Source organism: Corvus moneduloides, chromosome 3 (genome assembly GCF_009650955.1).
Source record: "Corvus moneduloides isolate bCorMon1 chromosome 3, bCorMon1.pri, whole genome shotgun sequence".
NCBI classification, from domain to species: Eukaryota; Metazoa; Chordata; class Aves; order Passeriformes; family Corvidae; genus Corvus; species Corvus moneduloides.
The window spans coordinates 93,874,546-93,946,634 of NC_045478.1; the positions used below are offsets into that span (position 1 = coordinate 93,874,546).

Consider the following 72,089-nt stretch of genomic DNA (forward strand, 5'->3'; position numbering starts at 1 on the left):
AATTCACATTGTTGTGGTGCTGCTATTTACAGAGCCTAGAGGACAGTGGCATCACTACAACATAAATATTAATATTCAAATTTCTTTTGAACTACATAACTCTGTATGCAACCTATCCTACGTGCACATCTTCATACAGGGAGAAAGGCATTGTTCTGCAGAGAGAAGGGGGCCTGGAGCTGCTGGGGGTTGTTGTTCATTCACTGATTCATCATGTAGCCTTTGAAAAGCCACTTAGTCACTCTGCAGTTGAATGTTTCTCTCTGGGGAGCAGAGAACAAAGCCTCAACACAAACTGCCATCACTGTTACCAGTCAGAGTGGCAGAGCTCACAGAGCCAGCATGGGGTCAAGGGGCTGCTCTGAGCAGCCCTTGTGTGCACAAAGCCCAGGACAGCTGTGCTCTTCCCAAAGAAGCTTCTTTCTCCTGCCAAAGCAGTGGCAGGGTCAGCTTGGGCTACCTAAGACAGCAGTTGCTGCTTGCCCACTACCTTTCTTTGATTATGAACAATAACTTGCCAAGAAATCACTAGCCTCAGAGAAAACGGGCAGAAAGCAAACGAGAGGGCAAAGCAAAACATAAAGGAGAGGGGGGAAAAAAAATCCACATAAGCAAGGATGACTCTCACACTGTATTTGCTATGCAGTCAAGCCCACAAGTGGGTTGTGTATCTGAAGGTGGAAATACAAAGACATGTCCTGCTCCCTGGGGAAAGGTAAGCAACTTCTCAAATGATCTTTAGAGGCTATTATTAGTCTCGCACTAGCACTGACATACCCTGTGCCCAAAGCCACAGCATGCACACACTGTATCCATAGAAAGAGATATTCACAGCTCTGCAGATCATAGAAGTGCTGTGCCCGTGCTCTGGTACCAGTATCATTTAAAACAAAACAAACCAAACCAAAAAAAAGTTTGAGTTGCAAGTGAGGGCATGGAAGAACTTGCACGGCAAGAATTTGGAAAGAGCATGGTAATCCAGCTTGGTCAATGGGCACACAATTTTTTAAGAGTGTACCAGGTTTGTTTGTTCAGTCATTCCTATATTCATTTTCAAGTCCAGAGACAGGAGCTTCATGTCTAGCCCCAAAATAACAGCATTGTCTGAGACAAAGCCAACTTGGTAAGGGGTACCAGAGCTTTTCCCAGCCCGTTTATGTAATAAAGCATTATATACAACTGTTGGAAAACATACCAGTTTAAAAATCTTTTATCTATGACTTTAGCCAGGTTTGCTCATCTTTGCCCCAGGGGAAGGGAATTGAAGCTTCTTTCCAGGGCATTGTTTCTCTAGGTGAGGCCTGATGGGCTTAGCACTTCAACAGACTGGGAGTAGCCCCAACAAGATAAGGCCATCGATGGAACATCAACAGAACACTGTCAGCGGCCATCTAGGAACATCTACCCCAGACTCTGCCTTCGGCAAAGACTGATAAGAAAATCAAGCAATGAAGATCTAATTAACATCAGAAGCTGAAGAAATCCGGATCTAATAGGAGAGCAGATACTAGGAACTACACAACTTGAGACCAATGAACACTGACCCAATTCATTTCAATGAGTTTTGACTGCAAAAAAGATCTGAAAAATTCTAGTAAAGGTCATGTGTCATGGAACGATTCTCTCTGCACACCCCGGGCTATGTGTGGATGAGATGATTTCTGTGGTACATCCTGGCCAGAGAAGAAAGTAGTGCCTTGACTCCCTAACATTAAAAATGTTGTTAGAGGCTTTTTTGTTTTTCCTGCAGTTTGAGTGACACAACCAGGAAGCAGAACAGGAGCTTTATGTCCCTGTCACTTGGGTCCTAAAATACAGAGAAAGAAGACAGGGCAGAGAGCAAAGAAGAAAAACAGAGCTTTGTCCTCATTCACATGATAGCCCTGTAAGGCTTTAACCCAAAAGATATAACTGTATAGTGAAACATCTATGGGGGACTCTCTTGCCTGGCACAGAGGGGTTCTGCAGATAGACTTCCAGGGTGGGGAAAGAGTACCAAGTCGGCAACACAAATTACTTCAGGCCAAACTCCAACACATAACTAGAGATTCCATAGATACATCCAGCCTTAAGCCCAGGAGCAATACAGGTGGGGAGAACGGAGCCTGGGGGATTTAAACTACCTATTTAAGCAGTTCAAGGTAGCTGGAAGTAGCACTGGTGCCTCTGGGTTTCTCTGTTCATTATTTAAGGTGAACATAAAAACACAGAGTGCAGGAGCCCAAGGATGTTCCTCACTGGCTTCAAGCTGGCAGTTTGCTAAAAGCAGCGCTCGTTGGTTTCCTTGGTTTGCCGACCAGCAGTGCCACCTCCCCTCCCTGCTGCCACGGTGCTCGGCCTTCCCCAGTGTTAACAAAAGGGCACGTTACTCTGCTTCGCCAGATTTTAGCTCTGAGAATTTCATTCTGAACAGTTCAGCATCTGCTTTAGCCAAAACAGTTCCGCTATTTCCAGGAATATTATTAAAGGAAAAATATACTGCTTGGCACATGCTACCTAAACTCAGGCAACCTTTTATATGAGGATCTCTAGCTGCGGAAGGGAAATTTTGAAATCTGGCAGAGAGGTGACCTTTGTGGTAGAAATGTGTCTATCCCTATCAAAACCTACCTACCTTTGGCCAGATTACAGAGCAGGGAAATACTTGCAGTTAAGGGCACAGTAACGAGTTCTGAGAACTGCAGTTACTTGCTGTTTCTGCTGTGGGCAAGAGGTCCCTTATCTCCTGCAGAGCTGCAGCTTGTGCTCACCCACTGCCTTGGCCAGTTATGGCTGCACAGGTCCTCCATGGCTGGATGACGAAATTACAGAGCCAAGGGTGAGCGGAGAGACCAGCATTCCATCTGACGTCTACATACATTCCCGTAACTTTCGGATACAGGACAGCCCCATCTGCCACACAGCCCAGGTTCAACGTCAGCATCACGAGTGCTGCGCAGGCACGAGGGCACTGCGGAAAACAAACTGTGACCAAAAAAAACCGGGGCCATTACAATACATCGACGCACAGCTGGAAGAATTAATGTCAAGCAGACAATGGCATTGCAGACGTCCCCTAATAATGAAGGCTTGAATCTGCTGTCTCAGTAAAACTCTCTAAACGAGGTTTGTGTGCAGCTTATGAAGAGTTTCAGAAAGAAATATAAATATAGGCCATCATTCTGCAAAGCTTCACAAACCCAAACCCTTGCATTCAGGTGCCATCTCACGGACTTTGCTGCAAAATCAAGGCCATTCACGTTAAAAGCACAGACAAGAACATCTGCTCAAACTGATGTGTTTTAACTGTATTAGTTAATGATCCAGACAACTCTTCTTATGTCATGGAAATGCAGTTTGAACACTGGCAGATAAATGCTCTTGCATTAAAAAGGGAGAAATCAGTATTTGCTGTTGTATGTAAGCAGCCATTAGAAGAAACAGTCCCACCTTTCACCCAAGCATACCTTCTCCCCCATCTTCAGCACATTATGCAGTCCTTCTGTGTATCCATGTGTGGGATCTCAGGACTCATATCCATATACCGGAGAACTGGCATGTCATCATCATCCTAGAGAATGATTTCAGTTCATGAAGTGCTGCTAGGAAAAAGATTATAATTCCTCTCACCAAAAGCCTCAACGGGCTACAAAGGAAGAGTACAAGGAAAAGTTAACTTATTTCTTCATTATATGTATGCCCTTTCCTCATGCATAAAGCAGGAGCAACACAGAACTTCTATACATATAAAGAAGTTCTATAGATAGATAGATAGATTATATACTCCAGTACATATATATATGTAGATAGATATAGATCTATGTATTATTATATACATACTTCAGGTCTGGTTAAGGCACAGTGGTGAGCAGAGGGGGTCTGTGGTGCTTTCATTCCGTGAGAGAAGGAAACCATACCTCCTGCAGAAGGCAAACTGTCCGTGCAGCCTGCAGAAGGCACTCAACAAACAATTTGGGTTTGTCACTCAAGTGCTTGGTTAATGATTCACCCTGAACAACCAGGCAAGGAAGAAGCGAGCTTGTCCTCCTTCAGTGCACTGGCTGCATTAAGAAGAAAGAGCTCAATGTGGAGCCAGTGCAAGAGAGAAACTTCCCACCTGCACTGCTGCAAGAAACTCTTCCCAGGAGTATGAACTGGGATTATGTATCACAACAGCAGGTATGGCTGGAACTATGGAACCAACCCAGCCACACACGGACCTCGTGATATATTTTTCATTAGCAGAACCCAGATCCTTTACGCAGTAGTTGCCTCCCAAATGTGGAAACTGCAAGATAAAAAGCACATTTGGGTGACTTCTTGATGGGTGACTGCAGAGCCACAGGCTCATCTCAGCTCTCCCACAGACCCAGCCTTGGAGTGCCTGCAAAATCCTTTCTTCCTCTTATGCTTCTGAATGGTTAAGGCAGCGTGGCTAGCCATTTTACAGGGGATTTCAAGGAAATGACACGCTTGATGTTTACATGTTTTTGCCCATGAGACAACTTTGATATGCCTTGTGAAACACACTGCTTTCACAGAAATCTGAGGAGGAAAACGACATCACCAAGAACAGTAAAATATTGTTCTGTTTGGAACAGACAATTTTAACAAGACTGTTTTAACGGGAATAGGATTTGGTAGATATTTTTAAATGTTGGCAGCAGTTTTTGCTAGACAAAATTTTATGATATCATTCATTGGATAGATTGCTGATCTGCAAAAACCCATCATTTGAGACCCATTCTAACATTACAGAAGTCCCTTGATTTCCATGGACACAAGGTCAGGCCATTTATGAGTGTAAAGTGTCCCCAGTACTTAATTTTTCCAGGTGACACTCGGTGTTTCCAGGTGACACTTGGCTGTTTGAAAGACAATTTGAGCTAGTACACTTCCACAAAGGACTGCACAGAATGGCCACGTTCTTCTTCCCTTCTAAGAGTTGCATAAGCAGATAGAAATGTTTCTGTGTTCAATAACTAAAATTAAGATTCCCTTTGCTTGTAGCCTCCTTCAAGAACGTCACTATTCTGTTTGAGAAACCACATCCTGCTCTGCATCCTATGTGGATTCATTCTGTCAATCCAGGGAGATCAAGTTCAGCAGCCTCCCAGGACTGCTGATAATCTCCTGGAAGTCCACAGTAAACATTTCTTTACACACTGGATCAGATCTGATGAACTATACAACTTCACACCAGCCAGGAAAGTGTGTGGGACTGACTTTTTAACCAATGCAGATGTGGGGGTACACTTACAGGCCAACTATAATTTTCCCTAGAGAATGCTGAGCATATATTTTTTCCACTCAGAGCTATTGTTCCATGTTTTCCCAGGACTTCAGAGTGTGTCCGGCAGTGACTGGAACCCCCATGCAGTAAACCCACTCAGGCTTACCAGGAAACTGGGAATCCAGAGTACATATATGCTATAGTATATGTACCCTGTTACTGCTAAGGGTATTACAAACATTTTGGAAAGTCTTACTCCTCATATTGCTCAGGGCTGCACAGCGGATTTGCCCAAGTCAGATCCTGCTGGAAAACTATTAATTTTCTTCTTTTTTGTATTCTGAGTTCTTTTACTCAGAGTTTGAATTAAAATGCAGGAGATGGAGAATTCTTGTTTGGACTTAGATGTTTATTATATCTTATGAGTAATACAGCTGCACGGTATGTGCCTCTTAGTTGGCAGGGTGGGAAATGGCCGTGAGCTCTCATTTCCAAGGTTTTTTAAAGTCTAAACTAACCAATTATGAAATGCTAAGTAATATGTTTTTACTTACAACCCAGTTACTGACTTTTCACGTCCTGCAGTGCGGAACTTTTACCCAATGACAGAGTACTCAGATTTGTGAAGGAGAAAGAAGAAGACATAAATCCACACCCCAAATCCTCCATATTGTAACCTATTATTACCTATATCCCCTAAATCTAATTTTCTACATTTCTACATATTTCACCCAGTGACATAACTTTTAATTACACAGCGATAACCTCAGTGTTATCACACAGTTTAGGAAGCTTTTCCCAGGGTTTTGGATCGAATAGAGTGTACTTCTGAGGATCACTGCCTCTCAGCACTGACAAGCTGAAATTCTCAGAACCAGGGTTCCAAGAGAAAACCATCCTACTCAGTTGGTACAATTCACACACATACGGTCAAGGACCTCCCAAAGCATTAGATAACCCGCACAGCACCTCGGCCATGCTCCCAGCTTAGGCAAGGGAGATTTGACATTTCTTGGACAAAGTCCTGTATTTGCAAGTTCAAATACATGCTACAGGCAGTAGTAGGACTACGGAGTGTATTTGCAGACCCAGCTCCTTAAGACAGCTTCAAACAGCTCTCTCCCCACCTCCTGCATGCCCAGCACATAAGGAAATCAGACCCAAGTGCCCGATTTCTCAGTATGGCCACTTGGTTTGCACACATCTAGTGCTTTGACACCAAGCACCTCCCAGAGCAGAGCACGAGCAGTTGGCCTCCAGCAAAGCTGACACAGACAGATCCCCTGACCCTCACCACGCTTCACTTAGAGGATGTCTCACAGCTGCTTTTACTTGAAGGCAATCTTCACCCCACCTGATAAGACCAGCAATAGGCTTAGGGCCAGGCTGAGGGCCAAAGCCTGTGCAAACATCTGCTGGGAATCAGTCAAATGGCCTTTTGCTATGGAGAAGAAGTCTGATTTTGAAGTCTACCTTAGAGATCAGTAGCAGAGGGTGCCTTCGATGCACAAGCTGAGGCATCATGTCACGAGCAGTCTCAGCTGAACATGCCTATTTATGGTGGCAAGCTAAAGGTGCTATGAGTCAGGTGCCTGAACAGGGATCTCTAATTATACCTTCCAGCTACATGTAATATGTAAATATGCTATGTGGGCAGGAAACGTATGAAATAGGAAGCCGCTTATTGTAATTATTTTAAAGGAATTTTAAAAATATTTAAGTATTTGAACTTTATTTACAGCATGTCAAAAGCTGCAGGGACAAGAGCTGGAAGTGAACAAACTCATTACCCACAGCTTTCTTACTGGCCACTTGGCAAGATGAAGTGAATGTCACTTTTCTGCCTCAGTTTCTTTACTTTTTACAGCCACAACAGGCAATACTGGGCTATTTAATAAACTGATCTGAGTTTTGCAGATGGAAAGGAATTTATAGAGCCTGGTATGATTTATAACAATGTAATACAAGAACATTTAGACTGTGGCTTCTTCTGACAAAATGGACAAATTTCTGGATTTCTTGGTTTATGTTTATAGCAAATTAACATACTAGGAAAAATGCTGAAGTGACAGCAACAGGAAGCAGAACAAAGAGTCACAAGGGGGCGAGCAGACGCCCTCAGGAGAGGATCCAGGATGACACTGGTGACTCACTCAGTGGCCCACACATTTTATCTGCTATGCTCTGAGATCACCACATGTGCCCATCCCTGGCCAGGCCACTGCTCCTTGGGGACAGCCTGCTCCTCTGCTCCCAGCTCTGACTTGGGAGCCTACAGTGTAGGATATGCCTATGCAAACTCCAGGAAAACCATCTAAAATGGCCACAACATAGCTGCTTGTCCAGAAGGGGCCTTCCCAATAACGGAGAGGAAGATACTCAGGAGTATTTCAGAATCATCACTGTAAGAGCGGTTTGAACCTAAGGGATGGGTTTGGATGTGACTCATGGTGCCCGGTGCACAGCTGGTGCAGGACTGCATATACAATTACAGTTATTAAAGTCAGCCAGCTACAAAAACCCGCTGCTTCAAAGTGGGGTCTGAGAAACCACAATTATTTCCCGTTCAAACTGTAGAAGAAAAATGTGGTATTTTTTGGTACCAGCATGCAGCAGTGTTTGCAACAGCTGTACATGTTCAACTGAAAGGGAAATGATGGGTTTTGAGAAATTTAGGTTCCAATATTAAAAATCTGTACTATAAGATTCATCAGCCATGAATCATATGTGTTATAAATGCAACTTTAAGTCCTTCACAGTCAGGGCAGGCTTTGGACCTGTGATGTGGTCTATGCTAAATGTCCATTTAGCAAGCCCTGATGTCATCTGTCTCCTCCTTTCTAATTTAAAGGGGGAACAAAACTCACTGATAGAATTACAATTTTCTAAAGAACAAAATAAATGCACAAAAGTTGGGAAGCAGCAAAAAATTTGAGGAAAACAACTGTTGAAATAAACTCCTAAATCAAGCTGAGAGAACCTTTGACAGCAACTGTGGCACAAGGCTCCCACGACACTGAGAGCAGTGAAGCAAAGTGTTGTGCTTGACTTGCTTCCCGACATGCATCTGGGAACTCCTTGGATGGGGCTGGCATGAGACCTTCATGGCAGGATGATCATGCAGAGGCTTACAGCAGGCACACCACAGAGAAGAAAGCTGTCCTGTACCTTTTCTATGGGTCAGCTGGAACTGTCATTTCAGAGGAGGTATCAAGGGAGAGGATTAAGAGCGAGGAACAATTGCATCTGATGTCCTTGGGCCAGCTAAGCTGCAGTGCTCCTTGTCTAGTGGGTAACTGCTCTAACATTTTGGGGTTTAGCAGTTTTAAACAGTCAGTTAAACTGAGGTGGGGCAGGGAGGAATAGCCTGAAATAACAATTGTGTGATATGGTGATTTCCAGTTTCCTCTCATACCAATATGATCTCTTTGGAGGGCTTGCTACATTTTCTACCAGCCCAAAAAGCTGGCTTAGGTACAGGCTTGTTATAAATGAAATTGGTAATTCGTGCTTGTGTACATAAATGTAGATATTAATTATACAAATAAAAATGCCTAAGCCCAAACCCCAGGCCGGGGATGGAGAAAATTTCACAAGCCTTGGCAGCAGCAGAGAAGACAATACGGCCAGGCACTAATCAGCATACAAAAAGTCTATCTCCAGGTGGAGGTAGACCTTATTGGAGCCATTAACACCACACCTGGGCGATGATCTGGAAGATGAGGAAACTGATTAACATCTCAGAGTCGTTAAAGGAGTATCCCATTCCAGGCACTAAGAATAACTGTTCCAGGAATCAGGGATGGACCATTCATCATCCAAGATGGACAATTCATCAGACCCAGGAAATGCTTTGGGCAGTCCAACTTCGGGACAAGAAAACATCATGAATATGCTAAATTGTGAGAAGAATAGAATTAATTCGGACTCTGCCCAAGAACTGTATAAGAAGGAAGCAGCCGAAGCAGCATTTGTGAACTTGGGAGGTCTGATGCAATAGAGGTCAGATCTGTGTTCACCCAGCACCGATCCCGGGCTCGGGGCTGACCTTTTTCCGATCGTGGCTTTCTGTGTGACCGATCTTTCGGCCGCGGAATAAAATCTATTCCTTTATTAAATTTAATTTGGCTGAATTTCTTTACCTCAGGCTGGGCCTACTTCCCCCATCAAATTTGTCCAGATTTTACTTTGCTAGAATCACACAGCCAACAGTCAAAGGAAACTTGAAGCTTTGAGAAAGGCTGTTCCAAGGCACCAAGGGGAGGCAAGTTCCCCAGAGCCTCTGAATGTCGTGGTAACAGATTGACTTTGCTGGAGCAATAAAATCTGCACCCATTCAGCAGTCCCCAGCACCTGTTAAAGTTTCTCAAAGAAGCTTGGGTATTTGTGGATTTGAGTTATCTCTGAATTCAGAAAAACAGAAGAAAGCTGTTGACAGCACTTAGCTCATGTAGCCACCATAAGAGGGCCAGTGGCAATCCTACACCAGCACTACATCTCCGCTTATCTCACACTTAACAGAATATTTTCTCCTCTACATCAAAGCATTTAGCCAGTCTCTAAGGGTATCTTTTAGTTTCATCAGCCAGATTCTGCTCTTTAAAGTATCAAGCCTGGAGATGAATATAATTTTTATGTGATGAAATCAGTGTTTTCATGCCTCTCTGGCTTCAGGAGAGACTTCAAAAGTCTACAAATCATGCAGATTGCTTTAATTTTTAATTTTTTTTTTAAAACTTCTCAAATTTGAAAAACACACTCTTGGGGCTTTTTGTACTCAGAAGTAACAAATGTTAGATCAGTCTGACTTCCTTCATTATCACAACCAAAACTTAATGTAAATATGATGCGTATTATCTCTAGCTCTGACAACAGAAGAATTGTTTGGTTAATAGGCTTTTCTTTATGTTCTATAGCTCAGGGCACTGCAGTACTCACACTAATTTTAATGTGTCTCTTCACACATGATAGACCCTTCAGGTGTTGCCATTAAGGGACATTACTGTTTCACATAATAAATTGGATTTATGAATAGGAGAGTCCATCCCAGAATGAGTAATCCCATTATGAATGGGAGCGTGGGTATGTCCCAGTTTGCAGTGCAAAATGCTAATGCCATAATGTATACTAATTTATAATATTAAAAGAACAGTTTCTGCAGGTTTTCTATGTATCCATTTAACAGTTTCAGGCAAAGTAAATTCTACATAAATCTAAACTAAATAGATTTAAAAACAAACAAACAAAAAACCAAAACAAACCCCAAAACCACCCAGAAATCCCAATGACCAAGCATCATCACCAGAACAGCAGGTCTGGTCTGTTTAAATTTCAACAATCACAATAGGAAAGAAAAGGCAGAGAATGACTTACAGTTTGTCTCCATGCCAGCTTCAAACAAAAAAAAAAAATTCAAGTTAGTTTTTAAATACATCTACATTTTTAGCCACAATTATACACACGAGGCACAGAGACACACGGGACCTAGACCGAGTGACAACACGTGTAAGTGAATTACCATGCTCCGTGTTTGCACAGCCCATCTTAATCATCTCTGAGACGCTGAAGAGCCTTTCTGTTGCACAAGCAATTGCTGGGATCATGATCAAAACTCTCTGGGGTGTGTGCTGAGGGGAACACTTGTACAATGGACAGTTACCTGTGACATCCCTGCAGCTGGTTTCCCACGCTGGAAGTCAGCAGGCTGAACCTTTGGCCATCTCGACATTGCCACAGCACGAGCTGAGCGTGAGGCCTTTGCCATGGCCACGTAGGACTGCTTTTGGCAAACATGCTCCAGGATGACCATGTGTCTCATCCTAAAAACGTTTGACTGTAAATGCACATGGAAGACCTGGGAACAACAGGGAACGCTGGTGCGCAATCATAGCAGCTGGCTGCTGAGGACAAAGAGCGAGCTGAGTCAGCCCACACACAACGAGATAATGTGACAGAGGGTGAATACACAGGCGGTGTAACAGGCCACCAAACAGTACTGGATCCCAAGGCAGTTGCGGTAAGCAAGGAGTAAAGGAGACTCAAACTTTCTTTCCACAAATACACAACAAGAAATCTCTTATTTGGAGCAGCGACCTAATGCCAACAGGGAACAAAGTACAGCTGTGTTCCTGGAAGACCATGGCCTTACAGAGAGGGTCCAGTGGAGCAGCTGTGGCAAAATGTGCTGTGGGACATTTTGAGGAAAGAGGTGAGCCTGCACTATCTGTGGCCACCTTCCCCATGTTGCAGCTTCCGTGCAAACAACATTCAAACACACAGCTCAAAAGCTGCAATAATTTGACAGGCTGGCTGAGTGGGGAGCTAGGGCTGGGGGGTGCATTCCACAAGGTATTCCATGAACACTTCCCAGCCCCCCCACACACAGGCAGTGCTGCCTGACCCAGTCCACTCTTTCTGAGTCTACCTACTCAAGTTCTCACAATGAATCAAAGCAGGCCTCCACAGCTTTCCCTTAAGTCCCCATTGTAAACCCACACTAATTTCTCATCTCAAACTACAGCATCTAATCACTGTAGAATAAACCAATTAAATCAAGACAATACACATAAATGATTAAAACCTGCAGCTTCAAATTCTGTATTTCTAGATCTACAAGCTAACCTACAGAAAATCACAGGTGACATGCTGATCCAGGTCTGGATCTCACACAACTCAGGAGGAATCCCAGCCCTGTCATTTTTAACACAGGTTCCACTACCTGTTGACCTGATCAGGAGTTGGGACACGATAATCCTGACGGGTCACTTCCAACACAGCATATTCCATGATTCTATAACCCATCACACACATGCCAAGCACACCTTCTAACTTTCACCTAAAGTCTATGCTGACCAACAAAAACTGCACAGTAAGTTCTGGGCACATGACAGATATCTATGCACAAGGTAAGTAAGCTGTAGAATGAAAATACAGCTTTGAAAGGTCATTCTGTACATAAACACGTAATAAAGTTTTAAACTTCTTTTGCATATTTACTGATTAGCTTAAAAACCTTTATGTGAAGGCATTTGCCTAAAGTTTTTCAGTCTTTTCCTCATCCATGCAAAGAGATTGGCTTGGCACAGAGAAACATCCTCTCAAAATACAACTTCAATAAGATTGAAATTTTTCAGATAATTAACTAAAAAAAGTATTTCTCTGTTAAGGTACATATTCACTACACAGGAGGTCACAACATCATTTTTACAAGAACAACATCCATTTCCACAGACTCTTCACCTGGTAGACAACCCTGCTATCCCTGTAATCTGAATAAATGGCGAGGTGCAGCATTTTGCAGTCCCCAGGAGAGAGGGGAGCAGGGCACTGTTCTGCTGAAAGCCCACCATTCCTGCAAGCCCTCACATCAGCACACTCCTTGGTAAAGATGCAACTGATGCCTTTTCCTGGTCTTAAAATCAAGAGTCAAACACAGTTAGAAGGGGAAAAGGGATTTTACCTTGGTATTTATTTTAAGGATCCTTAGGTGCACATGGCCAGGTCATATGCATCGAAATGCACCCCGCAAAAAAAAAAAAAAATGCTCTCCCCAAAAGATCTGGTATAACATTATAGGTTTTATTAATTAGCATATCTATCAAAGATTCTTCAATGAGAGGCTCAAGCGAGACTCCCTCCCCAAGGAGCCTTCCCCTGGATGGTTCTATCTTGGTTTACAGAATATGTTCTGGAGAGGACCTTGGGGTCTGGGGCACACTGATCCCTAGCTACAAAGTTTCTAAAACGTTTCGTCTCTTAGCTGAACAAACAAGTTCAAGAATTTAGGCAAAAAGCACTAAGAATACAGAGGTTGTAAAAAGGTGTAACAGGGGTATAAAAGAAAAGGCAAAAAATCATCATGGCATCACAACCACACTTCAGGTAGCTGCTTTCATCACCCGGTTCCCCAGAGTGGTCCAAGCTTTGCTGGGTGGCATTTTAACCACATTTAATATTTTCATCCTCTCACTTTCATTATAGGTGGTGTCACAACCAGCTCTTTTGTTCCACAACTTTTAAATGAAATAGCCGAGACCTGGACTTACATTGTGGGAGGTGGTCCCAAAAAATTTCATGCTGTTCAAATAGAAAACCAAAAGGTTCCTCAATCTCCAAGATAAAATTAGATGATTCAGACATGTACATCTGCAGTTTTGGGAAAAACTGTAATTAGCACAAACAAAACTCAGATCAAACAGTAAAGCAAATTGCAAAAGGCAATTTTGTCAAGAGAGAGACAGTGCAGGGAGGGCCAGCTGTAAGGGCATGCATTGTTCACCCTTGTCATCAATTTGACAGCCAGCAGAATGGTTGCTATGGGCTCAGCGATCTGATCTTCATAGATGTCAAATCCAGTTTAAATATCTGATAAGGAAAGAGGTTTTAAAATAACATATGGAGACAAAAATTAAAAGAGAATTAAAGGAAATATTTCTAAATCCATAACGTTTCTAACCACTGCAGGATGGAAGAGAAAAACAGTGTTTGAGTAGCAAAGATGGCCACAAACAAACTTCACTAAGAAGCTCAGACATCAAGCAGTGTGCCAGAACGAAAGGGAAGAACATGTCCCTACAGAGAAGTGATGACTAAACTTGAAGGAGAGAATCTGATCACTTGGCTTAAGCATTCATTGCTGCTGTTAATTAGGCTATCTCCCAACAGGAAAGCTAAGTCATGATTTAACACTGAGGACCATATGACTAAGGGCTACGAATAGAGCTTTGAGTGGAGATGCTGATTTAAAAGACTGTGAGCAAGTCTGAAGCATAGTGTTGATCAGTGTCTAATTGATTGTTAATTGCTTCGTTATTTTTGGCAAAACTCGCTGTACCACAACAAATTATAAGCTGTTACCGACTCGAGTTAAAGTGGACAGGGTAAGACTAGACAGTGTCTTGAGAAAACCAAGAGGAGCCCTTTGAAACAACCTGAAGGGGGCAATTATACTGCAGAAATTCTCCTTACACAAAACTGAAGGCAGCTCACTGCTCAGAATGCAAATTGCTCATGATATGGGTGCAGACATTATCTCTGTACTCCAGGAAAAGGCAGCCTGAGGAGAGCCCTGTTCCATTAACCAAGGCAGATGAGCACAATCTCTTACCTTGTACATGACAAGTGGGATGCCAGAACTGGCCCTGTTAGGATGGAGGGATTTGGTTTGTAGGCTTACTCAGGCAGGAGCCAAGCCAGATTCTCTCCTGTGAACCCAACACTTCTGGCTAAAGGAGAATAGTAAAAGCCCTCCAACCACAGGGCATGGAAAGCAGGGTTGGCCACTAGATCCATTCTCTGCCCGGTCTGAAATGGGGATCAACTCTTGTGCCTAACCTCCTCTCTTTCCACCTACAATAGGTAGCCCCAAAGAAGCAAAGGAAGATTGAGCCACATTCAGAGCCTCAGACCATCTCAGGCTGCTTCACGAGGTGTCACTGGTCCTGGGAGGAGCACAAGGATCAGAAATGGAACCTTTGAGAAAAAGTCTAAACTGCCAGAAAGCAGGACTCAGGGCAAGCTCTGGAGGGCACCAGTGCCTTCGAAGCACATAGTGCAGCAAGTGATGACCTGCTGGAAAGTGACTTCCGAGGCATCTACCAAGGGCTGCAGCCAAGTAGTGCTCAACTTCTCTGGGCAACTGTATCTCTGGAGCTGGTGCCAGTCTTAATGTTCCAGCCAGACATACCAGACACCTGAGAATTTAAGGAGGTCCTAAAGTGACGCAGATACCAGTCTTGGAAATAGCTCTTTTGAAGTTTGTGCTGAAACTATTTACAAGCACTTTTGCCCTTCTTTTCCTTTACCCGCCGATGTAACAAAACAAACAAACAAACATGCAAACAAAAATCTAGTTGAGGTGACCCAGCACATAGATTAAGACTTCTTGAAGTATGGAGTCAAGATGAAACAAAAATCGTCAAAAAAAAAAAAAGCTGAAGCTGTTGCTGTTTCTTGCAAACACTTGAGTTAAAACCCTCCTCACAGAATGTTTCCCACTGGCTTTTTCCTGAACAGTATAAACACTGGCAGCACTTATCTGATGGTCAGCATTGGCTCCACCACATCTGGAACAGTTTAAAGCCACAGCCTTTATGCAAAGCCATACCCACAAAGTCAGGAAAGCAAATCTGCAGTTTAAAAGAAAAGCTGGATAGCTCTGGCTCAACTGGACATTCAGAAGAACGAGGATGAAAGTGTCCTTCAACCATGAGTGCACAACACGTGGGCCAGGCTGGGGGTGGAGGGAAGGAGAGCACCCTCACGAGCACTGCTAGGGCAGAAAAGTATTTGGCTGGAGTACCAAGGCGTCCGCACGCCCATAGTATGAATGGTTATACAAGCAACCACTTGAAGGGAAAGTCTGCCTTTTTTCTTCCTCTTGGCACATAATGAAACTGAAGACAAACGGTGTATAAATAAAACAGGGCGCTCCTGTAGTACAGAATGATAACAATCTCAGCAATTCCTCAGCTCACGCCAGGAAACGCTCCTCGCGCACTGCTTGCGGGTTTATCAGCCTTATCAGACGGGACACAAAACATGGAATGACAAAAGCGAGGAGGCAAAAGCCAGCATCTCCACAACAGCACTTCTAAGGAGCAAACACCACTTTATGTGGGAAAACTCAAACTATCCTTGGCAAAGGCTGCGTTAGGCCATACAGGGCACTCAGGGCTGTGCCACTGCGTACCTCTGTATCCTGTACGTCATGTCGGTCATCCCTGAGCAAAAACAACAAAGTGCAAATGCTGAGGGTGGACACACACCTACCTCAGGTCTACCGCTCGCCGAAGGGAGAGTGTCACACACCTGCTGCTCCTCACCAGAGCACTAAGTGTTTCACAGATGAATCAAGTATCATCATTCTTCTTCCACAAAAGGGAAACCCGAGCAGCAACACATCCCACTTACCCCATGGCCAGCAAGCCTGATTCCAAGCAGCTCGTTGTGACCTTGTGAAGTCTTTGTGCCACTCGAAATGAAGATGAATTTATGTATTCTTACTAAGGTAACAGGTGAGATATAAAACTAATGTTCTTCTGAAGATTAGAAACCATATAAATGGCAATTTTTATTCATTTGCTAACTTTTTAGGAGAGGCTGTGGAACCCCTACTGAAGGTTTACAGCCTTGACTTCCCAGATACCCCAGGACACCTGACGGGAGAGTGAAAACAGTCTCACAAGCAAGTCATGCCAACATAATTTCATCCACACCCAAGCTATTGGTTGTTGGGAAGCTCAGATGTGAGACCACACTAACACTCCTCACACCACCAGATGCTTCAGAGGTGAAGTGACAACACAAACCTTTCTTATGGATTCGTTTGTCCAGGTCCTCTGTGTTTGGCGGCAGCAACGTCACTTCAGCAATCTGTGCTGTGCTTGGAGCTCTTGCATTCGACCTAGGTAACCAAATAAATGCTTACCAGACACTTAGAAGCCCAAGAGAAACCCTGCAGGTACGTGTTCTCCTCTGCACAACTTGTGCTAGTGTAACAGACACGTTCTTTCCAGAGCCTCTCCTACACTTAATTCTATATACTGACACGTTCTATTCTAGATACCTGCCAAGTCACAACACAACAGCTTTCTAAGAGACTCCTAACATTTCCTTCCCTAGGAAAGTGATGCAGAAGATACTGATTCTAATTTAGGAATTTTAGCTTCAGATCACCTGGTGTTTTGAAACCCTTTTTAAGTATTGTTGTGCCTGCATTTTCCTTAGCTAAACACATAAAATACTTAATATAATATTAGGATATCTGCCGTAAGTTTTACAGAATTAGAGCCTAATATTTCAAACCCACCACTACAACAGGCAAATCAATTTCCATAACTTTCATTTCTTAATCAATTATGGATTTATTTCAGGTGAGTTATTTCAGGTGAGTTTAAGACACGTAGGCTTCCGAATGTTCCAACGAAGCTAAAAACTGCAAGGGCAATCTCCATATAAAACAGCCAAAACCACTTGGTTTGTTTTCAGGGTTTCAGTTTTCTATTAGTTCACCAATGATGAGATATAAATACTCCAATGGAGCCTAGACTAAATGTATTTTTAGGAGCAGTGGTCTAGAAAATATATAATTAACAAATTAAGAAGCCCAAAATAGTTCTACAGAGCAGCCCACGACACTTCTTCAGCTTGTCACACGGCTGTTGCTGTGCCCTGCTCCAACTCCTCACCAGCAGCATTTTGCTCACTTTTCATAATTAGCTTTAGGGTTTGCACTAATTTGCTTTCGGAGCAGCTCCCATCAGGCACGGAGGAGAAACCCTTCCAAGCTCACAGGATGACATTGACATCTGTTCCTTAGTTTGTGCCCATGGGGGCTGTGTTCTAGAAGACATGTTTATGTCACAAAAACATGTCCTTAGCCCACAGCTAGAGAGAAAAACACTTGAGATTTAAGTGAAAACTCGCTAAACTAATTGATGAACTTCAGAGAGCGATAAAGCTTCTGAAGACAGTAACTATCAGTCTGTGGATCTCTTCACTCAAGCATTTTAGATGAAACAGAAATGGACTCTAACAAACATGAGTTACTGATTACTTTGATTTAACTACTTCTCATTTTTGACACGTGCAACTAAATATTTGTAAAACTATGCATTTACAGCAGGGACTTAAAATAAACTCATTGAACCCATAACTTTTTGCTCCCAAAACAAATATAAAAAGAAAACAATATGGCAGTTTACACCCCGTTTATTAAGACAGAGCCATCTATTACTTCATACACTGGTTGGGTAGCCATAAATCACATGATTTTCTTACTCTATTAAGATGCAAGACAGTTTGGCAACCAAATAACAAAGACGAATTAGGCAGGGTGGAGAAACACTTAAGCTGCAGCGAGTTAAAAACCACCTAAGCTAGGGAGACCTAAAGCAGCACAGTTATACAGGGTGCTGGCATCGGGTGACGCTCGGCATGGCGTGCTTGCCAGCCAACTCCTCGAGTGCCCAGCGGGCCTGCCAGGCCCCGTCAGCTGGAATGTCAGAAAAGGTCCAGGGACCGTCCGGATGCTGCTGTTTTGGACATCTACCAAAGAGCGCACCACCAAAGCTACAGTTTCTGTGCAGGGATCGCATAGTTCTTTGTAAGAATGAAGGCTTCTGGTAAGAAAGTTTATAGTGCAATCTGAATTAATTTGTGCCCACAGTGTCATTATTCATTTCCCCAAAACAGTTGAAACATAATTGTGTAGGAATTTGCTGTCTCTGTAAAGATGTTACAAAGCAGTGCTTCTACAGTTGGTAACTACATAGGTTCAATTTTAGTAAATATACCTCTTCAAGCTTTTGCAAAACTACAAGTACGAAAAGCAAGAAGTGACAAAGCAGCCAAGTGCTTCTGCATCTTCCAAACACCATTAAAATTCTCAGGGCTCTAAGGAGTTCAGATACCTTATCGCACAGGAAGCACACCCCGTGTTCAGTTTAACAGCAGCTCAGTGAAGAGCAAAACCTACTTCTGCTTCCTCTTTGCCAAAGTGCCACCAAGTTACAGCTCCTGCTGAGAAGTCAGAGAGGTTGCTTTACTCCAGACAAGCAAGTTCAGATATGTTTCTGCTTGTCAGCGTAGCGGTGTGCTTAACATGGAAATTTGTAACACGAGCTGTATCGCACAGAGCTACACACATTTTTTTCCTACTGAAGACAAAAAAGGGTCAAGCACCAGGAGCTTCAGCTCATAAATTCATTGTGTTGGCCCTAGGGAACCTCGCTGGTAACAGCTGTAGCCTTAATGCAAATTTACAAAGTGAACACTTACTCAGCTCGAAAAGCATACACACAATAGTTACCTTGATAACAATAAATACAGTATCAGGTTAACATCCTGTTGGTAGACAGTTTTTGTAAATGGAATATTTTATAAAATAATAAATGGCAATGCTTCATTGAAATAACAGATTTAATTTGCTTCTTGAAGCAACTATTCTTAAATCAGTCTGGCAACATGCAAGCAAATTAAGTAAAAGCACCAGATTTCTTTTCAGTTTTTAAATGATTGTAAGGTTTTAGTCATCAAGAGATTGTTTGGGTTTTGTTTTTTTCTTTTTTAAAGAGTCTTGATTTAAGACACAGTGACAGGGGAAAACTTCTAAAAAGCATCTTCAAGAGATCCTTATCTCATTGCAAAACATTCACTTTAGGTATCTTGACATAAAAACATCAAACCTTTTTCTTTTCAAAGCCCTCATCATGAGCACTTTCAATAAAAAAAAGTGCTTAAAATTCAGACATTTTAAGTCAACTACATTCAGCAGATACAACTCATGGTCAAGCTAAATGATTCTCTGTACATTAATACTGCAAAAAAGGAGAGCAATTAGCAGTGTTAGATGACGCTCCATAGGAATTAATACTTTTAAAGCCAACTGATTGGATTTCTATTTAAAAATAAACAGGTATGAAAAATCTCTTTTGGTCACAGTCCGAAGGCAACTGTTTAGGCAAGTGTGACAATAGCAGGAAAAAACATACCCATCAACTGGTCATAATATATAGGTGCAGGTGAAGACACAAATAAAATAGTCTTTTTAACTGCAAAGCATGCCATGCACAGACAGAAAACTGAGAGAGAATTTTTAGAATTCCAATACATTAATGCTCACCATATTGGTGTACTTCAGTAGCTTCAAAAAAGACCATGAATGTAAACATGCTTGGAAGCATCTTATTAACATATAAATATACATGTGCCAGATACTTGCAGACTAAGGTTAGGCACATCCATGCTCATTTCACAACAACAGTTTAGGAAAATGAGGCTCAAAAAGCGCTTTCAATAACTTTAAATGTGAATTCTAAAAGTCTTAAATGGAGAAATGCTATTTTAGAAAGAATCAACTAAGATTCAGTTCATATTTTTCCATTAAATACTGTATTTCAAGATAGCTTTGAAAAAAAGAACCATAATCCCTGCAGAGACATCTCTCTGGTATTCAGCAACTTCTGACAATGACAACTTCTGTCTTACATGCAGCTCTGCAGCAGAGACAAGCTTTAAAGCATTCTGCAAATATTTTGGCTTGCACACGGACACTGAAGCAATCAGGTTTTTTATCACAGACATTCAGAATCTTTGCTTGTTTCTAAGTAGTGCAGAACCTTAAAGTTAAATATGGACCTAAGGATCTGAATGACTTCTGTAAGGCTTGACCTCATACTGTCAAACACCACAGATACACAGACACATCCTTTCACAATTCTGTGCTTCTGAGTTAAGGACTATCATTTTGTAAGCAGCAAGTCTTCAAATGCACACTAAAAGTACATAAATCCAAAACATGAATTGGTAACTTATTTTCTTCAGAAGTTCCATTCTGACAAGTAAATTACAGACAAGTGTCTATTTGCCTTATGAGTATTTTCAAGAGTTACGCCTTTAAAATTGTTAAACACCATAGACCTGATAAAGTTGATAAAAGATCCTAAACTCAGAGACCCTCCTGTATACTAAAATATAGTATATTTTCCTTTCTCCAATTCCAGGGGATATACAATATCTTGAGATTCCTCACAGAACCCTCCTATGGAGTAAGCCCTTTCTATAGCTCTTTCTGCAGAAATGAAAATCACCTCAAAAGAACACTTGACAAGACCAAGGCTCAAAAACTCATCTGTCACATAACCAAATTAGACTGGAATAATACAAGTGTACCTTTTTACATTGAATCCTACTGTTAAATTCAAAAAACCAAATCTGTGGTTTGTGCACCTCTTTAAGACGTGTAAGATTTTCTAAACAAAACCAGAATGTGGAACACAAACCAGAAATCAACTATTTGTGTTCTCCACATACTAGCATTTTAATGCCTTTAGAACTGAAAATATATTCATTAAGAAATACACCGCAACTGGAGTAGCCAACACTCAAGTCCACCATAATTTAAAAAGTGATTCATTTTAGCATAACCACACTAGCAAATTATTCTGTATATTTCAGTGAAGCAGAGCTTTAAAAAAAGTTGTAGAGAAATAGATCATTCCTTTTTTGTGTGTTTTAAGGGAGGAAATCTCTCCATAAAGATTATGTACACAAATGCAAGAGCAAACTTTCTGTGATAAGGGTTTGGGGTTTTTATTTTTTTTTTCCCAAAGATTCCACCACATGATAAAAAATTAGATGAATGTGTATTCCTGACCACATTGACAATGTCACAGCTAGTTCATGACAAGCAACTGTAACGGGTGTAAACGAAAAACAGGTCCCTACACTGGGACAAAGCTTGGTTGCAGGCTGACTGTATGACACTAATATTGAAAGCAAGAATTTAGTAAACTCATCTGGCATTCAGATCTGACTGAGGGAACAGCGAGAACAACACAGTGAAGGTACACTTAGGTGCAATTTCATGCTGGTGACTTTTTCCTCTTTTTATGCTTAGAGCAGATTTTTAAACCAAGAGTTGCATATCCAATGACACACACACAATTCAAAACTTAAAGGGACCATTAGCACAGTTGTACACATAATTACATAAACTTAGTATTTACATATTCTAAACAAAGTTCCATTTTAACAGTTGAAGTCTTTTAACACATGAAAGAAGATAATCTACTACAAAGAATGCATAACGGGATCACAAACTTTCCACAAGCATATAAACACATGTTTTAAAGTGCTTTCTGGGTGCTTCAGATTAACCCCTCGCAGTACGAGCTTTTATGTAGTGCTGTTCCAGTCATTACAAAATTACTTAAATCATTCCTCTTCAGGTGCATTGTGAATTCAGGAATAATGACGACACCATTGATGTAAAAAGCTTTAGGCTCTACCAACATAAATGTACATTACTTAGGTTCAGATGAAGTTGTCAAATACTTTGGTTTATCACAGCTTGGGATAAATATTTGATAGAACAAAAATTGCACCTCTCCACTCTTGAGTTTGTTTTTTTATAACTAAAAAAATACCCCAACATAAATTGACAGTATTCTTTGGTAAAAACAGGACATTTGGCCAGCTTGTGTGTACGTCTATTTATTAAAATAGCCTAAAAGTCAACAAATGTCGCTGCTGTACTGTCAATTTACAGGAATAAGCATTCCTTGCTCAGTGGGGAGTATCAAAATATTAACCTTAGCAGTTACCTATATAACAAGCTGAAACACCTTCAGCAACCATTACAGGGGATAAATAATACTTTAGAACGCTTTTTGCTTAACGTTTATCCTTTGCATTACAAAAACCTGTAAAATGCTCTATGCCTGCAGACAAGTCCACTACTTTGCAGTGACTACAGAAACATTATTCAATGGTGTACACTGTCAAGTTGCTGTAACAAAAACCAGGAATATGGTGTGCTGACCAACTAATACTCAACTGCACAGTACTTGTGCATTACCTATCCTAAATACTAAGAAAAGCCTATTAAAAATTCAATTAACTGCTACAAGTTATGTAAATATATAAAAACAGAGCAGATATACAAGTATAACACTGAACATACTGTACTTTATTAGCACAAAAAGCCAGAACAAGGCACAGCAAGCAGAAAAATACATCAATAGAAGGGTTAGTGTAGCATACAAGAATAACGTTTATTGTACTTGCAGCCAAAATGTTTCCTACCTCGCACAGGTCACTGCCGTCGAGAAGTAAGAAATAACACACTGTAGCAGCTGGTAAAGAAACTAGGGAGCACTCAGAATCGGTACAAAACATTAAACAGGGGTCAGGGCATTCCAACAAAATTTTAGTGCAAAATATCTAAGACAGAACTACTTTAAGTTCCATCTCCAATTAAATAAGCAAACAGAAGTTAGAATCTTGTTTCTAAATAATCTGTTGAAACTATCATCAGTGCATATTACTTAAAAACATTTTTAAAAGCGCAGATGGCAAGGTATTTACAAATAAAGTGTAACAGTACCTTTGAAACCTGACATTTGTTTTGGATATGTCAGATTTTGTACTCTGATTATAATAATTCAACCACTTGTCATGTTCCCCATAAAAATATCAGACAACTTTTAAATAATTAAACATTTTTTTTCTTGCTACTATTACCTTCCATTGTAAGTTACTAGCAGTCAGGCCACCAAAATCTGTTTTGGAAAAACCCACAACCTTATGTTTCATGGCAATAATCTAATTCTGTGTCCTGCCACAGAAGCAGCAATTCACACTGGAAGGTATTTTTAATTGTCTCAGACAGTATTACTTTTGCTAACAATGCCACTTAAATCTCCAAGTGTTTGTAACAGAATTACAGTACTGAGTAGGCATATTCAAGTCTTAATGGTTAGGAAACCTTATACACTGTGAAAAGCATGATTCATCTGTTAGCATCAAAGCACCATTAACTCTTAATGGACTGCTTCTAATGAATTGCTCTTCGTTAAAAGAAAATATTCCCTAGTATTTGGAAACCTGTTTGTGAGCTAAATTATTACTTTGAGTAGAGGAAAGTTTTCAAGAAGAGAATTTTAAAAAAATACTTCAAATATTAGCAAAAATGCTCTTCTGATAAAGCCTTTCTTTATTAGCATTACATGAATGCCCCATGGGAAATGCCTCATAGTTTCTTCATCCAATTACTACAGCTATAAAAGGGAAACAAAGTATTTAGAAATTAGCAAAAATATTTTCATTAGGCCTTAATGAAAAACGTGCAGAATTGTGTCTGCTTATTGTTTCCAAGAGGCATCACAACTTAGTTTGATTAACAGCAGGCAGCATCTGACAGGATACTAACACTCAGCTTAAATAGGACATTGCAGAAAAGCCAGACGTCGTCGGTGCGCTTGCTGCAGTTAAACTGTAATACACAAAAAAAAGCATGTTCCAGAAGCTTATTTTGATTTCCATTTACTTTGTTTTAATAGGTTCCCGCTCCAGCCATCGCACCCTGACTTTTTGTTTATAGTGATACTCCTTTAGAAAGTCTTGCAACATGGAGGGTAGAGGAAGGTCATCAATTCCATCATACGTAGTGCACCTGCAGATTACTGCCCGGCAGATATACTGCAGACTAAAGGGGAAGGTCCTGTTCAGAGATACAGTAAGCAATGGTTCAAAGAACATGCAAGAGCTGGGGTCTTTGTAGTGTTCCAGGAGCCCTGTAACGGTGGAGGAGTGAAACACACAGGGGTCATGGGCATCAAAGCTGAAGTTGTGGTTCCACTGCTCAATGCGTGCGTGCAGCGAGCGGTTGTAGCGGCGGAAGCTCACTGAGAAGAGGTAGTCCTCCTGCGCAGAATCCCTGAGCAAAAAAGTGCCTTCGGGCTTACCCTCCAGAAGTGCTTCTGCTTCGTAGCGGTCCATGACGCCCCAGTAGCACGGGTTCCCTGTGATCTGGAGCAAGTCTGGCACGAGGCAGTGGATGTAATCGATCTGAGTATGCACTTTCCAAGCCCCCTGCCTGCTGATATGGCCGTGGCTCTCTCCCGACATCTGACGCTGCTTCTGCCGGCGTGACTGCAGGCAAAGCGTTGTTGTGTCCTCTTCGGAGTCGCAGCCCCCTGGAGGTGTTACGGTTTTGTCCCCAGTCAGCTCAGTCATACCAGGGGCTAACTTTGGTCCCAGTTTATACAATGGATTTACCTGTGCTGTAGCTTCAAAAGTGTGTATTTGGGCATTGGGAGGGGGGTCAACCCCTTCTTCAATACTAAGCCTACGTCTCTCTCTCAGCCTGTCTTCTTCATCTTCTGTGGAAACCAAGGAAGGATCAAACGTGTCAAAGAAAGTTGAATGAGGGCTCACAGGCGCCGTGTGTTGTTTAATCAGATGCCACTTCTGAGCCAGATCTGAGCCTGCAGGGAAAGGGCATTTCTCAAGCATTAGTTCAGAGAGATGGATCTTTCTTTTGTTAGAAAATAGAGGTTTGGACTGTTTGCTGTAAGTTCTCATGGGAAAGCACAGCCCAACAGTATCTTGGAGACGCTGTCGCAGAGAACGGCTGCCTACGGTCCTGCTGGATACCGCATCCATGTCATGGACTGAGCTCACCCCATACCTTCTCTCCCTCCTCTGCAAACCACTTCGTGTTCTACCAAATCTTTTTTCAGTATCCAAGGAGCTCTGTGTTTTGGTAGAGCAGGAATGCTTCTTCTTCCCACCCCAAGGAGCATGCCGAGAATAAGAGTCCCTTCGAGCAAGCCTGGCTCCTGTGGTGACACACGAATCATTCTCTTTCTCAATGCTTATTTCAACAATCTGAGGAATTTCTGTGACACAGTTTTGGTTCCGCCTTGCCGAATTCTTTGAAGGACTTAAGCCTAATTGCAAAGCAATGTTTTCTCTCAAAGGGCTGCTGGGTTGTTGCTGAGCCAAGTCAGTTATCTGGATAGCTTTCTCTTTACCAGATGAGCAATTACTGGAGTTCACAACTATATTCTCATTTTGGCTTCCACCCTCATGACTAAAGAGATTCTGGCACCTGTATTTGAAATTGTTCCACATCTTTCCCACTTTATCCATGGATTATGTTATCTAAATTCAAGAGGAGAAGAAATATTAAAATAAAAATATAGTTTAAAAACATGAGGATACATCTTCAGTTATCAATTAAGTTACAGACCCAAGATGACTATTAACTGAATGCAATACATTTTAACAAGTGCCCTAGTCTTTGTAGGGTTATGTGGAAGCAATATGCATCACACCTTTTTTATATTTAGAAAAATCACCATGAAGAAAGTGTTTAGGGAATTATAAATATTTCATTTACAAACAGGCCCACCCTTTTTTCTTTAGGCACGTAAGTATGTCTGCATAGTTATATTTGATGGAAACACACAGTCTAAAATTCTTCATTTTAGGAAGAATTTTTAAGTCATATGTAAGGTATGACTCCCTGATAAACTTCAATAAGCAGCAGTAAAACAAATCCTGAATAAGAACTGTTCAAGTCACTCTAAACTACAAGAGCAGGTAGTAAAATCCAGCAAGTACACTGCAAATGTCCAGATACAGCATGTAAAAGCAAAAGTTCCAGCTGCAGGCCAGATAAATTCCAAGATATAACTTTGCAAGATTAAAAGAATTAGCACAAGAATAGAAATTTAGGGGGGAAAAAGGCATTCATCACTATTAGATGAGACAATCATCAAAAGACAATTTTAGAATTATAAAGTCTCTGATACATTAATATAAGCCATATGAAACAGCTGAAAAAAACCCCACCAACCAACGGTCTGGCTTTATTACTTAAGATATAAAAGAATGAAAGAGCCCAAGGAGCTTTTCTATCTTTAGTAAGAACACTTAAAAAGAAAGCAGCTCCACAGCAGAAACACGATGACAGTGAATCATGAAGATACAGTAAAAAGATAAAAACATTAGCAGTGTGTATTCTGAAACTGCATCTTTAGAAACTGAGTTTGATAACTGGAACAAGACTGCCAAAATTACAGGACTGCCCTAGGACAGAGAGAAACAGGCTAATTCTGTACTAAAAAAAGTCAGGCAATGCCAAGCTAAATTAGATCTAATTAAGTTCTGAGAGAAGTGCTAAACTTAAAATACTAAAATACGTCATCTAATTTAACTCTTTATGGAAACGGCTCTGTTCTTTGGAAACATATTTTGAAGCAACATTCCTCTGTTGCTGCATTTCTTTTCCGTTCATAACTGGAGAAGAAGCTGAAGCACTGAATGCACTGGGGCTCATGACAAAGTGGACAATAAACAAGTAAGCAATACTCTGGTGATCCAGCCTACAAGTCCTTAAGACAGGAGCACACCTGTAAGCCCACGACCTTATAGCAGAATCCTCTGAGAGTGGGCAAGAGTCAGAGGCATAGCTTACATGAGAAACATGCAAGAGAATGAATGTGTAACACCTGACCGATAGGAACAGAAAACAAAAGCTTTCTTTCTCACTCTGTCATCAGATGATCCAGCAAACCCAACGAGCCAAGTATCTACATCCAACTGCATTAAATAAGACCTTAAGAACTGGGTGTGGATGAGGGAGGTGGGGAGAAGGGGGAAATCAGGCCTTCACAGTCTCTGGAGGTTACTGGTACAAGTTACCTACAACACAGACAATCTGCACAGCACCCAAGTAGTTACTAAGGAGGGAGACACTTGCAGAGCAATGTTACACACAGAAGATGCTACAGAGTTCCATGTATATGTAACGACCGTAAACAAATGAGCAAGGAATGTCTTCCTGATTAAAATAAAAAAATCTTAAAATTGTTTTTCTTTCTGGAGTTGTCTGGATCAAGCTGGAGAAATTCTAGTAGCACCAGAACTACTAAAGTAGGCCACATACAGATCTGCAGGAAGCATCCAACACGTATCATGTCATTGCAATGATCATAGTTGTTCGTGGTGTCTCAGAATATCCATGCTGACTATGAGGGAGCACATGTTTGCTAGCTGCCAGCCTGTCAACACAATATATATAAGGTGGACTTCTACACCTTTGTCTCAAGTTGTAGGTTTTTTATTCTCTTCCTAGTCAGAGAGATGTTTAAAATTCTTGGGAATGAGAGATTATATAAACTCCAGTCCTTTGGCAAGTCAGGCTAGAAAAGGTACACATTTTTGTTTCAATGAACTGGAATTACATTTCTAATCAAACAATCCTATGCTGTTCAGCAGTGTCTCTTATTCTGAAATTGCTCTTTATTGCTCTTCCTTTGCACTACTAGTCTAAAATGTCTTAAGACTGTTAGACGAGTGGAAAGTTCTCTACACGTGCCCAGAAAGCTTCAAGAACAAATAAAAATAAAAACCAACAAAACACTCCACCCACAAACCCCCCACCACACTGGCTTGACAGACTGTACTTTTCAAAAGTTAAATTTAAAAGGTTAAGTACTTTTTGTCACACTCAAGAAAATAAAGATACCTTTCTTACCCAGAAAAGCAAATGAGTCACTGTGTCTTGTCTTGGGAATATACCTCAACATGAACTTGCTAGATTCCTTCTTTGAGTTGTGGACATGATTACTACAAAGGGAAAAGCAGAAATTTTGTTAATAGTTAGAATATTTTTTCATTTAGACATTTACCGTTAGTCACTGACATCGAAGGGATATTTTACTACTTATTTCTGAAATGTATGCATGGAACTGCCTGCTCATTATATGTTTTTAATGCATATTAACATAAACAAAAAGCTTCACAGAACTTTTTTTTATACATTAACAGCATTTGTCAAGTACAGTCATGGGGAGGACTCTGAAATAAAACTCTTGACAACCAAAAGCAAAGCCACAGTATCTGGATCATTGAAGTGCCAGGCACATTGGGCATAATCAGGCCTACAAAATGGTTTCTCCACATTTCGGTCTCAAGTCCAAAACAGTGGTTCCCAAGTTGTGGTTGGCAGTGCTGTCAGATCACCACATACTGTCTCTCCTCCTTGTTTCCAGCTGCTACATCAAATCAAAAGGCAGCTAAAAATACACACTTTTCTAATATTACTTTTCCAGGTAAGCAACTGCTGTACTCTCCACAAGGATGTTAAATGATTGTGAAGCAAGAGCAATATGAACCACAGTTCTAAAAATGGGAAAGTGGAATACAAGACAAGCTCTTTATTAAAACAGTAGGTCAGCACTTCCCTAAAATAATCATCATTGTTTTTCAGAAATCCAAGAAGAGTTGAGGGATTTAACATGCTCACACCACTGTCAGAAATCTAACAGTAGCAGAACAGAGGAGAATAATTTGCTTCTCCATGCTAGAACCAAGCCCAGGAAAGCAATAAGAGTTAACAGAAAACATTGGGAACTTACATTAAAGCTTTACATACAGAACAGAAAGAAAAATACTGAAATGTGATGCACATGTACTTCAATGAAAAGCTACAGGGTTGGGCAATCACTAGGTGAATATTAAAAGTTAATATACCTAGGTAGGAACTCCAGAGCAACGACAGAAAAGCACAAGTATTACCAGTTTCCATTCACCTCTGGAAGCACTAGAATTGCTGGAACATTTTTAAAGTTAGGCCTCACTACTGCTATTGAGATTCCATAAAAGTAACCTTTTCAGAGAGCAACAGAGTGACAAGTACAAAGTACTTACTTATACCAAACGAAGATCAAAGCACAAGCACAGCTCTTCTGCAACTGTAACATTTACTCTCATTTCTTTTGTTCTGCATTATGTTCCTAGCAAGCCTACAAACACAAGACAGTCAAACCTACTAGAACTGGTTCAGTGCAAGGCCTTAACAGCACAAACACAAGGTAAAGTTGCTAGAATAAGGGCTATCCAACTTTAAACTAAACCTTACTTGAAACATTAGCTCCTTCAGCCCTCTGAAGTCTGTCTTCATTCCAAACAAAACCAGTGATGCTGTTTTACTGGGCACAGGTGGCAAAGGGGCTGCATGCTCACCATTTTATCTCATTAAAAATACAAAAATCTCACATGGGTGCTTATCCTGAAGTGTCATGCTTAATGGTATTAGCTTTATATATCACTATTCTTCTCAGTTCTGCTCAGAAACACAAGCAGTCAATGCACCACCTATCACATCACCGTTGCCAGCCAGCTGACATGGCCTGTTGGACAAACTGCCAGGTGGCTCCAGGAGGGAGTCTCTTTGGGAACCAGCTTTCCCTAATGGAAAACAGTTTCTTGAATTTGGGCAAATTGTCTCAGTTAAACATCTCAGATTTGTGTTAGAATAAAACTTGAGTCACTGGTAAAGTATTTAAAATTCAACCTAGTGATTTTAAATTAGTTTAATTCAATGTGCAACAGATGTGTGGTTTCACAGATTTCTTGTGGCAGCACTAAGCTTGACAAAATAAAAATTGTTTCTGAACTGGTTCTAAAGCCATCCTAGTTTCACAAAGGAGCACCGCCAGTGGTTATTCTAGCCTAAACAGGAAATCAATTTCATTCCATCAAAATCCACAAAATGAATTCAACCATTTGTAGATTTTCTAAGAAAAAAAACCCAATTATTTTTCTACGAAAAATACAAGTTCTACTGATGTTCGCAACAAAATCTCTTTTCAACTAAAAATTATTTCTATCTACTTTGAACTGGCATAAATGATCTTAAAAATAACAGATAATAAGCACTCTACAGGGATTACAGAAGCAATGAGCAGTAGTACCTTAGTGCTATACTCCCATTTGCAGTAAATTTAGACATTCAAAGGCTTGAAGTTTGCAGGAGTGTAGTCTTCAAGTATTCTGAGTGCACAAATGATGAGACAACAAAAATTTTGAGCAACACAATAAAGCTACAGTTACAACCTGTTTGTAGTTTTAAAGTACCACACATTAACAGATTACTGTGAAAACTCAGACCACTCTTTCCAGAAATGTTACAAGTTCTAGCTAGAGTTTTCTGCCTGTGACTTCGTAGGATGACTATTCAAAGTCAAGGCTGTGCTCTGTCTGAAAGAGCACAATCCACTCTCACAATTCACCCAATTTAAAAATTACTCAGTATGGTTTATTATATTCAAAGTATTAACTCCTAACAATGCACCATCTTCACAAAGATGATACACTGCACAAAGTATGATACCTTACAGAACGGGTTCAAAAACAAAAACCTACAAGATGATTTGTTTTGATTTTTTTGTAAGATGATAGCTTCAAAACATTGAAAGATAACAAGGTCAAAACATTGAAGGAATACAAAACCAGACAATTCTTACAAGTCAAAACCCAGTAACTTGACAGGAGAAGGAAAAGAGGAGAGGGAGAGAAATCGGAGTCTCCCTGCTCCTTGCACACTGTTCAGTTCAATGCTAGCAGGAGCTGGCACAGCTAAACCAGCTGCCACCTTCCATGACACTGGTGCATGCCCCCACGGACCATAGAGGGACAAGACTGCAGGGAAACTCTGCTTCTATTTGTATCAGTCCTTAAAATGATTGCTTAGCAGTGACAAGAGACCTATTAAAGACATTTGCTTCCATTAAGGGATGCTTGCTGGAGAGGTCACTGCCCTATCTGCACACTGCCAGTGCTCACTACAGGCTCCTGCTGTAGGGATGCACTGAGGGAGCTGGTCCCATCAACGCTCCTCAACCTTATCCAAAGTGAGGAAGGCTGGCAAAGCCCGACGTCTGAAGTAACGCACTTGAGGAAGGAAGGGCAGTACCAAGGATTACAAAGCAATTTCCTCCCTGCCAATGCACATTCCAGAAATAATGAACTACTACTATAATACTAGAGATAACGTTTCTTGAAAAACAAGGAATGTGTTGGCTCGAGTGGAACCATGCATTTTTCTACACACTCAAAAATGTGCTCACTGCAGACAGCTCAAAGAGCTGATTTAGAGGCCTGGAAGGAAAAGGTACCTGCTATTTTTTTAACTAAACAGGGTAAAGGGGCCAAGCGTCTCAAGTGCTCATGAAAGCCTTATTAGGATAAAGTACTACTGTTTTTTCCTATTAGGCTTTGATAAACTGGAAGTGCAGTTGTGTAGGAAGATGAATATGAAGGTTTTAATCCCCAAACCAAAACTCAAACCTGCCAGAAAAGAAGTAAAGGATACTGAGCTGCAATTCCAACAACACAGAATTGGCCTAAGTCAGCACTCACTGCAACCAAAAGAAATGGCGTCAGCCTCTTCCTGGCCACCTGTGCTGGTGCAGGAGGTGGTCTGTACACCATATGGCTGCTCAGACAACCAGCTCAAGGAACTGATCCAGACTAAAATGAATTCTCAGAAAAAGTCTCAATCATTTACTCCATCTGGTTTATGACTTCTCTATAAACATTCAAGTTAACACATGGGAGGAGCAGATGAGGAGGGAGGAAGCAGCAGCCAGGGCAAGACTGCTTCCTTCCACAGCAGCACGGGTTAGTTCTGCTGAAGTTATTAAGTCCTTGGATGACTACTTTGAAGAGAAATCTCCATTTGAAGCCTATATATATTAACCAGCTGTGGGGCTCTGGCTGCAAAGAGAGAGATTAGGACTCTACTCAAGATGCTGCTTTGAACATTTGCATTGAAAGTTCAGCCACTGAAAGAAAACCTTTACTTCGAAAATAAAATTCTGAGTTGGCTTGATGCATTCTGCTAAAACACAAGGAAAGCTGCGAGTTTAAAGGACTTAAGCTGGCAAACTGTCAAGTCAAAGTAAAATAATGATATTTTGCCATTGTTCCAACCTGGAGTAAGAAGTAAACGCCTCCCCCTCCTTGGTGCAAATTCACAATGACCAAAGAGCAGTCTTAGCCTGGACAGCTGATGTTCTGCCAGTTTCTTTCCAAGCAGCTACACATTGGTAACTTCAGTTCAAAAGTACTGCTTCAAGATTTTGAACAGTGGGAACATTCTTGCAAGCCCCTTACTAGGCTTTGGGTTTCCAGAAGGACAATTTTGGGACTGTATGTGCTCACCCCGGATTGAAAAGTACTGTACAGTTCTACCCATTTCTCTTCTGTTCAGAAAATCTAAAATCCCTGAAGCAGACAAGCCATCAATGGACAAACAAAGTAATGGCACTGAACCAAAACTAAAGACAACTGTTTTTTAAATACTCCTTTCCCTCTACTTACACAAGCCTAGTAGATAATAACACAACCATCATGAACAAAGCTAGTATTTCTAATTATGCAACAATCAGAGCAAACATGAGTTTCAGATATTAAAACAGAAATAACACTCTACAGATTTACCAAGAACTCCACATAGTGGTAGATCTCTACACTAGAAACTGCAAATTCAAGACAATGGTGCACATTAATTCCAAGTCAAGAAACCTACAAATCATTTAGGCAATATCCTGATGGTGACCACTCATTGTAACATGTAAATCCACACAAGCAACATTAAATGGAAGCGGTTTCCTTTAAACTACCTCCATACACCCTAAGCAGGCAAGTCAATTTCACCTTAACATTTGAAAAAACAAAAGAACAAGCATTAAGTTAGCAAGGTAAAGTACCTGCTATGCAAGAGAACTTCGTGTGACCTAGTGCAATGTTTTGCATATTGCTATGTTTAACTCTTCTCACACAGAAGCTGCCACTACACCTTTTTAAAATTCATGTGGACAGAATAAATGGTTCCAGTCAGTGTTCAAGTTAAGTACAGCAGCGCTCTTGATGACCTCTGCAAAAGCCATAAGTACCCTGAGAAAAGTTATGGAGCTCTCCCTTAGCAGAGAAGAATTTGTTTCCACTTCTAAGAACACTAATGAAGCATATCTTCCTGTATAAAGTTCTAAAATATAAATAGGTCTCAAATTGATACAAAGAGTGATACAATGGTTATTTGTATGTAATTCTTGGGAGCTCTCAGTTAAGAAAAGGCATACCTTAATAGCTGTGCCTCACTAAAAGCAAAGGAAATTGGAAGCAAAGTTGAAAAGATGAGTCAAATCACATCCCACATCCTTGACTAGCTCAGTAAAAACATCCAATTTAATATATTTTGTAAACAGAGCATTTCATTCAATTGCAAATGGCCTGTTTTCCAAACACATTTCTTCTGTTCTGGGATCAATTTATACTGGTTTAGCAGCTTTATTTCTTCTCACTACATTTTTCAAAACCTCAACAGCCTGTCTAATACCTCTCCCTCACCACTGTACCTGTGCCCCCCATCAGCTTACAGGCACTTCCTGTACACAGAGCTTTTCTCATGCACTCAGCCACTTCCCATGTGTCCTTTTAACCTGACCAAGCAAAAGATCATATTCTCCAACACAAACTAGCTACCTGCCACCCCCTACCAACTGATAAAACCGAAGTTGTACTGGTCTTTCTCTAGTGATGTATCTACAGTGGTGACCACATAGAAAAAAGCATTATTGCTATTCATGCAATTAGCAAGAAAAATAAAATAAAGCACCCCTTCTCTAAAAGTTAAGTGAAATGGACCCAAAAGTTCAAGTTTCTAGAACCATAACAATTGAGAAGAGTAACAGCCTAGGCTGTCAGCCAGCTACAGATATGCTGTACAGCAAGTAGAAGGTGGCCTGAGATGGACTGTTCTAATAACATCCATAAACTTAAAAAGTGACCTTCATAATGACTTAACTCCCAACTCACCTTCTTTCATGCCAGAAGTTTGGCAAGTAAACTCTATCACTACAGCATCACTGGAAATCTTAGATCAGCTTCTGTATAGAATATACTTTCATAAAATAGAAGCCTATTTGAATAACTGCAGAATGAGACCAGGGGATTTAACCTGTGAAGCATTTGGCAAGCAAGGAGTTAAAATCCTGCCTAAGACTACCCCACAGCTGCTGTCAGCAGTCAGGCTTGTCAAGAGAAGCTCTGGGCTGTCTTGACAAGACTAATTGGCAGCAAGCACCTGGTTCCCCAGGCTGGGCCTGGGGAAGGTAAAAGAACATAAACCCTGCAAAGAAGGAGGAGAAGCAGCTGGAAGGCTGCCAGTAGGTCTAGCCTGTTTCATGTTTTCACTTCAATCCACAGGCAACTTTATCCTACACTATACCCAGTTAGAGCTATTACAAACATTTCTCGGCAACTTCCCAGCTGAAGGAAACCTGTGCTTTGTGGTTCTGTACCTGCAAGTTCTGCCACTGAGCACCCACCAAGCCTTTGCTGTGCAGGGTCACACTGCAGCACAGCCAACTGCAACATCACCACCATCACTAAATTGCAGTAGAATTGAAATTTTGGTTTTCTAATGCCACCAAAAATTCACTTAAAGGTGTTACTGTAACTTTAAAATTATGGACTAATATGCCAGAAAATCAAAATGAAGACTGTTCTGGATATTTTGTACATTGCACACATAAAGCATGTGCAACAAAAACTTATGAACATAGCAAATTACAGTGCATCTTTAAAGAAAGTAATAATAAAAAAAAAGGTTTAAAAATCCCCAACATTCTGGAAACTAGCTAGAAGTAGGACGCATGTGGAATTTTAAGTGGGATTTCCAGAAAAATTTAAAAAATTTAAACATATTTTGACCTCTGCTAAGAGTCATGACCAGTGAACATGAAGCTTTCTGAAATTCTGCCCTCATTTTTTTCACACTATTAAAACTCAAGTTAAAAAAACTTAAAGCATTAGCCTTGCAGGTTCAGCCCTTGAGGTAGGCAGATCTTTCTTAGGACTAAGGGACAAAAAAAAATTCCTTTAGTATGTTTAGCTGAATTTGTATTATTGAACCAACAAGTGTCTAATTATATATAAACATACACAAAAATTGATATATATAAAATACATAACATCAACATACATCAGAATTTTTTTTGGTGCAAGATAGTGTAAGTATAAACATTAAAAAGTCAGAAGTAAATTTCTTCAAAGCAAATTGCTCAGCAAATACATTGACTATGCCTCTGCCAAGTTTCACATTTTGGGCGTTTTAGCTTGCTAGTCAAGAATTCTAACAATGTAGAGCAGCACAAACGTTTCCATATCTTAAAACCCTGGAAATTTGGAAGTGCACTTGTACATAGTCTCAGTATGAAAGACATTTCCATCAATAAGCAATAATGCCAAATTATGGTGCTTGGGGGAACAAAAAATTGCAATGGAACCGCTTGCTAGTTAAACCACTGGTATCTGTAGAACAAACTCACCCCGAGAGCCACAGAGTGTGCCACTCTGCTCCTGGCTGGACACACCATAGAAACGACTGCAACATTCCTTTAACTGCTAATGATATTAATACCATATCATTGTACCAATACAATGATCCATCAGCAATATTTAAAAAGGAAAATCCTCAGCATAGCAAGATTACAAGCTACTGTGTTTAGAGTTACTGCTCTAGCAATAGCAAAGGAATGTTTCTCTGTCTGACAGCAAAGGATCCAGCCCTTTACAATACCTGCTCTCCATTTATATTCAAAGACTACTAATGAGTAAATCTAGAGGCTCTCTTGGTCTCTACTCATGAGCTTCATGACTCAGTGTTTTTTTAAAAAACCCAACAAAACCAAACAGAAACACCCAATCAAAAAACCCCACCCCAAAACCAAACCAAGACAAACAAACAAACAAAAAACCCCACCTACACCACACTTCCCCTTGTGCCATGCAAAACATGAATGCCCATGATTCAAAACACAGGATCAAGGTGTACCATAAAGTCAAGTAGAACAATCTAACCTTTCCCATGGTCAGAAATGTAAGACTATGACTATATGCACAGGACATGCATTACAGAGACTGACCAATCACTGATAAGAAAATCAGGTCTTGCCTCTTAAGAGCATGAATTGCCTCAGTCCATTACAACTGAGGTGCTAACTAGATTATTACACTACTATCTTATCTTTAAGGAGCTAGACTCTGCTGCATAGTAGGATGAAATAGGACAGCACGATTGTCAAGATGTGGCTACATCTTCTTGGTTTTACATAAAGCAACCAGTTAAATAAAAACTATTTGAATGAAATGCTTATTCTAGCAAAGAAGCACCTGTGCATGTTAAATAAGTAAGCCCCCACAGGATGAGAATTCTCTAAGAAAAATATATGTATTGGGTTAGCTCCTAAATTCTCCTGAAAATAAAATATATAAATGCTTTGTCTTTTGAAGTCATCTATCCAATCCAAAAGCTGACTCCAGTTATCACTAAGGATTGTTGCAGCAAGACCTAGTCACGAATCACTAATCCACTGGCTAGCTAATGGGCATTCCTATTAATCACTAGGAAAACAGACTATCTAAAAAGACAACTCACTAACCTATGATACCACTTGAACACCTACACACCAGCTCATTCCGTACTGGCAAGCTGCTTAGTATCCAAGGGCTCCTATCTGATATGGATGAATGTAAGTTACAGGCTGCAGGAGCTCCAAGAAGATGCAGCAAAGGAACAGACTGGCAAAATGAATCTTTACAACAGCATTACCAGCTGCATGAGACTAATAAAAGCAGTAATGCTCTTTTGCCCTATGAAAGCAGAGATTCATTTGTATGAATGGTTTACCCTGCTTGAGCAGGGAGGTTGGACCAGATCACCCACTGCAGACCCTTCCTTCCAACCTTACCTATTCTGGGATTCTGATTATAATGGCTTAAGAGGCTGCATTTCATGCAGGAAGAGTCTGCAGCACCACATAAAATTGAGCAAACCTGCATCAATGATAACTGAGTGATAAACTTGTCAGAGGGCAGCTATTGAAGAGTACAGTTCTTTCCAGGTTTTCTCATTAACAGAATTTAGCCACAGAAAGGGCACCCCAAGGATAACAGATAGTCCATGATAACTAATCTACCACTGTTTTGCTCCTATTAAAAGGGATATTCTTGCTTCCCTCCCATCCCTTTGCATCAGTTCCAACACCCATCTGACCTCCATTCTCACCATAAGCTAATTGGTGGAAGCACCAGACAGACAAACAGCACTTCAACTAGGAAAAAGAAGCCAGAAGAAACCAGTGATAGCATGAGGGCAGGAGAATCTCCAGAGTTTTATGCAAACAGAGAAAGGGAAAAGAACCATGTCTACCAGTAGCAGTGAGGTGTTAATACAGGTTTAGCCATTTCTGTGAAACCCACTCCTTAATGTTAATTCACACTGCCCTTATAACCAGAAGCATGTTTTATTAAATGAAAGATTAAATCAAAGTCATAATTGTAAAGCAAAAATAAAAAATTTAGCTTCAAGACTAAGACCCACCTAGAAAAACACTGTACCCTTCAGATCAGGAACTGTAACACTGTTAACAGGAAAAACTTTAAACATAAAAATACAAGAAATATTCATCTTTATTTTTTGAAAAAGATGGTTCAACTGCTACTTGAAAGACCAGACATTTTCATAAACATTCTCAAGACACAGGAACAACCTGTTCAATAAATGATTTCAGGAAGTTGTGATCCTTAATTGTCCTCCATGACGAAAAAGAATTTGATTCTTGATGTAGAAAATAATAAACCCGTCATTATGAGACATGGCAGTTTCCACATCTAGCTACTGTCACACAGTGGCCAGGAACTCCTGAAGAAAAACATGCATGGTGATCACAAGAATGAGAATTCCAAATTCTAGATTCAAAAATAGATGAAAACTAAGAAATTTTCTTAAGATACTCATGATTAGTCACAGCTTGAGCACACTTTGAACCATTATATAAAGTTGAAGGGTCCAAATAACTAAAACCAGTTGTGCAAGTTCAGAGATTTCAAACTCTTCTGCTACAGATTGGCAGGAGTCTGCCACTTAGGTAAGGGGAGGGAGGGAAAACCCCAGAACACTGTCTCATGTTTGACTGTACACAAGGCTACAAATTTCTGGTTGTACTGGCACCAGTGGCACACAGACATACAAAATTAACCTGTACATAATTTAAAATCTGTCATGACTTGAGGAAAAATTATTTATCTTCGTAAGAGTTCTGATAAGCAGCCAGACTGGAACATTCTTTCTGCAAAATCTGTCTGTTTGCTCCTCTACTGAATGAGCATGGAAAAGAAACACCTGATCCACCAGGTACCAATTTCTCGAGAAGTTCACCCTGCCACAGTGGGCTCTGCTGCTGGTTCAGAGAAAGCACAGCAGCGAAACTCAGGAAAAGTTCTCTCACACAGCTGCAAATGGCTACATAACTGACATGGATTTTGCTACAGGGGAAATGCATTTTAAAAAGGAAACTTTCAGCTGTACTGTGTCAACAGGCAAGGCCATCCTTCTTGAAGTTTAAACTAGCCACCTCAAAAACAGCAAAGAAAGTCAGTGTACTTGCTGGCCCCTAAGTCTTTTCCTAGTAAGAGGGACATGCTTCTGAAAACATTTTTTTTCTTTTACCTTTTTAAAAAATAATTTATTTACTACTATCACCTAATGCTTCCCATTATCAGACACATTCAACTGCTTTCTGATTTGGTCAGAATTTCATAGGCTGGGTAGCAACCTAAAATAGTTCTTCAAAGTCTAAGTCGTTGTAGGAAAAATGTCAAAAAAAGTTACATTTTGGCCATCTTTAAAAAGCTACCTCCTCATTTTATAAATTCAGGAAGTGCAGCCTTTGTGCGGAGTATCTTCTGCTACCCTTAAAAAAGTCCAGCCGAACTTGGCCCAGTTTGGAACTCCTAAAGAAAAATACCTTTAGGTTCATCAGCCCAGTAGTCTTTTGAGATTTTATCTGTGAAGGTCTGTGAAGAACCACATTGAGCTTTTTTTGGCTGTCACAGCAACCAGTCCTGACCAAATGCATACACTCTGCTTGTGTGAAGTGACTGAGCACCCTCCCTACAACCACAGTTACATGAGCGTGAGGAGTGACATCCTTGTTATGCCCAGAAGTAACAAATGTGTTCAGATACAGAAGAGGCCAAGCTTTAGCCCAGTATGGATACCTCAACTTCTCTGAAAAAAAATTCTTAACACAGTCAAAGTCACGGTCAAAATACCAGCGTTGCTAGGAGTCTGGAGATACTGTAGAGCTGATGGGACAGGAAAGGAGGAGGAACCAGTGCATGATTCTGGAGCTGACACATGTCAGGGCTGTCTCAGAGATTTCCCAGTTGGCTTTGTACCATAGGACCCCCACTCAATCCCCCCAATTAACTTGGGACAATTCTGGTTCCCATGCTCTGCACAGCTTATTGCAGTCCAGAAATGTACTTGAAAGAAAAATCCTGCTGAGCATACAGAATGCACACAGTCTCCAGGGTACCCCACAAAAAACAAAACAAAACAAAAAACTGCCATGTCCAGATCAGAAATTTTCAAGAAGAGAATTGGCTTAATTTTGACAGATTTTCATGTAAAATTAAAACAATACTGCCCACTGACAAATTTCAAGTGGATGTTCCAGTTCAGAGGTGCAATACAATATTTCAAAGTAGAGACTGACATAAAAAATGGCACAATTATTCTAGTTTTGTTTCTGAAAACAGATGACGAATTTTGGCAAAAAGCTTTAAACAAAATTAAACCCAAGGCAAAGGAAAGGCATAAAGTATTTTGGTCCAGAAGATTAGAGATCAGGAAAGTTATAAATTATCTCTTAACATTTTTCCAACATTTTCTATTATCTGTGGAAGAAACAGATGAAGGAAGAACATCAGTGGGAACAAAGACTTCTGTGAACTCCCATTTTCACTTAAGCAGCAATGCTCTTTGTTACAGAAGTTTACAGCTGCATAACAAAATAGGATGCTTTGTCAATGATACAAAATCAAACCATTCAAATTGTCCATTCTGATTATGCAAACTGCTGGGTGAACAGCTAGACACACTCAGAGTTATCTGTGTGATGACCAGTGTCAGGTTCAGTGAATGACAGCACAGGATGGAGCCAGCAAACACAAATAAAACATAATACTATCTTCCTTCCTAAAAATTCTAATTACTTGTTTACTCATTGACATCAGGTAACATTAACACTCTATGCCATCTTGTTTTCTCCAGAAGAAATCTGAAGGTAAATCAGAGTGACCTTTGCAAGCCTCAGAGACAGACTCAACTGGAAGACTTCACAGCCTTGATCTCATACAATGGCATACTCTATCCTAAGGGAGCAAACAGGAAAGTGAAGCAACAGGGGCATATACAAGGACAAGATTCTCTTAATACTGAAAATAGAGGACTTTTAGGCCTAAAGTAAGCACAATCTAAAGTCCATAAGGACCAGACAAGACCCCTCAAAGAGTCTGAAGAGGGTAAAAACCCCACCTCAACTGTAAGAAAATACAACAACCAGGAGAGGTTGTTTTTTTCACTCTTCTGATTCTCCTACAAGCAGTCCTGGACATTCTCTCTAAATTCAAATCATATATAAATAAAACCAGAAACACCCATGGCCACTAACTCTTTACAACCAGTTACCACTGTTCAACTCCCACTACGGACAATTTTAAGCTATTTGAAGTATCATGTCAGGAGCAATACATGCACCAGCCTAAAACTGAAACACCTTTGAACACAGCTACACTTGGTACAAAGTTACCTTTGTCTAAACACTGGTTGGTTGTTGTTGGGGTTTTTTTTAGCTTGTTTCTTCTACAGAATAGAGTATTTCAGTTGAGAGGGACCTACAGTGATCACCTGGTCCAACTGCCTGACCAATTTCGAGCTGGCCAAGTTAAAGCACATTTTAAGGGCATTGTCCAAACGGCTCTGAAATGTTGACAGGCTTGGGGCATTGACCACCTCTCGAGGGTGCCCTGTTCCAGTGTTTGAAGAAATGCTTCCTAATTTTCATTCTGAACCTGTCCTGAAGCAGCTTTGAACCATTCCCACACATCCTATCTGGATCCCAGGGAGAAAAGCTCAGCACCTCCCTCACCACTTCCCCTCCTCAGGGAGCTGTAAAGAGCAATGAGGTCACCCTCAGCCTCCTTTTCTCCAAACCAGACAAGACCAAAGCCCTTGGCTGCTCCTCACAGGACATTGCTTCCAAGCCTTGCACCAGCTTTGTTGGCCTCCTCTGGATTCAAGGACTTAACATATTCCCACGGCAGACTTCCACAGTCATATGTCCTTTCTACCTGATGAGAAGGGAGAAAGATGCAAAAGCAGAAATAATTCTTTTACCAGGCTGGCACTATGTTACAGAGTAGGGATCACACACAAGTTTGGCACCACAGCACCTGTGGCTGTGCTACTGCCAACACACTGCCAACTTCAGCTCGGCAGGGATGACACAGAATTCTGCTTCCCTCACTCCATGATACACTCCTTTGCTGCTGCTCCTCACCAAGGAGGCCCAAGTCTGTCTTCCTTCTGTGTACTCCCACACAACAAGCAGAGTGCATGAATACACATAGGACTCTTGCACACATAGGACAGGTATGCTTGTGCAAAGCCTTTTGAGTAGCAACTTTCTACATGTACTTGTTTGAGCCCCAGGCTCAGCTCCTGCAAAGAGGTATCACTTCCCATTAGAGCTAAATACATGGTTCAACTCTAAAATTAGTAAAAAGACAAAAAACACATGCAAAGCTAAATAAGTAGGAACCAAAAATAAGGAGCACTGGATTCAGCAACACTTAAGGGATTTGCAAATATCTGGTAGGCCCACCTAGTGAGATTTTGTAACAGTTACCTTCGTACATTGACATTCTTTTCCAGATTTGGCTTTCATCCCTGTCTCAAATCAAAAACCAGAATATTTTCATATGTAGCTGTATCTGTAACACCACCATAATTTCTGCTATACACAAATCACAAGGGTTTCCAACAGCAAAGACCAAGACTATTTTTCCATGCTAACAACAAACTCTGCTATGTTTGCAAAATGTTTCCTTTGGATGGTTCCTTATAGCAATACTATGATGTTTCTAGAAAAGAGAAAAGCATCCTGAGCATTAGGAAAACTTACAGTGATTAATGAAACCACAGAACTAAACATCCTTCAGAAGAGAGGCATCAGCTGAGTACTCTCACACGCTACTGAATGACTAAAATACGTCATCCTGCTGCTCAGAGCGCCACTGTTGCCTCTTCAGCCCCTCCAGACACTAAAGGAAGGCACGTAAACAAGCAAGGCAGAAGAGAAGAAGGTATGTCATCCATGATGTCAGCATACTCTTAAATCAACAACTGCTAACTTACTGTCCTCTCTGAATCCAGAATAACTTGAAAAAAGACAGGGTACAGTGCTTTAGCAATGACAACCTTACTGTTGACAGGAAGCTCAGAGGCAGTCGGTTTTAAAAGTATCTCAACATCGATTTGCACGTAAGAGTGAAAACTAAAAAACTTCAGAGAACTGCTATCTGTTTTACAGGTAAGCTGTACTCCAGTAACTTTCTCACTAAATTAAATCAGTTTCATACTTCTTTGGGCAACAGCTCACACTACATCTACAGATTACCTAGGCAACAGAGTTTTGAAAACCTTACTAGCACCTACTCCTATATTTGCCTTTGGCAAGAAAAAGTTTTTGACTCATTTTTACATTCAATTAATCCACAGTCACATTCTTCATAGAAAGACTTCTGGAAAAACTCAACTTGCTGGAAACAGTAACTATAATTACTGACCCTCTTCAAGTCAGCCAAAATTAAATTGCAAAGTAGATTTTCTGGCATTCGAGCTATAACTTAATAGTACAAAGAAAAGCAAGTAAAAGTGTAAGTAAAAGAAGAAACCAAGCCCAGGATTTGAGAGAACCCAGAAAATGAGATACGAGTGGTGAGTTATAGGGAAAAATTGAGAATGGACCCTGAACATTCTCCTTCTAGATTTGTACTGCAAAACAAAAAGGGCAAAACTTCTGCTTTGCTCATCTTTTCAGTATCAAACTTCTGTCAAACAAAGCATTAAGACTAAAAAGGAGAAATATGACTTCATGAAATTTCATAGTAAAGAACAAATCATAAACTGTAACTGTATGGTATTTTATCTCCTTATATAACATTATTCTCTTTTTGCCACAGTTTTCAGGTTTGTTTTACTTACTGCTCTGCAATTATGAAGAAAGTAAAACCAAAAATCGTAGTGTCTCTGTATTTCTCAGGAAAACAGAAAACACCATTGCAGGTGTCCCATTAGGAAACTTGTGTGCAATTACACATGCCACTGTCAAATCAAGATTCTTTTCACTTATTAGGGGCTTTAAAGCAAGTACAAGGATCACATATTCATGGATATACTATTAGTATACCATGTTAACTCTACTAGCATTGAGACAATTAGCTTATCTTGGTGCAAAATTGATAAATATTTCATATTTGACTAAAGTTTAAAAAATACAGAATTCATGGGCTATGTAGACATTCTGCAGGTTTTGCTTCTACCGAATTATTTGCACAACTGAAAAAAAAAAAAGTGGTTTCATAATGTGATAATTTTTGAGCCTGTAAGCAAGAACTTCCAGGACTAAAACCAAAATAAGTTCTATCTTAAAAACCATTTACAAAATAAGCTGAAGATTTGAAGTTACTACTATCTATTGTCATCTGTGATACTCCAGGAGAGTATTTTCTACCCAAATAAACCCTCTTGCTGAAAACAGGGCTATAAAGTTCTTAGAGAGCTCACTATCAACAAGGATTCCCATATATACTAAAATATAGGTACCATCAAAGAGATGACCAATGGTACATTGCTATTTTTTTCCATTCTTAAAATTCTGATCAAAACTAGTTGTGAAAAAAGCTAAACACCAGTCACCAAAAAATACAGCAGGGGTCACCAAATGTAGGGAAGGGACAAACCAAACAACACTCAAAGCAAGGATATTTCAAACTTGCAGGCCACTTAAGCGTTAGCCCCTAGAAACCAGCCCCTGACCTGAAAACAAGTGTAAGTCCAATCAACAAGAAGTCAGTTAATCCTGAATTATACAGAACTACAGAACAAAATTTTTTCCAAAACAAGTGCCATACTAAGTCCAAACCTTGATCTAAGATACAAGATGCCTACTATTATTTCAGACACCAATTGCTCTACTGGTCTGGACCTTAAGGCACCAAACCTCTTTTATTCTGTCCACAACCGTTAGACAAATATCAAAATAGAAAATTTGTTCAATGCAGTGGTCATCACTCACCCACGTAAGCAACTCTGAGCTATAGATGAGTGCAATTACTTGATAGTTTTGAATATTAGTAACAATCATTCTGACAAAACCGCTGAAAATCCCTTAACGGATGCTTCACTCCTTTAGGAGTTTGAGAGAACAAAACCATGTCCTATGCACATGGGGACTAACAGTTCTACTGACAAAAATGCTAAATCCTCTAACAAATGCTTCAGACCCCCAAGGAATTTGAGACAACAAAACCGTATCATCCTCACATGAGAATTGATACTGGGCAGCACAGACTCTCGAGGCAAAACAGCTTTCTCACTTCTCACAGCACAACTATTTCAGTATTATAAAAATTAAAACTTCTGACTCATTCCCAGATTTTATCTTTTTAGTTCCAGTAATGAGAAACAGGAGATCATCAGGTCAATCTGAAAGAGCCTGTGTATTTATTAAAATAAACTTTTCTAGAATACAATTCAATAAAAATACCTCTATAATATAGACTACTGGATTAACTGATCTTGGAAATAATTTAACTGAGACATGAAAGCACCACAGAAGAGAATTTATTTTGGGATTGTCATACTGGAAGACTAATTGCTAAGTTATCTTTCTCATAAAGAATAAAAAATGAATTTTCCTTTTCAAACAGATTAGGTGAATAGGGGTTAAAAAAAAAAAAAAAAATCAGTATTTCTACTTTACCAGTGCACATTATGCTAAGTGTCAAGTATAAAGACAGATTTTCTGAAAAAGACCATTTCAAACATTCTCAACTAAAGACAACTAAGTTATGGAAAGAAACCAACAAAATTTGTTAATTGCCAAACCAGGTTATATGCTAATTATGTCAGCAAATACTAACAGGCAGACGACACACTCCTGAAATACAGTAATGGGATGTAACATAAGAATAGCCCTGACCATTACAGGGTACACCTAATAAAAAACCTGTCTGGCCAATACATGCTGCTCAGCAGAGAATACAAGAACAGGTGAACTATTTATTAACACATTTCTGATATCCTCTCCCAGTCAGTACTCTGCAGTTCAGGGTTTTAAACCCAGAAGTAGTACTTTTGCATTCTCCAAGATATACTATACTATCAGTAATTTCAATCTCATAATTTAAATCTAAATTATGACACATAATCTGTTTTACATCTCTAAGAACCAGAGCTCCTGCTGTCAGAGTTCTTGCTTCCGTAAATAAGTTGTCCAGATCTTAAGAACAGTAAATATGAGGAATTTCTTCAGTGGATAAACCACACATATTTTTGAAGATAAAAGCTGGTTTGATATGGAAACTTTGAATCTGATTTATATTCCAATCTACCATCACTGTGACAATCTGCATTAAGGCCTCATTGTACTATTAACAAATAAAATTAAAGCAAAAATCAAAGCAGATCAGGTTTGTTGCCAAAGTTTTAAATAATGTCAAATGTCCAAATGAGTTAAACTGCTGGCAAGAATCTGCAGAACTACCCAGTGAGATCTTGGCAGCAGAAACTTTGCTCACTGGATTCAAGACTTTTCTTACATTAAGAGTGTGGCTTGATGAGACAGACTTAAGAGAGAACAAGTCACTGCAGTCTGAAGGGACAACATAATGCCATCACCCCTCTGTACCCCCACGCCCCATCACACACCCCAGAGTCAGTCTCCCTTAACAACCTACTACCAACTAACCCAGAGGAAAAAAGAAATTAGAACAGTGTGGATTGAATGAACCGGTTGAATAAAAATTGAGAAACTGTGTCAGAGATTCTGAGGACTCTAAGTGTGTAATAACACAGGCACAATTTAAGGCAGGTCAAACAGAAGCTTTATTAACTATGATCACAGTGAGAGAACATTGAGAGCATCTTTCCTGATTGTCTGCCAGGCGATTGAAGAGACCCAACCCATATCCTGTTTCAGAAAAAAGGCAAGGAAAAGCAATCATATGAATGTTAATAAAGCCAGGTACCCTTCTCCTGGAGGGATGGACTCCTTAAATCTGTTGCTAAACAGCCACAATTCTAATGAAGACTCAGGCAGTAAAGAACGTAACAATAAGAAGATGGCTCTTGGTGGAGCCCAAAGGGATGGCCTGGCATTATCCTGTCTGAGGTGCAAAGTTGGAAGCAATCAGACTGCTGGCTTCTGGTTGAATGTTCTTGAGTATAGATAACCTCTTAGCCAGACCTCTCAATTTTAACTGTAAATAATTTTACCACCACAACTGTTTCACAGCTTAAAAATACATTGTTATTTTCTTTTTCCCGGCCACAAGTAAGACCAATGAATGAGAAATCATATCTATCAAGTCCAAAACACTGCAAGATACAACTGAATAGAAATTTTAACTTACCGAGCAAATTTTAAATTAAAAAAAAAATAGTTTTGATAAAACTGATGTGTTAACTACTCATCCTGCACATCTGAACTGATAAACTACAAACCAGTTTTAAAATGCTTTTTGTACATTTGACTTCCATTTCCTATCCAAGTGCGATTTAACACATTTTTTAAAAATACTTAATTCACTACTCCCCAACAGAAATGTGAAAATTAAAGACTTAAGAAAACAAAGCATCAACTAAGCAGTGTGTTTAACTGAATTTATCACACAAAGATACAAGCCAACTGAAGATTAAAGATAATTTGCAATCTAAGATTAAATCACTTTATCCATGTGCTACTTCAAAAGAATAGCTCTCAGTGCACTAGTGGAATGATTAAAATACCTCCTTCTTCACAGATGCCAAATGTAAAAACTCCCCAAAATCAAAGTTTAGTAAGAAGTACTTTTTCCACAAGCAAATCAGTCAGTAAATCAAACAGTGCTGCACATGTCTTACTGCAAAACCAAAAACCCAAGGTACAGAGGCAGAGTATGTAGTTTGATATAAAAACAGATGTACCTAACCAGATGAAATTCTAAGTATCAGAAGTTAGAGACACCTTAGAGATGGAAGTCTCCTGTCCCAAGTTCTTTTCAAGAAACAGGGTACTTGCAGGTCTACCCCATTAAATGCGTTCATCCTTAGCTAGGCAAGTTCCATTAAGAAAATTAAGTCAAACTGGCATAAGCAATCACTACAAGCTAAATTTTTGTCATTAGAGGCCAAAAAGTCTAAGGGATTATCTCTATCAGTTTTTATCACAGTCTTGATCAAGCCTAGTTCATTCAGCTGCAGTCCTTGAGTCTCTACAAGCCTAATGGGAATATTAGGCAGTAAGTGCCAGACATTTTTTATCCCAGAATTACAATTCTTAATCCTATGATTGACATTTGAGTCTTGAGCAATGAGGCCCAAGTTATTTCATTTGGGAGCCCGGCTGACTGTTGAATTACTATCAGAATTCATTCTGCTGAGGAGGAACAAAAATGTCATCAGATTTAGTACTGGAGAAAAACTATTGCTCCAACTCAAATTTTTAAGCAATACTTCAAATTTCACCTCTGTAAATGTGCTCCAGTCAGAAATCACTGAAGCACTTATAAACACTGTAAAAGTTTCTGCCTCTAAGAAGCTGGTGCTCACCATAAGTATTGCAGTATGTACTGCAATACAACAGTATCTTAAGGAATGCTCCATGCACCTTCAACAGCAGTGAAAATATTTGTTATAAAAACCTTGAGTTTACACAGAGTAGTTATGTACTGCACTGAAATTGCTCTTATTCTGCTGCAGAAAAAAGAAAATCAAATTCCTGTCCTCTTTGATTCTTCAACTACTGTAAAGACTCAAACTTCCACAAGAAAGGAGTACTGGTTTAAATACTTCAGTTGACCACGCAGTACATAATCAAGTAGTCTCCAGCTAGCCCCGAACACACTGTATACAGCTACATAAAGAAAATACTTCAGAGTCCTCAAGAAGTATTACTTATCTGGGCCAGCCTCCATCTCCCCCTCCTTCTTATCCCAATCTTTCAAAGATAGGCTTTAAATGTTTTGCAGCTGTCCAACATTAAGGCTGAAGAATTCAACAACCACTGCACTGTAAAAGCACAGGGTGAAAAGCAACTACATTCAGGACCCGTTACAGAGCCAGAAGAGCTTCCTGACTGCAAACTTCTTCAGCAAAATCTGGATAAGGTCCCGAGAGCAGATAAACCTGTAAAATTATTCTTTCTTCCTTCCAGATAATTCTCCAAGTGAGTTCCTACCATATAAACTAGTGCAGACTATGCATAACTGCACTGAGTTTTAGCCAACCTCTCTCACAGCCAAAAATATCAACCACCACCACTGCACACATTTTCTTACTGAGATTTTCAGAAGGTCTGCATAATCTTGTAACTATGAAGTTAGTGAGCCATTTCATATTTCCTGAAACTAAACTGCACATTAGATGATTCACCAATTAGTGTATTCATGAAGCTTTAAGAACCAATCAAAATTTCATTTTTGTTGAAAAATTTAACAGAAATGTCCAGCTGTATGCATGGAGAGAGCATGTGGGCTCTTCTCCTTTATTTAACTTCACTAACAGCTACGTTAGCTGGTGAAAAATATTCAGTGTGTCAAAGTTAATTTATCAAGCTGACAAAGTATAAGGGCTCCAGAAGGTATAGCATACATTTACTAAATTTTAAATACAACATTTTAACTAGATATAGCTCAAAGATTAAAATAAGCTGTCCAACAACCAAACCACACAAATACATATCACTCCAGGGCACTTCTTATTTAATGGAGCAATTGCATGCTCATTTCAAACTAATGCATAGGTCAACATACCAGAAAAGCTGATCATCCTTCAGACCCCGAACCCCACAAATCGAAACGTGTTTTTTTAAACTAGGCGGATATCTCTGGAAGACAGAGGGCTTGTCAGTACAGTGCGGGCCATGATCAGATGGAGGGGAGGGACTGCACGTTGCTCAACACAACCAAACCTTGTGCCTCCCCGAAGCCTCTAGGCACAAATACCACACCGTAAAACTAAGTGCTAATTTCCCCCTACGGTTGAAACTACGAAGTACAGCTCTTGGGGAAACAAGAGGCAAGGAAATCAGCCTAAAGTAGATGGTTATTCAAGAATTACTTAACTAGCCAACCTATTCCAATACTTTGGAATAAAAATCAATATTTTAGGAGTTTATGATGGAGCCTTTACATCAAAAGTTCTTTCATTCTACAAAGTCAGGAATGTACAATTTAGTAAACAAAAAGGTATCCTGTCTAGATTTTACATTTAACTATTTGCAGCAGTAAATAAAATATCACCACCTGAACTAAGTTTTAAGAATAGATAAAATTGCTGTACGGAAGTCACATGGAATGATCTGAATCCACGCAGTATCTATCAAAAATTGAGCTATTTGGCAAGAGGCTATCACAGGACAAGGTGGTTTACAACTATTAACAATCATCACTACTGTTTGATTAAACTAAAATACATCTCTAAACATAATGAATGAGCCCAAAAAATGAATGTTATACCATCTCGGGTTATAAGTCCATCACGGAAACACGTAAATTGCCACATCTAATTTGATGAACAGTCACTCATCTCTCTAGAACCTTGCTGCAGTGACAGGTTTCACATGTTTCAAAGAAGATTAAAAAAAACCCCTTTCTGCTAGAACACAGTTCATTTCTAATCCCTTCCATCTGCTCCCTCTTTCTTAGATGTACCTGCCATCATTAAAAGAGCAATAGAAGAGAAATTCTACATATTCTTCCAGGGACAAACCCAGGCATTTTCCCAGTGCTCTCACACATATGAAGTCATGTCAACCTACTGCTACCCAGCTGTCTGAATTCACTGCCTGGCTTGTATTGTTAATGCAATCCTGAAAACCAGAGGAGAAGCAGGACATTTAGACAAACTGGAAAATCAGAACTGATTTCATCAGCTCAGTCCACCAGGTCACAAAATCGGTTCATTTTCTCTCCTTCTATAGTTTGCTTTGGACTGACAAATAATTTGCCCTAGTAGTACAGCTAACTCACTCTGCCATACTTAGCCATGTGCAAAAATGTACAGAATTGAATCTGTTCTGACAGAGACTCTACTGCTAAGGCTATCGCTTTGATACGAGGTCCATTTGAGTATCTTCGTTTACAGACTGACAAGTGAATGAAGTAGGAGGTTGCTAACTTGGAAACCTGCCTCCTTTCAAATGCCTCACTGCAGCAAACTCATCAGCTGGGGATAGTCAAGGTAACAGGGGTTATGCTCAGGCTGAAAGCTGCACAACATCTTCAACGGGAAGACTTTAATGGCACAAAACTGCATGACATGAGGTCTTGAGGTGCATGGATCGCACCTCAAGATTCCTATGGATGTAACATTCCCAAACCATACTGAAATTAGCTTGAGTGAAAATGCATCTTTGGTATGGCCAGGGATCACCCCCCACGTAATGGGCCCCATATGATGAATAGTATAAAATTTATAGCTTACAAACAGAAACAGTGTGGAAAACTTCAACAAGCTTTACAGGAGAGGGAAAAAAAAATAAAAGAGGAGAGCATTCTGTAAGTATTCAGGGAATGGAAACCTGACTATTGTACATGCTGGGTAAGACTACATGATACACAACCCTGATGAAATAAACATTCAGAGACAGAAATGTATTCCATGCGATGAAGCTACTGTGATTCAGTGCAAGTACTGGAGTACAAAGTTAATAACAACAGCAAAAATAACAGGATTTACTGCTCCTACAATTCTAAGAAACTATTCATAACTCCGAGTCAGATGCTTATAAAGACCACTTGCAAACTTTTATGAGCGCTCACGAGGGAAGACGGCCTGATGTTTAGCGCTCCCCCCCAAGTCCCCGCAGAAGGGGTTAACAGGAGGCTGTGCGCCCTGAGGGCTCTTTAGTGGCAATTCTGCCAGGGTAATTTCCATACGGACAAACCGTGCGTGCAAACTCGTACATAGGACACCGCCGACCACCGCGCTGCTCCTGCACCAGCCCCACAACCACCCCGGGTACCAACACCGGGCACCCCCGCCCGGCCGGGGCAGGTTCGACCCTCTGCAGCCGGGGCGCCGCTGCGAACCGCCAGCGGGACGGCCGGGACCGAACGGAACCGGCCCCCGACACACCGCTCCCCGCCTCGCCCGCCCCAGGCGCCCTTCTCCCGGCCGCGGGCACAGCCGAGCCCTCGCCGTCCCTTCCCCCGGCTCCCTCGGGCCGGGACAGGGCGGCAGCTCCCGCCTCCCTCCCGCACGGAGCCGCGGCCTCGGCGGGCGGCAGCGGGGCTGCGGCCGCCTGTGGCCGCCGGGGGGCGAGCGGCGCAGGCGGGTCCCGCCCGCCCGCCCGCCGCGCCCGCGCCCCGACCGGAGGCAGCACCTACCGCTGCGCCGTCCCGGCGGGGGCAGCGGCGCCTCAGCGCCGTCCCGGCGGGGGCAGCGCCCGCAGCATCCCCGGCCCGGGCCCGCCGCCGGTGCCGCTCCCGGAGCGACCGGACCGAGCCCCCTCCCTCCCTCCGCCCAATGGAAAATAGTTCCCCGGGCCCCGGAGCGGAGACACCGGGAGCGACACCTCGCCGGCCAATGAGAGCCGGCCTGGCCCCCCGCGGCGCCAATGGGAGCGGCGGGCTGGCGGGGGCGGGGCGTCGCCCAGCCAACCGGGGCGCGGCGCTCGCACTGACCCGCTAGGCTGTCTCCGGTGGCCTCCATTGACCACCATCTTGGAGTCGGGCGCGATGCCCGCTCCGGGAATGGGCTCGCTGCCCGGCGGCCATCTTGGATCCGGGCGGAGTCACGTGCGGGGGCGGGCGGCAGGAGGCGGCGGGGCCGCGGCGGCCGAGCGGAGCCCCCGCCCCGTCCCGCCCCGCCGGGAGCCGGAATTCCCCGCCACACTCGGCGTCACAGGCCGAACGGCGGTGCGCCGCTGGTGTCTCCAAGCGCGGCTCCCGGGGCGGCCGGATGCGGCGCAGGCAGGGACCGCCCCGGCACTGCGCCTGCAGGAGTCAGGCGGCTCCTTCTACGCTGAAGGTAGCAGCAAAAACTTGGAGACCCTTGGAGACACGTCGGTATTGTCGGGAGTAATACCCCATTCGAAGCAGTTTCCTCTCCCTTCCTCCCCATAATGGGGAGCGAATCCATGGCTTGGCCTAAGTGCAGGTGAAGTAACATCCGATCACGTCGGGCAAAGGAATCGCTCGCTGCAGCGCAAAAAGACAGCTGGTATTCCAAGTACCAGAACGCATCGCATCTTCCTGTAGCTGGCAGACACACTGGGACGCTACAGTGCGGACGGTGGACACTCAGATGGGAAGAGATGCATCGATGTCAGGCTCGGAGGGAAGGGTCCATGGGTTTACTCTATTGGAAGGCAGCAGCAAGCAGAGAATGGCAGGGGTCGGTTCTCTTTGACATCTTTCTCAGAGACTTTTGAGGAGGAGATGGAGTGTGTGCTCAACAAATTTGCAGGTGGTGCTGAAGCTGGAACAGTGGGAGTGCTGAAGGACAGAGCTGCCATTTAAATGGATCTAGACCAGTTGGGGGAATGACCTGACAGGAAGTCTGTAAAACTCAGCAGGGACACATAGAAGGAAATTTGACAAGTCTAGCGCTTGGGAAGGAGCAGGCCTCTGCAACAGTACAGGGTGGGGACTGATGGGCTGTGGAGCAGCTTTGCAGGAAAGGATGTGGGGTGTCGTTGGACAGGATGTTGGCCATGAGCCAGCAGTATGTCCTGGCAGCAAGGAGGCCAAAAGCATCCCAGGTCATACGATTGGAAGCATAGCCAGTAGGCCAAAGAAAGTGATTATTTATTTCTGCTCAGCTACATGAGGAATAGTGTGTCCAGTTTTGGCTCCCAAAATGCAAGGAAAATCTCAACAAACTGAAACAAGTTCAGTGGAAGCCACCAAGTGGTCCAAGGGGAGGTGCAGCACTTGCCCTGTGAGGGAGAGTCTGAGGTAACAACCCTGGATTAGCTTGAAGAAGAGACAATTTAAAATACTTCAGCATACAGAACACAGCCTAGCATATACATTACCAGCAAAAAAACCCCAAAGATTAAATAATACACTGTATAAGCAATTCTGCACCTTGGAAGAGGATGAAAAATATAATGAAACACACATAATTGATGTTAGTTGCATTCAAAATGATACTGATGAGGCCAATGTGTGAATTTACATTTCTAGAGCAGGGTAGCACTCACGAAGGATTCATGTGCACCCTGCACAAATGCAGCTAAATTGCCACTTGGCAGTCCTACGTAAACAGTGCAATAAAGAATGTGCTAGCACGTAGCAACAACAGGGAAAATAAATATAGAGCCAGCATAGCCAGGATTTAGTTACCAGTTCAACATGGGGAAACACGAAGTCCTGCATCTGGGGAGCACCAGCCCCAGGCGCCTGTACATGCAGGGGGCTGCCCCAGCAGCTTTGTGAGAAGAACCTGAGGATCCTGGTGGGCACCAAGTTGAACACGAGCCAGCAACATGCCCTTGATGCAGAGAAGGGTAACGGTATCCTGGGCTGCATGTTGCCAGCAGGTTGAGGGAGTTGATTCTGCTCCTCTCCTCAGCACTGGTGAGGCTGAACCTGCTGAGCTCCCCACTACAAGGGAGATACAAAGCTGCTGGAGAGTTCAACAGAGGGTTGCTAAGATATTAGGGGATTGGAGTACCTCTCCTGTGAAGAGGGGCTGGAGGAGATGCGGCTGTTCTGGCTGGAGAAGTCTTAGAAGAGGATCTCATCGATGTGTATAAAAACCCAAAGGGAGGATCCAGAGGATGAAGTCAGGATGACAGCAGTCTTTTCTGCAGTCATCCAACACTGACTCCACTTGTATAAAAGTTCCATAAGTCAGTTTTAGCCTCAATTTATAAGCTTTTTCACTTTTTAATTAATTATGTAGCAAACTGTAGCATTTTCATTTCCAGTATGCAGTAAATATTTTTATGCTAGATATCTAAAACTTATCAGAAGTATAAAGTTTTAGTAACATAAACCCTCAGATTTGCTATATCTCTTCATAATTGTAGAGCAGGTCCTCTTGATGTTACCATTTTTGCCAGGATTAAGGTTCAGCAAGTTTCCATCTAATGAAAACACCTGCCATTTTGGCCTGGTTCTAGGGCAAAGAACTTGTAACTGGGTGGAGGGAAATAATCAACTGCTTTGTTTCATTTTGAAGATCTGATGATAGGATGGAAGAAAAGAAAGGAAATAGGCTGCTACTTGGTATAAACAAGAAGAAAAATTCCTAATACCAGCAGAGCTAGGCTGTGGCCAGAGCTCAGCAGGATGGAGACTGTGCAGCTGGTGGTTATCATGCCCCGGCTTCACCGACCTGACCCACACAGCTGTAGGACATACTTTGATTTTGTGAGGAAGCATTGGTGCTAGGGATCAGCTCTGAGCCCTCAAAGCATGATGGAACTTGCTGTGGTTTTTCTGTAGCAATATGTTGGACATCTGAAGAGCTCTGTCAGTAAGACTGAGAAGGATATGAGAAAGCCATGGACTGGTGTGGGTGCTCCAGACCATGAGGCTGCAATGAGCCTATTGGTTCCTTTTTCAGGGTGTGCACACACTCTTGAATGAAAAGCAATTCCCTGGGGAGATTTCTGGGCAATCCCTTCTTTCCTAAGGCAATCAGTTTTCCGGATGGAGGGCAATGATCCGTGCATTGTAGGAGAACAAGGGGATACTGAGAGGAAACACCACTTGGAAGAAGGTGATCAGAGGCTGGAAACTGAGCCGGCTGCTACCTCCCACATTGGCTTGCTTTCATCTTTCAGTGTTTATTTCCCAGGCATGCCGCCAGCCTGGGGTGTGTGCTGCCAGCAATGCAGCGCTGCAGGGCATGCTGTGCACCGTGCCCTCAGTCTGCCACTCCTGGGTGACACTGCCCACTTTCTGTGCTATGGGCCACCGTGGTTGCTTCACCAGCCCCGAGCTGCCACATTAACCATGCTGCCTTAGCCCACATCTGCGGGATCATTGTTTTTCCGTGTGTCCCTGGCTGATCCTACTTCTGTGTTGCAAATTGTCTGACCCAGGCAACCTCTGCAGCTCTGGCCCCGAGCACTCTCTTCCACTCCCTTCTCCAGAGTTTATTCCTCTCTGCAGCCTAGAGCAATTCTGAGAAAGCAAATGCAGGCATAGACTTTAAATAAAACTTTTTAATTCCAGATGGAACTTAGTAAGGTTTGATGAAGTTAGTCAACTCCCCTCACTCCTACCACCATCAGCCACATACCAAACCTCAGTGTCAGGGGTTGTAAAACTGAATTGGAGTTCAGCAAGGCAAAAGGGCACCTTTCAGTTCTGGCTGATGTGGCAAGCAGTCTTCTCTGCAGACCCAGCATCTGTGCCCAGAAATCTGTGTGTCTGTGGAACTGAGGTATAGCTACAGTGGTAGGAATTTCCTGTGCTAGGGTGCTTTTTCTAGGCCATGGTGACACACAGCCAGAGGATTGCCTATGGGAGTCAGAGCAGTCATCAGAAGTGTGAGCATTTGATGCTGCTTCCTTACTTCCAGGCTTTTTCCATTCTGAGTGAGATGAACACTACTCTCTACTTCAGCTAGGCAGAGAAGAATAGTAATTTAGATGGAAAATCTAAGATAATAGCAAGGAAAGAGAGCAGGAGTAAAACAATAAGCACTTTCATTATCCTGCTGAGGAAATCTTGGTGTCTGTGGATAAATCCTGTCAGCAAAGGATACCTTGAAGCAAAAGGCTGATGAGCATGTACTAGATAAACCACAAGATTTGGCAAGAGGGACTTGCAGTAGGGACAGAGACCTCTGCAAAGCAGAAGTGGACAATCCTGGGAATGGTAGAACAAATGCAGGGTCTTGCCTGGTGTCTAATCTAACAAAATAATCCCAACATGGCACATCTCAGGATTAAGGATGAAGGAACCCTCATCAGCAGGCCAGCCAGCTCCTGCTGGGCACCTTCACTTACCAAGTGCTCCCTGCTTTGCCTTCACTGAACTCTGGCAGTTTTGCTTGCACGTGTAATCAGTTGCAGCATGGTGATCTGGTTGTTCACAAGCAGACTCACATTAATTTTACAGGGCCAAAAATTCTATCTTGCCTAAATAAATAGAAGGCAAGTTTGGTCTTAAAAATGCAAGAACCTCAGGTATCAGAAGAGAAATACACTTTTGAAATGTTCACCTGAACATCCAGCACACCTGCCCTGGCCACAGACCGCCCTTCAAAGAAAAGGCAAGGCTGGTAAAGTGACTGGACCAAACTGGAAGATAAGGTCCAAGTATTTTTAATCTGGGCTAACTGAACATGACTAGAAATAGAGGGGCATGAAATAAGGATACCACAGTGTTATCACTGTGGTGGAGGAAGAGCTCTGAAGGGGTTGGTTATTTGCTTTCTCCTTCAGTCCTTTGCTTTCCTCTGCCTGCTCCACTGCAGCTGAGCTGGGAAAAAGACCTAGAAGCCTTTCTGATTTTTTTGGAAGCTGAGTCATTTGGGTGGATGAAATAAGAACATCTATGATGCTTCTTTCTCCATTGTTCTGTACCTTGAATAAGCATCGACATCAAGGCTGAAAACATCAACTTTCTGATTTGGTTGCAGGTTCCTCACTTTGCATAGGTGTTAATAGTCATTCCTCCCGCCAGAAAAAGGACAGCCAGGCTCCAGGACAGCTTCAGGCAGGCACAACACATGCAGTGACTTTTAAAAGTACTCTGACATGTACAAGCACCACCCAAGACTGTAGTATGCGTTCTTGATCTTTCCTTTACTGAGTAATACAAAGCAACTGCTAGAACCGGTCCCTAGCCTACCCTCTTTTGCTTGTTTGTTTGTTCATTAAGTAACTTCGAATCATCCCAAGAGTCGAGAAGTCTGTTCTTGCAAGGAAGGTATAATTTTAAAATATTTTCCTTTGAAATGGATTTATTTGTGATCTAATCTGGTGCTCTGTTACTAATTTATGAATTGGCATACTTTTTGTCACCAGTATACAGTATCTACCATGGTCTTAAAATGACAGGGTCTGAAGGTTTTGAGAGGAAGCTGGACCATTTGCAGAAAATCAGTGTTTAGCATTTTCTGAAAACCAGGTCCCTCTTCAAGGTATTTCAAACTGAATACATAAAAGCAAAGAAACCCCAAATCATGAGTTACTTTTGAAAATTTTAGCCAGGGAACATTTTTTTTAGTGCTGGTTGTGGAATCATTAATTATCATTGCACAGAATGTAATAACAAAGCAGAGCTCCCCAATGGATGAAAGCAAACCACTTCTCTTGTAGCTTTTCTTTTTTTTTTTTTTTTTACAGCAATAATAAAACATATTATTATGCACTTCCAACCATGAATGTTCTCCAAAGCAATTTGATATTAAACTCCAAATCATCTGACTGGATGAGTTTTTACAGATTGTTACAGCAGAGCAAGCCAGGAATGTTATTAGAGTGGCCTGAGGCACAGTGCTGTTTCATGGAAAACGAGGAACAGTTAAAAATTTAAAGCGTCCCAAAATTCCTTTTCTCAAAGGGGATTTGTGGCACTGCGGAGATTAGAGCCATTCCTATCCAAGCTATATTCCTGAGGAGACCTCTGTTTGTGCCTATTTAGTCTAGAGGATCTGGTTTATTTCACCAGGGCAGAATACTAATGTGAGCTGGTGGTTCTGTTCTCTGGACTTGTTTCATTTTCCTTCCTTTCTTCAGCAGCAATGCATTTGCACAATTTTTCAGGCTACAGCAACAGTAGGAAGAGGTTGGGTTGAAGCCTAGTTAACACCACCCAGATGCATGCCAGGTTTGTATTTTCAGTCGGTCCCTCTGACTGTCCACTGTATTGCAGGATTGGCAGACCATGCCTTCCATGATTCAACATGCAGGACTGGCTTTCAGCACTTACAAGAGCACTTTTAATTTGTAGAAATCACCATTAGTTAGAGAGAGGTGAAGCAAAATTGTGACACCTGACAACACCAGCATCGACAGGGTTGTGTTACACCGACCAAGGTGTTTTACCGAACAACCTACAAAATGGCTCTAAAAAAATCTCTTTGTTCTACAGGTCACTTGATTGTCAGCATAATTTGAGTATAGATCGAAGCAGCTGGACAGTCCCCAAGAATATCTGTGCAAGCTGTATTCTTCTGTGGCAGTGCCTACCAGGAGGTGGTTCGGGAGACATTCTGGGTGGTGGCTTCACTCCACTTGGAGATTTCCACACTTGCAGAAAAGAAGTTTTAAACTTGTTCCGTGTTTTCAAAGCACTGAAGACCAGCAATATAGGATTTAGGATTTAGATATTTTATTCTCTTAAAAATCTGATGATAATCAGTATTGGTTGGTGTTAGTGGCTACTAATGTGATTTCTGAAGGCTGGCAGCTAAACACTGCCAAGCACCTCAATCAGGCCAGCAGCACTATGGTGATCCCCAGGGAGCCCAGGCTGTCCGAGGAGGAGAGAAACAGGCTAGGTTGGAAAGGAAGTGGGACAAAATTCAGGACAATAGACAAATTAAAGAAGTTGGGAAAGTTTTAGACATGAATTTTAAACCTAGAAGGAATTTAGATTGTCTTAAATGTGCTATATTTTGAAAATTTTCACAATAGTTTGACTTATTTTTTAAATGAGGGGCAACTTTTATCACATGTTCAGCTAACTAAATAGTAGCTAATAACCTTCTAAATTAGTTTTCTAAGCTTTGTCTCCTAGGTTAGAACAGAATATATTTATTAGCCTACCTACCTTGCCAGACACAAAGAGAGCATAGGTGTAGTTTAAGTGAATTACCTGGTAATAGAGCCAGGTAAGATAACTCCTGGATCGCCTCCTGCCTCTCACACACACACACACACACACACACACACACACACAGAGTGGTTTGGCAATGTCATTAGCAATGCACCAAGCACATCTGTCAAGCACAGTCCTCGTCCCAGGCCTGCACAGCTGGGCAGTGTTACACCTCCACTGGGCCTGGGCCAGGCACTGCTTCTTCAACCACCATGTCACCCTGTTCTGTTGGGGTGACAAAGAAAACAGTGAGCTTTGGGGCACTATTGTTGCTTCCCACAGGCATACCACATTGTTGGGGATCTTTTCCAGGTGCTGTTCTGGACTTCAAATGTGTTGTTGGGATGGACTTCGGTTAAGTCACCCAGGTTGCCAAATGGGAACAACAAACGGCACGTCCCATCAGACCTTCACTTCACCAAGTACTTCCGAGAGTGCCACGCTTCATTGCCAGCCACACAGTCCATTTTTGCATCGACAATGGAGTCTGCAATGTCTACCAGGACCAAGATGGGCTCCAGGAATACTCATAGACATGTCTGAGAAAGTAAGCAGCAAGCTATGGTTGTTTTCAAGCCTCTTCTGAAGTGAGAGGAGGCCTCAGGGGTACATCTCAAAGTGTAAAACCATGACCAGATTAAAGGAGATTTAAAGCACAGATTAAAAGGAGCCCTTATTAGAGAACACATTAGAAGAAGTAGGACAACCAGAACATTTTCTCAGGATGTGCTCAGAACCACACAGGAATTGTTTCAAAGAGCAGTGGCTCATGACTAAAAGAGACAGTTTAAAGTGTTTTTGGACATCCTATGTCTCTCATCTTCACCACAGGTTTAGCCTTGCATGGGCAAACAGTCCAATTCCAGCACAAGGGGCGCCTCATTTATTACTAAATGATGCTATTTAAATGTTGGCAGTTTGAAGCAAGGGTGCCATGCTAGATTTTTATGCTCTTATGATCCCTCTTCACCCTTTTTGGGATGAAAGCCTATTGGGGTTAACCTGCACATATTGGCTGGGTGTGAGCACAACTTACAGTCAAATGTTACTGGTTCCAGTGCTTATTTACCTAAGCGATTGTATTGTCTCCAGTCAGGCTATTTCCACTGATAAAGACCATTCTTGTCGTAAAGGAATGTACTAGTAGGGTTTCTTGTTTGTAACTAACTAGTAGATGGCCTTTTAGCTGACAATATCCCTAAAGTAAATGTAGCCGTAGGACTAGAACAAGATTTACTTGAAGAAACTCAAACATTCACGTTGAACTTGCCTTAAGATTTAAATGTCAGTTTCCTATCTTTGAAATATCTAACTCCCACTGATTCCAGTGAAATAGCTAATAACTACCCTTGAGGATTTGAACCTGAAGCATAACAGAAGGCAAAATATAACTCACAGAAATGCATAATAGAAAAATAATTATATTGTAAAAATAACTCGTAGTGCTGTTGCAGTGAATATTCTGCACTTGGATGTTTCTTTTAAAGGATTTACAAGATTTATAAATCTGGTTCTACAATGTTTTAGAACTCAAATCTGAGATAGACCATGGTTTTTTCATTGCTACAAACACATGAATTTAGTTTAAAATGGTCCAGCGTACAAGAATAAGTATGATTTTCTTGACAGGCTCTATTTTCTCCTATATGCATTTGATAATGTAAGCTACAGAATCACTCAGTTATTCCTGTTAAAGACTGTACCTCTGCAAAATTCTAAAAGTAAGCTCTCAAATCAGCGTGTTAGAGAAAACAAGCTATATTGACTGTTATAAGAACAATATATGTATTAAGCTTTGATGTTAGCTACCACCTGTGGGAAACATTAAAAGAAATTGGCAACAGCCAGCATTTAACTTTGTGTGACAGGAAATGTAAGCTTTGAGGCTAGTCCCAAAATCTAGGTGATTTTGGTCCAGAAGTCAAATTTTCATTTTTAGGCACAAACCACTGTAATTATAAACAGGCAGTTTGTACCTGCAGACAGACAATGAACTGTCTGGTTGCCCAAATGACACTTAACACTTCTGGTGTGCTTTTGAGTGAGATGCCTTTTGATGTACTGAATCTGGATATGCTTACCTTGGGTTCAGTAGAACATAACAGGTTTTCAGGTACCTTGTGGTCTCACTTTGTGAAATTAAAACATTTCAGGTAGCTTTGCACTCTTCATCATCTATATGATATCACTTATCAACCAACTGAAGACTCTATGTTTTAATCCTTGGAAAGACCGCTACACCTCATGTTCCTCAGAATCTCCTCAGGCCACACAAGTAAAATTTGGATGGTAAATCTGAGCTTCCCATTCAGAGCTGGACCCGAGTCCATCATTCCCTGGGCTTGGCCTATGCTTATTGAGTGAAAATTACTGTAGTGCCATCTAGTGCTACTCTGCTGATCCTTGTATTTGCTGTATAGTTCCCAAGGACATTGCTCTGGATTCAATATTCTATCTCTAAACACTGAAACATTGAAAAGGCAATTACCTTTCTTGGCAACATTCCCCATTTTTTCTCAGGCAAGTCATAGTATAGATTATATACAATTTCTATAACAGACTTTGCAGCAGTGCATTAAATTTGGCTTTGAGCAGTGTGACAGTGTGGAGTGGGGAAGGAAGTGGAGATTATCTTGCAAAGAGCATGTGTTCCCATATCTTCAAAATGTGCAACTTTTAAAAATAGGAATGCAGAAACTGCTCTGGAAAGTATGCCTATAGAAGGGAAGGAATCCTTGCTTGCAAAGATGATTTTGAAGCATCAAGCCCAGCCCAGTTAGTGAAGAAACTATTCTTTCCCCTGTATATATGGAGTGCAATCTCTGTTGAAAAACCTACAGGTATTGTCACACCCTAAGGAGATGAAAAAGACTTCCAAGAGTTTTTGTGCAATTCTGTTCACTAAAATGTACCTGGTTCATGCAGCAATTCTTCCTGTTAACCCATCCAGGTCTCCTGCATTCCAAGACTGGGAGAACTAGAGGATTTTGGTCTGGATATGGGACAGCTGCCCTAACTGTAGTTGAAAACCAGCTACCCAAAAGGCAGCATCTGGCTGTCTGCAGCCTGAAGCAGTGTGCCTTGAGACACTTAATCCCATATTATTGAAATGTTTCTAAGCTATTCCTACAAAGACAGTCCTAGTGAGAAGCCAATTGGAAACAAGCACTTGGGGGCTTGTGAAGATCCTGCTGGCTTCCCATCTACACCTGCAGAAGTTTTTGAATCTGACCTCAAGGCACCTTGTGGTCAAGTAAATGTGCTTTGTTGAATGTGACAGTGATTTTGTAAGCTGTGGTACAATGTGACCTGTGGCCTGTTAGATTAAAAAAGTAGCTGCTGTTGCCAGATGTTCCACGTGTCTCCTCAGACCTCTTATTTAAAGTACTGGCAGCAGCTACCCACAAGCAGTCCAGCACCCAGTGGGCCAAATGACTATTTCTGTTTTCTTGAAGAGCTATAATGTCAACACATTCATCTGAAGTAGTTCGAGGCCATGCCCATGATAGCAACTGTGGGTAAATAATTTCAGGTGTGTAGCAGGTTCCACTTAAATCAGTAAAGTCTGTCCTATGATTTCTTTCATCTCACAATCATTATATAGTTCAAGAACTATACTGGGCTTGCTCTTAAAAAGTTCTACTGACACTCCCAGCATCCACCTTTTCATCATACCTTCAATATGGAACTAAAATTAGACTCTGTTCCTGAAATGAATATATTGCTCTTCAATACACAAGCTGCAAATTGAACAATAAATTCTTGTCTTAGCATGGAATTAAGTTGAGCTAAGATAGGAAATTTTATGTTTCGCCACCTCTAAAATAATAAAGTAAGTAATAGAAATTGTTTTCCATGCTGTCAGCTTGAAACTTACAGCAATTTACTGGCTAACAGAGAAAATTTTGCCTGATAGGAGAACTATATGTAAGATAGTAAAATAGGTAACAGAGGGAAGTTTATAAAACTCTAAATGAATATTTACAAGAATTTAACCCAACATACAAATCTAGAAGCATTATCACCATTTTTTTTTACCTTAGGAATAGGCACAAACTTCCACATACTTGATATAAATGTCTAGACCTTATTTTGAGTGAATCCATGTCTATTTAATAAGCAGAATAGTGCCAACAATTTTATAGAGAGCTCCACATGTTTTTTTTTTCCTCTGGAATGTCTCCAAGCAAGTCACACTCTTAAAAAAAAAATATTTGGCCCTCATCCTGCAAAGCCTTGTGTGTGTGTCAAGTTTTACATGCTGTGAAGAGCCTCATTGATTTAAATAGAGTTACTCACAAAGTAAAATGTTAAGCCTCTGCACAGATTTCACCAGGTTCAGAACTTTTGTTTGAAATATATTTATGTGTTCTCAAGTTTCCTTTTGAAAGAGCCCCTACTGTCCATTGCTCCATTTTTGTGTACCCAACACTTTCTATAGCTGTTCTAGCATTACTCCAGCCTGAATTTGCTGGAACATTTCGCAAGATCCTGTGAACTGTGGAAGAGGAAACTGCAAGTACGAAACTTACCCAGTCTATATTTTTCACAGATCAAGACTGCAATACATGACACTTTGAGCAGTATTAATATATTTATGTGAGTTAGTGACAGATAGAATTTGATCCAAAAAAAGTGTCTAAAATACACTCAGCAGGATGCCCCCTGCTCCCCACCATGAATGCCAATAACTTTCATTCTTACAAAAGTTTCTAGTGCTGTTCCTGAAAAAATTCCAATGTGACTTGACAGTGACACAGTATAGTACCATATTCCTCACAGGAGCTCACAGGAGATTATTCCAGAGTCTCTGCTGCTGCCCAACACCTTCTCAAATCGCAAAGGGGTGAAAAACCCTCACGTGAGAAGACACTTCTCAGATTTTGCCATGTAAGTCCTACAGAACGACAGCAAACCTAACATCTTCCTGAAGTCTTTGAGGTGACAGTATAAGCTATTTCAGAGGTGTTCACTGTCTATCTTGGATCATGCTTAAGTTAGAAAACTGAAAGCAGTGATTTATAATTACCATCTGACAGCCATCCCTTTGGAACATATCACAGGAACTGTGGCAAAGACCAATATGGTTTAATTCAGGGATATTCGTACTGACTTTTACTTTCCATTCTATGTTAGCTCTGATAGGAGTTTCAATTTTAAGACCGTGCTAAACATGTCTCAGCAGTAAAATATACTAAGAGTGTAAACGAACTATCTAAATTTTACCCTTTTTTAAAGGTCAGGATTACATTCCTGTTTTATCTAGAAAATATTTCACACATTTTGTGAGAACAATGTATTAAACAAAATTGAGCTGATTGACAGTGGCACAGCTAAAGACAGTACACAACTGTCTCATTAATTTAAAATGTCAGATACATGTTCTGCTCTGGTATACTTCAAACAGGATAAGAGATTTAAATAGAACAGGTGTAGATGAATTTTCCACTGTCAAGCAATAAATATAACTTAAGAAACAATATAGAAGCAGAAGACTTTAAATACAAGTACTTCCTTCCCCTAGGAGTTGCACAGAGGAGCCAACACGTGACTTCGGAAGATTCAGTGACATCTGGCTTCACATTTTTCCTGCATATTATGTGATATTTGGCATATAAATTTGTCTTCTTTGATACTGTTCTGACTGCTAAACCTTTAACCTGACTTAATTTCTGTCTGAAGGACTTTTTCTTATCTGCTTTATTTTGCATGTTTTGTTGGTGGGTTGGTTGGTTTCTTTTTTTTTTTTATTACTCTTTGCTGCTTTTACCTGTGGGACAGAACTGGTCTAATTTGTCCCTTCTTTCATGGATGATCCTGAATACAGTACCAAGCAACAGAGTAGGGAACCAACCACTGCTCCAATACAAAACCTTTCCAGAGACCTGTGTGAATAAATGATCCTCCACTCAACCTGACGAAGGAAGATAAATAACCATCTACTTCTATATTAAGCATGTATTTATTGTGTAAGAGTCACGTAATGGGTGTGTGCACATGAGCATGAAGGGAGAGGTCAAAACACTGTTCTAGAAGATACTGGTGTTGAGTGCTAGAGGTTGATGCAGCGAGACATGGAGGCTTAAGAAGGTGAAGAAAGGAAGGAAGAGTAGGAAGAAAGCTGGAGAAAGGAGGGTGGGAGTGAAAACTAGGATGCACAGGAAGAGAGAAAAGTGGGTGAATGAACTAAAAGAGACGCGGCAAGCAACAGCAATGGGCTGGCAAATGGAGGCTGATGCAGAAATAGCAGAAGCCGAATTTTGGAGTTCAGGATGTGGTTGGGTCCAGAAGGACAAGGCCCTTCCCAGCTATTGCTGTGCATCGCTGGACAATGGGAGAAAAGAAGGCATTTGAGGGCTATGGCTTTTACTGCCTGATCTCAGCCTTAAATGGATGCTTTGAGGAAGGATAAGATTTTAAAATGCTGAGGGAGAGAGAAAGAAACAACAAGGGAAGGTGAGATAGGAGACAAGCCTCAATGTGACTTGTGATTTTATTTCAGGCTGCTTGCCAACGCATGTTTTATTTATTTTTCTGGTTACTATTGGATAATGTAAAAATGTGTGTCAAGTTGTGACCTGTCAAACGTGCTCAGAGGGTTTTCAGTCCTTAACAGGGAAAAGATTCTGCCACTCCCCAGGTTAAAAATTTAATATGGCCAAGGGCTGTCTGTGAGTACAGTGGAGAATCCAGTTGTAGCAGTGGAGGTGGTCTCTGATAAAGATACCAGATAAAAGTGAAAGCAAACTGGAAACTCAGCTGTGCAGAAGCCTGTAAGTGGGAATGTCATCTGTAGCCTAACATCACACTGAAATAAAATACATCTATAATGAACTCTTCCAGCCTTAAGAAAGATTCTGATACCTTGATGGCCTCGACTATGGCACATTGGTGCCTGGGATCCTCTTCCCAGCTGCTGCTGCTCTTCCAGTGGGAGGGAGGCTGTCTGATCTGCACTGAGACCTTGACTCGTAGTTGTGATGGCAGGAGGAAGCCCATTTCAAACTGTCTCGCCCCAGATATCTTCTTTATCCCTAACCCAGAACCTTTAAGAGTGAAGAGGAAATTGCACACTGGATGCTGTCATTGAGCTTCAGGGCTCAGGGCTCAGGTGCAAAGGTGCTGCACCATCCATCTCCCTGAGGCACCTGGTCCTCTATCAGGCTCCACTGCTGGGGCAGGAGAATTCCAGAGCCAGTACTGCAAAGCCAGCCTACAGAGCAGAGGAAGGATGGAGGGAGTTATTTCACCCATTCTCTGTTCCCTGTTGTCAAGTAATAATGCATGGGCAAGTTGTTTTCATAACTCACTGCAGATTATCTGGTATTTAATAGGACTTGCTGGTTTTGCTTTCAAAAGAATTGACATGTTGCAGGATTGTCAGCTCTGAAGCCAATCTCTGGCAAAGCTATCCCATTTCACATTGCTGACTAACACACCCATCTCTCAGTGGCACTGTTTCTTATCCCTTCTGTTTAATAGTCAGATTGATTTTCACTCTTTATTACCATTACTTTAGTTTTACACAGTTCACTGCTGTAACTCCAAATAATCTCCATCTGGAATATCACTTTGGCTCTCTTTTTTCATATTACTGGGAACTCATTTAGTTTTGTCAGTGTTTCAGTTTAACTCTGCCTTCTTTTTTTTTTTTTTTTTTTTTCCAATTTTGGTAGTGACTTGCTGGAAGGTTGTTAGCTGAGTTTCTTGGGGGATTGCATTAGCTTTTCATTCTGGTTTAAAGGTACAAAATGCTCAAAGTTAACAGATTGTGTCACAGCAGAGGTGTCATAATTTTTTCAAAAAACAGGAATAATGCTTGTAATGGATTCCTTTTTTGTCTTCCCAACACTTGCTGTATATTTGTGATGGACAATATCAAGTTAGCAAGTTTAGATATAAACTTTCACAACTGTTCAGTTGTTTTCCCAATCTCTGTAACTCCTTTGTGGAAGTGGAATGCCTTTCCCCCCGCTCCAATATTTATGCAGTTTCATGTCTCAGTAAGTTTAAATATTATTTTTATTTAATAGCAATAATGTGGACTTCTATATAACTTTGTCTTTCCATAAGATTGGTTTTTCTCTATTATTTTTTCCCCTTACAAATGTAAGAGACATCTTAGAACAGACTTGCCTTTTTATCAAGTGTTCAATTAAAATCAGTTAAAGGCTCCTCTTTATGATTTCTGCACATGCAGAGCAGAAAGCAATGAACTGATTCAGGACCAGGCTCGGTCCTCTTTTTCACAGCAGATCCAGAGATCTCTGCTGACTGCTCTGGAGTTGTGGTGTCTTCGTTCACATGAGAACAAAACTTCTGCTTTAATGTCTAGCCAGCAGCACAGTTCTCTTATTGTCAGGAAGATGTTAATTCCTGTTAGTGTTTAAACTTTGCTTTCAGAATGGCAAGTTGACACCTACTGGTGCAGCAATCAAACTCTCTCAGATATGAGGGATTAGCTGTAGATGTCTCTTAACCTTTTTCCCCTTCCTTGGGCCTAAAATTTGGCAGATTCATAATCTGCTCAGGAGCCTTTCTGTAATATGGCTGAAATGTGTTTTACAATGAAGTGAGGCAAGAAATGGACACAGAAATTATTCTTTTTATTTTCTATTCATTTAGCACTGCTGTGTAATTTGAGATTCTCTGGCAGAAAAAAAATACTTGGTTTGCTGATGTGACTTCTGTGATCTCCAGTAAATATTGTCAGAATTGAAAAGTTTGAAAAGGAGTTTTCACTCTCTGAGTTTTCAGTAGTCTACTCTTATCCAACTCTGTAGATTTCATTCTAGGCTTCTGCATGTAAATTGAAGAAATCCTGTCCCAATAAATAGAGCTTCCCTTCAGTAAGAGAGACACTGACAGAATCCTTCCCCCCACTCCACACAGATAAAATCCCTTCTTTTGTGGGGCCAGAGCTCTTGGGTTTACCTTAAGGGTTTCAGGGAAACTGGAGAAGGCTGGCCCTTGGCGTTTGCCATTTCAAAAGCCAGGCTGGGTATCTTTCCACTGGAATTGGTGGGCTTGGTTAGTGAAATCCAGCTGCCTCTGCCATGCCAGAATAAGACAAGATGATCTGCAATGGTTCTTTCTGGCTGCAGGGCTTATGAATAAATGAAGTGATTAAGACATACGGAAAAAGCCCACGTTCTTGAGGAGTCTTAACAGTAAATATGTTCATGTGCATGAGAAGCAGAGTTAGAGAGGCTTAAAGGACCTTCAAATTATTTCCCAAGATCTGCAAACTTTGCTTTCTATTTTTTTTAAGGTAAAGGTTTTCCATAGAATTCATCTGTAATTTGAACACATCTGGCACCTTTTATTATTTTTGTGTAGTTAATTACCTTCTGCTCCTGACAGAGGACTACTGACATGGCACTGTAACAGCACTAACACTGTGGCTGCAGGATTCCCATGTGCCATTCATTCTGTCACAACACATTTTTCTACCCCTGGGATATTTTTCAGCTCTTACTGACTGATCTCTTCTACAGTGGAGAGACACTAAAAACAGTAGTGGGTTCTGCTGTTATATGTTTGCTTGCTAAAAAGACTTACTCCTTTTGTTGAGATATTTACAAAAACTAATTCAAGTTGGTTTAGAAAACATATGAGTTGCATTATTTTTTCTAAGAATTTCAATGGTTTAAAGAAAGTATCTTTTTATAGCTCCTAGGCTCTGAAGGAGCATAAGTTTTCCATAAAATAATGCTTTATTTTTCAAAAAGAGTTGGGTTTACTCCACATGCCAGAAGTTAAGATATTTGAGAATGTGAAAATCTATTTCTATTTTCATTGGAAAAGAATTCCCATTTCTGATGATATATGATCTTACAGCTTTGTAAGGTGATATTAGCCTCTATTACTGCTAACATTTATTTTGGACAAAAAGTCAGTGGGGAAGACTATGGGGCTTAGCAAGAGAGTTGAGACCATAGTAACTACATTAATTGTCCTGGCACTTCTAATATTTCTTCAAATAAATTTGTCTTAGTGTTACAGATCCATTACAATTAAATGCCAGTCAGCTTTACAGTGTTGTAATGTGGTTTTTAGGATTTAGAATGACATCATATGAAATTTTTTCTCAGACCACTGTATTTTTTTGAAATAAAGCTCATTGTTAAGATAATTATTTACCTTGTCTTGCCTTAGAGATTTGCCTTTTCTTTATAACAATGCTGCCTCCACATCTTTCAGATAAGGGCCATGCATGGAGCTGGGCACCTCAGCTGCAGCCCCAACCTTGTTTAAAAGTTAGTGCAAAAAAAAGGAAAATTCTGGAATGAAGTGAAAACAATTAAATGGAAGGACTGAACTGAAGTGCAATGAAATGAACCGAAACTTAATGAAATAATACTCATAGAAATCTTGAGATATCATTTCCTTTCATACAAATAAAGAATTTTCATAAAAGGAAATTAAATGAGAAATCAATAAATAAAGTGAAATAAAAAGAGAGGAAAGGAAATAGAATGTAATTAAATGAGATTGAAAAAAAGAGAAAATTCTGAAATTAAATGAAAACAGTTAAACACAATGGAATGAACTGAAGTGCAGTGAAATGACACGAACCTTAATGAAATGATACTCATGAAAATCTTAAAATTTCATGTCCTTTCATGAAATGAAGAATTTTCTCTTCATGAAAGGAAATGAAATAAGAAAAGAAGGAATGAAGTGAAATGAAAAGACAGGAGAGGAAATGGAATGAAATGAAATGAGATTGAAAAAAAAGAAAATTCTTAGGAGAAGTTGTATCATTGAAATGGAATGGAATAAAGTGAAGTGCACTGAAATGAACCGAAACTTAATGAAATGACACTCATGGAAATCTTGAGATTTCATTTCCCTTCACGAAATGACAATTCTTCATGAAACAAGAAATCAGGGAATGAAGTTAAATGGAAAGACAGGAAAGGAAATAGAATGACATGAAATGAAATTGAAAAAAAGAGAATTCTGAAATGACTTACAGGTGTTCTAAGCCCTTTTGCAGCAGCAGCTGGAGTCTGCTTGGTGTGTAAGAAGACAACAGATGCTTCTGATTAGTTAACTGAATCTCAGTGGTTCCACAGCATGTGCTTCAGGAAGGAGTTTCTCTTTCCTTGAAATATTTGATGGAATTTGCCAGAATCTGAACTATTAAAGCTGGAAAGTTACTCTCAAACTTTGAATGCATCCCTCTCAGTCCTAATTTTTTGCCAGCTGTAATCTTGTTGAGTGGTCAACTTGAAATAAAGGGCATAGAATGTAACATTCAGCTACAATCAACCCTATGTAATCATTCTATATTATTTTTTACACTCATGAACATTCAGGTTGCCTGTACAGTCTATATACACCTATCCTAAAGTGTTAAAGTCCCTGAATGCAAACACTAAGCAAACAATCTGGGGGTATGAGGGGTGTGGGGAATGCTACAGACATCTGTGGTTGTGATAAAAGGAGTTAAGTACTTTGCTCTGTCTTCAGTTTCCTGATGACAGGAGTGGAAAACAATTACCATTTTTCCAATTGAATCCTAAGTTTATTGTCTTGGGAACATTCCTTGCAGATGACAGAAAGAGAAGAAACTATCCTACCAGATGTACTTCTAGCTATTCCATTACTTATCTCTCCTGCCACTTGGAAGTCTGTTTATTTGGTTTATTAAATATTACAGCTTACTGTTTAAAATGTCATACAGCAGGACTGGTAGAACTGCTGTGTTATCCTCCTTTGTTCAGCTCTTATGTGACAAGGTCATTGTTTAATGAGTGTAGGCACATATAACCTTCAAGACACAACAAGGCAATAAACTGTTCTCTTTTTCCTGTCGGCTGTAAAATCTGCAGGATGACTGACAATTATAAACACCTCAGGAGGTGAGGTATGAGATTCCTTTTAATACTGGATTCTGATATATACACTCTGTGTTGGAGGCATGGTCTCCCTAGCAAAGAGCTGTGTTAAGCAAGTAAATTGGAACATATGAAATGTTCCATTCTTAAGGCTCCACTGCATCTTCCTGTTACTAATGGACAATCAACATCAGTAACTTCCCCCCTGCCCCACTCTTCTGTTTCTGCATCAGACAGAAAAAGCTAATTTTTGTCTGTCAGATTCAGACAAGGGCAGCTGGTGAACTTCTTAAGCACTTTACAATAAAGTATAAACTCCTGCCCCTGTGCTTCCTACATGGCACACACAGTTCAATGAGGAATGCATCATTCACAGGACCTTACAGTCGACATTGGTCTGTACTTTAAAAATTCATGTGATACAAACATTTAAATAGGTTAGCTCCATTTAGTTTCTACTGTCTCTTCACTGAGATGAGCAATGCAGTGATTAAACCCCATGCCATGATCCGTGTATGATACAAAACAGAGTACAAGTGCACACTTGTGAATTAGCTCAGATTACCTTTGTTCTGATGAGAATGAGTGCAGTGATCTGGGACAGAAGTGAGAAATGGAAGGACAAAGGCAGCACAGTCATTGTCCAAAACAGGTACTCACAGGTTGGTAGTCAGGCACAAGAGGCTTCCTGCCACCAGTGCAATTTGCACATCCAGAGGCAGCCAAAGCATGGCAGCTCTAGGGGGAAAAAATGGGCAGGAATATTGTTAAATTGATGGGAAAGGTCATTTATAGCTGTCACTCTATCTGAGCAAAGTAAATACAGGTTTTCCTGAATTCTGACAGCATTAACAAGACTAGAGATCTATAGCTGGAAGGGATTTCCTGGTATCATTTACCCATTCTCCAGCATCAGCACAGAATAATGCCTATCATGCTATTCCTGACAGATGCTTATTTTTTAACAGCTGCCAGTTAAGGTGATT

General features: G+C 41.0%; 1 protein-coding gene and 1 long non-coding RNA gene across 4 annotated transcripts; both read right to left on the reverse strand.

The window, feature by feature from the left end:
* Positions 1-221: 221 nt before the first annotated feature.
* On the reverse strand, positions 222-5,378 carry LOC116441173. The gene is made up of 2 exons (XR_004238931.1): positions 3,820-5,378; positions 222-3,581 (listed from the first exon to the last, which is right to left on the reverse strand). It is a non-coding gene; the product is annotated as an uncharacterized LOC116441173 (long non-coding RNA).
* A 12,529-nt stretch (positions 5,379-17,907) lies between these two features.
* Positions 17,908-52,255, reverse strand: SOCS5 (suppressor of cytokine signaling 5). Of its 3 annotated transcripts, XM_032102799.1 has the most exons (4): positions 30,262-35,268; positions 29,216-29,310; positions 28,041-28,132; positions 17,908-25,660 (listed from the first exon to the last, which is right to left on the reverse strand). In XM_032102799.1, exon 4 carries the CDS (start codon positions 25,646-25,648, stop codon positions 24,038-24,040), a length of 1,611 nt encoding a protein of 536 aa, XP_031958690.1. In that variant the 5' UTR covers positions 25,649-25,660; positions 28,041-28,132; positions 29,216-29,310; positions 30,262-35,268; the 3' UTR covers positions 17,908-24,037. The 3 variants fall into 3 exon arrangements, with proteins under 3 accessions (XP_031958690.1, XP_031958691.1, XP_031958689.1); XM_032102800.1 differs by lacking the exons at positions 29,216-29,310; positions 30,262-35,268 and adding an exon at positions 52,151-52,255; XM_032102798.1 differs by lacking the exons at positions 29,216-29,310; positions 30,262-35,268 and adding an exon at positions 51,854-51,940.
* Between the last annotated feature and the right edge of the window lie 19,834 nt (positions 52,256-72,089).

What these genes read in the sequence shown, in the direction of transcription:
- SOCS5 (XM_032102800.1), bottom strand. Translation starts at nt 25,648, where the DNA reads ATGGATAAAGTGGGAAAGATGTGGAACAATTTCAAATACAGGTGCCAG.